The sequence below is a fragment of the Typha latifolia genome, chromosome 13, assembly GCF_019914945.1.
Source record: "Typha latifolia isolate L0001 chromosome 13, TyphaL0001v2, whole genome shotgun sequence".
Taxonomy (NCBI): domain Eukaryota; kingdom Viridiplantae; phylum Streptophyta; class Magnoliopsida; order Poales; family Typhaceae; genus Typha; species Typha latifolia.
The window spans coordinates 7,267,320-7,339,408 of NC_133098.1; the positions used below are offsets into that span (position 1 = coordinate 7,267,320).

The 72,089-nt window shown below is 42.9% G+C and overlaps 1 protein-coding gene across 1 annotated transcript; it reads right to left on the reverse strand.

Annotated features, from left to right (window-relative positions):
- Positions 1 to 24,165: 24,165 nt before the first annotated feature.
- Positions 24,166 to 53,769, reverse strand: LOC140800229 (uncharacterized). Its single transcript, XM_073154906.1, has 2 exons — positions 53,522 to 53,769; positions 24,166 to 24,821 (listed from the first exon to the last, which is right to left on the reverse strand). The coding sequence occupies exons 1-2, from the start codon at positions 53,729 to 53,731 to the stop codon at positions 24,456 to 24,458; spliced, it is 576 nt and encodes a 191-aa protein (XP_073011007.1). The 5' UTR covers positions 53,732 to 53,769; the 3' UTR covers positions 24,166 to 24,455.
- Between the last annotated feature and the right edge of the window lie 18,320 nt (positions 53,770 to 72,089).

Genomic DNA, 72,089 nt, shown 5'->3' on the forward strand with positions numbered 1-72,089 from the left:
GAGCCCGAGTAGCAGCCGAAACTGCTGTTGCAGCTAACATACCCGATCTAGCCACACATGACCAAGAGCCCATGCCACTTCGAGTTCTAGCCAAGAGAAGGATTCGAGTAGATGGAAGATTGATCACGCAAGTACAAGTGGAGTGGTCCAATAGACCAATGAGAGATCTGACTTGGGAGTTCGAGTTCGAGTTGATGCAGCGCTTCCTAGAGTTCTCACCTTGAGGACAAGGTGGTCGGAAGCATGGTTGAATAATGTGATTCGAGTCTGATCAGATCAATTCACGGGGACATTGGGCTCGATTGATTGTGTCTATTTATCTTTTAATTATTTCATGATGTAAACCTTTTAGGCAAAATCTAATTTAGTAATGTGAGCCATTAAGGCAAGTCAAAACAAGTCATGACAGCCTTTAAGGCAAGCCTAGTTAAGTCAAGTTAGCCTTTAGGGCAAGTGCAATTAAGTCATATATGCCTTTAAGGCAAATCCTAATTCGAGTCATGTCAGCCTTTAGAGCTAGTCCAAATGGGACTCTTGTAACCGAACTCTATATATAGAGGGGTTGGGCTCCTTGTTAAGCATCCAAGCATTGAGAAAGTATTCTAGCCTTGAGTTTATTTTAGGAGTATGAGTAAGATAACCTAAGAGTAGAAGTAAATTAATCTCCCTTCATCACTGCCCATCATCTTCCTCACTATCACCACCGCCATCATCCACCCTTCCACTCTCTCCATCTACCACCATTCACCCTAATCAAAGCCTACACTCTCTTGTTGTAGATCATCTCTAGTCGGTCCGTAACATGGTGCAATAGCATGGTGGATTGATGTGATCTGGGTCATACCGGACCACCTCGTGGACATTAGGCTAATGGCTTGAATCACTTATCTAGATAGATGGTTAATTCCACCAATTAGTTAAAGTTATTTCCAGCTTATGTTAGCCGAGCCGGTTTAGCATTAGATTAGGTAATCGATTAGCCTCCAATATATAATATGGAGTGTAAGCTAAATTAAGGATGTTTTGATGAATAAGGTTTTCTGACTGGGGTATTCAAACGCAAAGAAGGGGTGTTCAAACGCCTACATCACGTTCGTAAAGTCAGAGACCCTATTTTGGTCGTTTGAATGCCTCGCGAGGCTGTTCAAACACCCTACGACGAGAATGATCATATTAGGGTTAAGTTTTTAGTTGTTTGGCTGTTAGCTTAGCATCTATATATGTCGAAGACAGCCTCCTAAGACTATTATCAAATGAATTATTTAGTTAACATTTCTTGTTCCATCTAATGTAAAACTCCTCCCTCCTTGCTCAAACCCTAGCCGTGCACCTCCATGCCATTAGCTACCTCTTGCCTCTTCAATTATCAGACCTCCCTTCCTCCTTGGGCACCGACCACTTTCTCCCCACTCTTTTTTCACCCTATCGTACCACGTGCAAAAATTACCTTGAACCCACGTCCATTCCATTGCTCCCTTTATCACCACTGCCAATATCATCTCCTCCACCATAACTTTGCCAATTTTCGCCCAAGCTATAATCCTAATCTGCGAAGGGTGTAAATATTAAAACTACCTTCTAGAGCTGCTGGTATAAACTAGAAAGAAGGAGAGTGTTTCTACCAGAGGAAGAAGAAGTGGCCATACAAGTTGGAACCGTTCACCTCAACTTTTCGCAATTTAATGAAGGCAATCCACCCGATTGGGTCTATCGAGTGGAAATTTTTTTTTTATACCAGCAAACACCTATTGTGTTATTGGCATCATTCTACCTCGGAGAGCTCAGCCTTATCGGACATGGGAATAATTTGCCGACGCCATCTGCATTCAGTTTGGACCTTTCGGCTATGAAGATGTTACAGTTCTTGATTATGATACAAATTGGACATGACCAACCCATCTCGATCTAGATCATTTTTTTTTATCAAAAGAAAACTTCTGGCGAGTGCGTTTGAACGTTATCGAAGGGCACTTAAACGTGACGTTCAAATGCTGCATAAAGAACGCACATACAGAGCCTTGTTTTTTGCCATTAGAACACAATCGAGGGGAATACAAAAGCCCGTAGGATAAATTATTTCGTATTAAGGTTTGTTTAGAATATTTGGACAATTGGCTAGCCTCCAAATATGTAAAAATGTAGCCACATTAGGAATTACTGATTATTGGAGCTTTTGTTTTGCATCTAAGCTTGAGCCAACCTTCTCACTTGTCCTTCCTCCCCCTCGGCATCCACCCCGAGCTCCCTTCTATGGCTGAGCTTAACCCTCCATCGATTCACCCTCCTCACTCTAGCGACCAGCCATACTTAGAAGCTCCCTTCTCTCCCCTCATCGTATTCAAGATACTAATTCATCCACCACAACCATCATCATCTCCCATAACACTAACTACATCATCAACTTCCATCATCCATGTCCATCTCACTATCTCCTAACCTTTGGTCATTATTTCCACCATATATTTTGATCTACCTGCCCTATCGATGAGATTCTAGTTGCGTTGGATTCCAAACTTCTGAAGGAATAAATTGAGCTCTACTACTTTCAAAAGTTCTGTGTTAAGGTTCTTTCTAGTATTGCAATGTGGATTGAGATCTATTCCCTCATCAGCGATTGTAACAGAAGACTTCTAAGCTGCCCTCACCAAGCTAACCAAAAGACTACGGTAAGGGCATACCAAAGAGTTTGGACGTGTAAGCAATCGAGTAAGGGGCTAGACAAACTCCCAACTCAAAAGGACGTTCATGAGTGGCCTTTAGCGGCACATCCAAGCCTAGGTGAAACTGTTCCGACTAGCTGCCCTTCTCGAGGATTTCTCTACTGCTTAAGTGATGGAGGAGAAGCTAAAACATCTTTGGAACACATCAAGGATCAGTTGGACAGAACTAGAGGTGAAGGATGTGCACTAGCAGCCCATAGCCGCACCCGTCGCATCGATTGGCCTATCACACACAGCTAGTATTTTCCCCCTTCCATAGTCAATTCCAAAAGTGAGGGAACCCTATTCAGTGACTCACACAAGCCCAAGTGGAAGACAGAAGAGCGCAAGGGCTTTGTTTCTATTATGACAAAAGATACATGTCGGGATACAAAATGTGCTCAAATGACAGCAACGATGATGGTGCTAGATGACATGGATGAAGATGATGTTGTTGCTCGGGGTTTTAGATGAAGAGATTGTTGTTCAAAGACCTATGAAAAATAGTGAAGTCCAAGCGAAAATTTCATTCAATGCTTTTGTAGAATTCGCCACAAGAACTACTCTTCAAGTTGATGATACCATTAAAGGCCATCATGACATGTAGATACTCATCGACACCGATAGCAGCCACAACTTTGTGGATGAGTATCTGTTCCAAGAGAATGGGCTAGACACCGGATCCAATCTTAGGCTTCGACGCAATTACTAGAGACAGCACCTCCTTTCGAGCAAATAGTGTATGCCGACAAGTAAACTTGAAGCTCCAAGAACATCCTTGGAATTGGACCTTCACCTATTGGCTCTTCGAGGAGCGGATGTTGTGTTAGGCACTCAATGATTCTATGCTTGGGTTTCTTTACATTTGACTCCAAGGATATGTGGCTAGACTTCAAGTTTAAAGGTCAACATATGCGGTGGAATGGAATTTGGCGAAGTACTAGCGCCAATTTATAATTGATGTTTGGGCTGCCCCAAATTGGGTTGCATGAGGCTGCCTAAACCTTATTGGGCTAAGGGAGACACTCTGGATTTGTCTCGGCCACCGGCAACTCCACCTAAGACCATGGTGAGTGTGACATTACGATGGGTTGAGTCAAATTCATCTCAAATCAGTTTGGCCGATTTAGCCTTTCTTCTGAGTCCAAATCCTCCCAATAAATCAAAACTTAAGGGAGCTTGCTATGATGGATCAAGAGTGATTGAGCTCACCTTCAAAGGGACGCAAATGACGAGTTAAACAAGCGACGCTAGTTTGGACCAATCCAACCAAATCAAGTCGAGCAAGATTGAAAGTACAACTCATCCACTAATCATGCATGGTGGGTTGATGTGATCTGGGTCAGACCAAACCACCTCGTTGACATTAGGCTCATGGCTTGCGTCACTTATCTACATAGAGAGTTAATTCCAGCACATAGTTTAATTTATTTCCAGCTTAGTCGAGTCGGTTTAGCATTCGACTTAATGTGATTTGGGTAACCAGTTAGCCTCCAATATATAATATGGAGTGCAACCTAAATTAAGGATGTTTTGATGAATAAGGTTTTCTAATTGGGGCATTCAAACACAAAGAAGGGGTGTTCGATCACAAAAAAGCGGTGTTCAAATGCCTACGTCAGCAAAGTTAGAGACCCTATTTTAGTCGTTCGAATGCCTCGGAAGGCCGTTCAAAACCTCACGGCAAGTGATTATATTTAGGGTTAACTTTTTAGTTGTTTGGCTGTTAGCTTAGTGTCTATATATGTGGAAGGCAACCTCATTAGATAATTATCGAATTTATTATTGAGTTAACAATTCTTCTTCCATCTAATGTAAAACTCCTCCCTCCTTGCTCAAACCGTGCGCCTCCATGCCATTGGGAGGATGTAGCCATGGACTTAATCGACGATCTACCCAAAGTCAAAGGTCATTCAGTGATCTTGGAGGCATTGGACTGCCTCAACAATGTGACCAAAATGCATGATATGCTAAAATTGATTATTTTATGAGTCAAGTTTGGCAGGAATTCTTCGCTCTTCAAGACGCACATGTCCTTACAAGTTCAATATTTCATCCTCAAACAGACGACCAATCCAAAGTGCTGAACTGATGCTTAGGGCATTACTTGCGGTGTTTTGTGTTTTTTGTGAGCGACTACGGCAATGGCTATTCTATTTGCCACGGATTGAATGGGCATACAATACGGCCTACCACTTGGTCATTGGCATGTTCGAGACCGTCTATGGCTAATCACCCCCAACATTGTGTGTTTACTTGCCTGTTAGCCCTAGCTGCCCTAACTGAGGTCGATGCAGTCTTGCAAGACCTAGATGAAGTGCTAAGGAGGATCAAGTTGCACCTAGCCACTGCCCAAAATCAAATGAAGCAGGTCTATGATCAAAAGCACTAAGAGAGGACATATGTGGTTGGGCATTCGGGTTTATGTTAAGCTCCAACCACATCGGCATAGCTCAGTTAGACCCATCCTTAATAAAAAAAAATGGCTCCAAAATTCTTTGGACCATACCAGATGATCAAGCGGATTGGATCCGTGGTGTATTGACTAGACCTACCTAAGGAAGTGTGAATCCACCCGGTCTTCCATGTATTAAGCTTTAAAGCTTGAGTTCCTCTCGCCAAGCCGATTAGAGCCATTCCACCCGAGTCGATAGGGACTAATCCAGCAACTAAACCAGGTACTCTTATTCCAGCTATGATCTTAGCCATGCGACGCACTCGAGTCCAGGGTAGGTTGGTCACTAAGGTTTTGATAGAGTTGTGGAGGTGCACCATTAACGAGATAACTTGGATGGCTGATCCAACTTCATGGACTACTATTCAGATTTGGCATGTTGAGGTCAAGGTGAACGAAAGACGGCTCAATCAAATTGGATCCATTCGTGGCACATTGAGGTCATAGGGTTGAGCCTATATCTAGTTATTTATTTGCATTCTTTTTGGCAGATGCCTTGTTAGTTGAGCTATGAACTCAAGTTTCTATTTTATGTGGACTCAACTTGTTAATTAGATAATTGAGTCTAGTCAAGTCGATTAAATGTTTTAGTCGAGTCATGAGTTTTATTGGGAACCCGATTTCAGCTCGGGCAAGTCTAGTTGTATTGGTTGATCATGTCCTTATCTAGGTCGATCTAGTGTTAGCCTCTATAAATATATAGAAGAAACTTTAATTTGGAGATTATCTCATTGGATTGCTTTGCCGCCCCCTATCTCTCTCTATCTCTATTTCTTGGCTGTCAACCTTCTGTCGTCCACCTCCTCCAACCACGCCACTATTGTTGGTTCGGTCTCTTCTAGCCTCTAGCCACCATCTTCTCCTTCTCTTCTTCTCATTCAACCTATATTCACTAACCCTATTACAAAATCAAGGTAGATCTATCCATCAAGGGCAACAACGTGTAGATACGATCTCAATTCATCAGGTTGTATCACCATCCGACCTTCATCTACTCTTTCGTAAATATCATCCAATCTAGCTATCCAATTGGCATGAAATTAGTTGCTTGGAAAGCTCGCTCCTAAGACTATGATAAGAACCGACTTGGGGTCAATCCAAATCTAGGATAGTTCTGCACAATTAAGGGAGAATATTCGACGAATATTCTCTAGATGCCAGAAAATTACGAAACCAATCGAAATAGTTTCATAACTTCTAGATCTAGGTTTTCGATATTCAGATCCTTCTCAGATTTGGATGATATCAGAGTCTAATTTGGATGACAAACCAACATTGGCATAGGCAACGAGTGTGGTTTGGTTTAGATGATAAAGGAGATGAGGTTGATGGTGGGAGATAAGAAGGGGGAGAAATAGGCCTGCCCTACGGGACTAGGGGGATCAACGGATGAGGGAGATAAGAAGTTAGACGATACCGTTCCCCAACAGCAGAGGCGGTGTTGGGTGGTAAAGAGGGAGGAGGGAGATTGAGGCCGGCGGCCATGTTGAAAGGGGAGATATTAAGATGCAGGACAAAAGCCAATTAGCTTTTCATTCATGTATACCTATGATACAAGCCAACAGGCCTTATTTATAGAGATTAAATTTAAAACAGTCCTAAACAACTTAACCAAACCAGTCTTCCTTATCTTCTCGGATTAATTCTTTATTTCGCCATAGATAGATGCTGAATCTGAGAAAACCTTGAAGTTATAGATGAGGAAATTTCTGATCTTCTCCAATTGGTTTGATATTATTTAGACGTCTACGGAATATCTTGTGGATATTTTTCTAAATTTGCGTAGAACTAAATTTGGCTAATTAAATAAATTTCTAACCTACTATGACTCTAACTAAAACAAATAAGAAGATAAGATAATTAGACTCAATCCATTATGCCCAATGTCCCCTTAATGTGATCCGAGCTAACATGGTTCGCATCAGACTATAATTATCAATATAACGAAAATCTAATGACTAGATCAGTCGAAAAAGCTCTCTAAAATTTCCATGCAGATATCTGTCTAGAACCAGCTGCGAGACAAATCAAACCTTTTCAAAGGAAATTGTATCACATCGCTTCCACCATTTTTATGATTAGCACAAAGAGGACTTCTTACTTCTAATACGATCTCCCCTTAGGCTAAGGTTTGATCTATCCCGTTTTTTGTTTTGTTTTTTTTTTTTTGATCTGGGCAGGATCGAACACGGAAATTTGGAAAAATATTCCGGAAGTTGTAGCCATTGGATCAACATGAAAGTTTGATATGTTGTAGCCTTGGAAAAGAGGTTTCCAACTAATCTAATTTCAGAAAAATCTGATAGCGGGATCTCGAGATATCGTCAAATAAGCAGACGAACATCAGGGAGACCAACTATGGATCCGTGGATGGAGGCACGAGATCCTAGGTGATACTGGATGGTGGTAGGCCGGCGGTAATGGGGTGGCACTGGAGGGTAAGGTGGTGATGGAAGGAATGTGGATGATAAAAGGGTTAGGACAAGGGTAAATAGATTTGAAGAAGGGGGAGGAGTGGGCCGCCCCCAAACGGACTAGTGTGAGTGGCCGATCGAGGGTGGCTAGAAGCAGTGGAGCCGGGGAATGAGGGAATGAGAGAGAATAAGAAGAAGAAGAAGAAGAAGAAGAAGATTAGGGTAAAACTCAATTCATTCCAATAATTACTCCTTGGTTGCCATCCACACCTTTAGAGGCTAACCACACAATTCAAAAATGACAATTATTAGCCCTAGAAATAATGGATTTTCGTCGACTGTGTTCGAACGGGGTCGAATGCGTTCGAATGCACAAAAACGTTCTCTGTCGATGCAAATCTGATGCAAGCATTCGAACGCGGACGTTCGAACACACCCAATCACATTCGAACGCACATTTCATGTTCTCTATTTTTACGAACTTGATGTACGCGTTCGAAAGCGCGTTCGCACGAACCCACCCACGCTCGAATGCAACCTACAAAATACTTATTTGTCTTTGAAATAAAACAGTAAAACAATTAAGAAAAGACACTCATAAAATGTATCCACTCGAGGTGACATCGGTGGAGTCCGAATCGTATCAATCTACCACGCTTCCACAACCTTGTCCTCAAGGTGTGAAATTGGGGAAGCGATCATTGAACTCGAACTCAAGCTCCTCTATGACTCGATCCTCTGCACTGGCTCCCCACAGATATAAAAATAGAGGAATTGTTGGCGCTGAAAAGGAAGCGAGCTCACTTGCGTCCGGTTGGTGCGAAAGGGCATCGACAGCTCAGTTCTCGATCCTCTTTTTGTAGACTAGCTTGTAGTCATACCCAAAGAGTTGCGTGACCCACCGTTGTTGTGCCGGGGTGTGTACATGTTGCTTCATGAAGTAGGGTAAGCTACGCTGGTCTATGCGGATAGTAAACCCTCGGCCAATCAAGTAGGGTCGCCATTTGGTGACGGCATGCAAAATTGCTAGCATTTCGCGCTCGTAGGTGGATAACTATCACGACTGGTTCGATAATGCCTTGCTCATATATGCCATGGGTTTGCCCTCCTGCATCAAAACAACTCCAATGCTCTCACCCAAGATGTCGCATTCCACCACGAAGGGCTTGCTGAAATCCGGTAAAGCCAAAATTGGTGCGGTAGACATGGTTGTCTACCTTGAAAGCCTCCGTCGCCTTGCTCGCCCATTGAAACCCTCCTTTTTTGAGTAAGGAGGTCAGCGGGGCAGCGATCTTGCCATAGTTGGCAACGAATCGCCGATAGTATCCCGTCAACCCAAGGAATCCTCTCAATTACCGCTGATTAGTGGGAATCCACCAGTCCACCATGTTTTTGATCTTGCTTGGATCGGCTTCCACTCCTCTTGCTGAGATTATGTGACCCAAGTACTCCACTCATGGTTCACCCCAAAGGCACTTGCTCATCTTGACTTTCAACTAGTTTAGTCGCAAGATATTTAACACCTCGCACACATGCTGCAAGTGTTCGCTCCAATTTCTGCTATACACTAGAATATCGTCAAAGAAGACGAGCACATATCGACACAAGAGCGAGTGAAAAAGGTCATTCATCAGCCCTTGGAAGGTCACCGGTGCGTTGGTGAGCCCAAACAACATGACTCGGAACTCGTAGTGGCCATCGTGAGTCTGAAACGCCGTTTTGTGCACATCTTCTGGGTCAACGTGGATTTGATGGTACCCCAATCTTAAGTCAAGTTTGCTAAAGTAAGCCGACCCTGTAAGTTCATCCAGCAGCTCCTTGATCACCAGTATTGGGTACAGGTCCTTGATGGTGATCGCATTCAAGGCTCGATAGTCGATGCAAAACCGCCAACTCTCGTCTTTCTTGCAAACTAGCAGCTCCAGCGATGAGTAGGCACTCCTACTCGGCTGGATGATCCCTTGCTCTAGCATCTCAACCACCAATTTGCTGATCTCCTCCTTCTAGACATATGGGTATTGATATGGCTGAACATTTGCTGATCTCCTCCTTCTAGACAAATTCGGTGGTCATGCCGACAGGTCGATGGTAGTCCTCGGGGCTCCTCGAAGAGGTCGCTGAATTACTACAGCAGCTCCTTTATGTCAGTAGGTATTCCATTTGGTAGTGGATGTTTTGGTTCAGCAATAGCCATTTGCAAAAGTAGAGCTCGGTCCCCTGCACATGGAAGTCCTAACAGTGGTTGCAACGCTGGCCCTTGCCGCTGTTGATTTCCATGCAGCAGCACTCTCCGACCATTCCTCCGAAATATAAGCGTGAGGTTTATAAAATCAAATGTTATGGTCTCAAGCTTTGAAGCCATTGTGTCCCCAAGACGATGTCGGCACCCCGCAATGCTAACGGATAAAGATCTAATGTGAAAGTTTGGCCTTGCACCTATAACTCCAGACCTCCACAAATACAATATGCTCGCAATGTGGTGCCATCTCCGAACGTCACATTGAACCCGTCCATGGGTTCCGACTCAAGCCCAATCTTCCTACGAAGCCTCATGTCAATAAAGTTGTGGGTGGATCCGGCCTCAATCAAGATTCTTATTGTGGTTTTCTTGCTACACTGTTCACCCTCAAAGTCTTTGGTGCGACTGTCTCGAAATAGGCGTGAAGGGAGATTTCATCCATAATGTCTTCCACTAGCTACTACTTGTTTTTCAACCACCCCTTCATCATCAGCTGCAACCTCATCCTCCGCTTCCTCCAATCCATCTATTAGCATCATCGATCCCATCGATTTAGCGTAGCGATGTCTCGGCACGAACTTCTCATCACAATGAAAACATAAGCCTTTGGCTCTTCGCTCCTCCACTTGAGCTGGTGTGAGTGCTCATCCTAAACCTCTAGGTGCGTACTTCACATCTTGGGAGGGCCTCAGGGGTGCTCGAGGAGGCACCATTGCAGTAGCAGCTCTTGGTACGCCGGCCTCATTTCTTGTCGCTACGGTAGGCCGAATTAGATTGTGACTTTTTTGGCTTGTCCAGTTCTGTTTGAGCTGTATCTTCATGGCTCGATGTTTGTCTTCCATTTGTGATGCATCCTTGAAGGCTTCCTTTAAGGTTCTAGGCTTTAAAGCCCTCACATCAACTTGTATGTGTCATCGCAGCCCGGAGATGAAGGTGCTGCGAAGTTGTTGATCAGTCCATGGAGGTTGACAACAGCTACTTATCCTCTCAAATTCTTCTTGGTATGCTCCAACTGTGGTCCTTTGCACAGTCTTTGAGAGGAGAGCATCGAAGTCTTCATACCCCGACCCTCCAAATCACCGCATAATATCGGTGCAAAAATTGGCCCAACTTTCAATCGTTTCATGGGCATTGGTTACCCGAAACCAATGAAGTGTCACATCTTCAAGGTGGAAGCTCGCAAGCGTCACCTTCTATCTTCTACTGTACCTTGGTACGCGAAGAATTGTTCCGCCTTGTACAACCAATTGATTGGGTCACCACCTTTGAACTTGCGAAAATCGAGACGCACAGTTCACCCACAAATACCGTTGTCTCAGTCTGGATCATATCCATGTCCTTGTCTAACCTGAGGAGGATGCAACATGAAAGGTTGATGATCCCTCCTTCGGTTTTGGTTAACTCGACGCAGTTCTGGTTCGTATTGCCCCGCCCAATGATCTAGATCTCCAAGATGATCTCCATTTAGGTTTGCTCATCGGACGGGCTCACTCGCAACTTGGCATGGTGGAACCATCCTTGCTTGTCTCTGCCCCGGTACGATCTCCCCTTTTGGCTAAGGTTCGATCTCTTCCAATTCTTAGATCTAGACTAATTCTGGCACGGAACTTTGTAAATAGATCCCGAAAGATACCGCCATCGGATCGACGTGAAATTTGGATATGTTGTAGCTCCAAAACAGAGCTTTCCAACAAATCATGTTTCAGGTGGATCGCACATGGGGATCTCGAGATATCATCCGATTAGTAGACAAACGTTAGGGGGTTTGATCAGGATCCGTGGATAGAAGCATGAGATCCTAGGATGATGGTAGTTGGAGGTGGACCGGCGTTAATGGGGTGGCACCAGTGAAAAGTGGTGGTGGAAGGGTTATGGTTGATGGAAGGGTTAGGGCAAGTGTTAGGTAGATTGGAAGAAGAGGGAGGAGAGGGTCACCCCTAAGGGACTAGGGTGTTTGGCCGATCAAGGGAGGTTAGAAGCGACGTCGTCGGGGATTGAGGGAACGAGAGTGAAGAAGACGAAGGAGGCAAGGCAAAACTCAATTCTTCAATAATTACTCTATGGTTGCCATCCACATCCTTTAGAGGCTAACCAAACAATTCAAAATTAACCCTAAATAGTACATTGTCGCCAACCGCGTTCGAACGTGCCCGCTCGCGTTCGAACGCACCTAGTTCACTCTTCTCTAGATTTGCGAACACGATGCATGCATTCGAACGCGCGATCGAACGCACCTGTTTTCCACTTCTCTGGATTTGCGAACGCGATAGAGACGTTCATAGTGCATTCGAATGCGGCGTTCGAACGCACAATTCACACTCTTTGGACGTGATGCAAGCATTCACAACCGCGTTCAAACGCACTCCACCCGCGTTCGAACGCAACTTATAGAAAACTTCTTTTCTTAGGAATTAAACATTAAAACAAGAAACAAAGACACCCCTAAAGTGAATCCATGCTCCAGATGACATCGGTGAAGTCCAAATTGTATCAATCTACCACGCTTCCGCAACCTTGTGCTCAAGGTTTGAAATTAGGGAAGCGATCCATGATATCTAACTCTTGCTCCTCTATGATTTTTGATCTTCTGCATTGGTTCCCCACATATCTGAAATTAGAGGAAAGGTTGGTGCTGAAAAAGAGGCGAGCTCACTTGTGTCCGGTTGGCGCGAAAGGCCATCGGTCGCTCGATTCTCGATCCCCTTTTTGTAGACTAATTCGTAGTCATACCCAAGGAGTTTCGTGACCCACCGTTGCTGGGCTGGGGTGTGCACACGTTGCTCCATGAAGTAGGGTAAGCTACACTTGTCCGTGCGGATAGTAAACCGTTGGTCGATCAAGTAGGGTCGCCATTTGGTGACGGCGTGTAGAATCACTAGCATTTCGCGCTCGTAGGTGGATAGTTGTCGCAACTAGTTTGACAATGCCTTGCTCATATATGCCACGGGTTTGCCCTCTTGCATCAAAACTGCTCCAATGCCCTCCCCCGAAGCGTCGCATTCCACCACAAAGGGCTTGCTGAAATCCAGTAGTGCTAGAACCAGAGCAGTAGACATAGCTGTCTTCAAGGCTTCGAAGGCCTCCATTGCCTTGCCCGTCCATTGAAACCCACCTTTTCTGAGTAAGGAGGTCAGCGGGGCAGCAATTTTGCCATAGTTGGCAACGAATCACCGATAGTACTGCATCAACCCAAGAAATCCCCTCAATTCCTGCTGATTAGTAGGAATCGGCCAGTCCACTATATTCTTGATCTTGCTTGGGTCGGTTTCAACTCCTCTTGCTGACATTATATGTCCCAAGTACTCCACTCGTGGTGGCTCTCCCCAAAGACACTTGCTCATCTTAACGTTTAACTGGTTTTGTCGCAAGATATTCAACACCTCACGCACACCCGCAACTGCTCGCTCCAATTCCTGCTATACACTAGAATATCGTCAAAGAAAATGATACGATTCGGACTTCACCGACGTCGTCTCGAGCATGGGTTCACTTTAGGAGTGTTTTTATTTCATGTTTTAGTGTTTAATTTCCATTAAAATAAGTTTTCTGTAAGTCGCGTTCGAACGCGGGTGGAGTGAGTTCGAACGCGGTTTGTGAACGGGGTTGTGAATGTGGAGAAAAGAATGTACTGTGCGTTCGAACGCGGTGCGTTCGAACGCACTGTGAACGCCTGCATCGCGTTCGCAAATACCGACAGGCGCGTTCGATCACGCGTTCGAACGCCTGCATCGCATTCGCAAATCCAGAAGAGCTAATTCGGTGCATTCGAACGCGGTCGGGCGAGTTCGAACGCGGTCGGCGAAAATAGTGTTTTAGGGTTAATGTGAGTTGTTGGTTAGCCTATAAAAGGATGTGTAGGGCAACCAAAATTATTATTGATTATTGAGATTGAGTTTTGCCTTGCCTCCTTCGTCTTCTTCGCTCCCGTTCTCTCAATCCCCGGCGACGCCGCTTCTAACCTCCCTCGTCCGGCTAATCACCCTAGTCCCTTAGGAGTGGCCCTCTTCTCCCCCTTCGTCCAATCTATCCCACACTTGCCCTAATCCTTCCATCAACCACAACCCTTCCACCATCACTTTTCGCCGGTGCCACCACATTAACGCCGGTCCACCACCATCCACCACTACCTAGGATCTCGTGCCTCCATCCACGAATCCAAAACAGAGCATCCTGATGTTCGGCCACTAAACGAACGATATCTCGAGATCCCCAACTCCGATTCGCCTGTAACTAGATTTGTTGGAAAGCTCTTTTACGAGGCTACAACATATCAAAATCTCACGTCGATCCGACGACAGCATATTTTGGAATCTAATTTCAAAGTTCCGTGCCAGATCGTATCAAGCTGGTATCAGAGCCTTAGCCCCAAAGAGAAGATCGTATCAAGCTGGTATCAAAGCCTTAGCCCCAAAGAGAAGATCGTATCAAGCTGGTATCAGAGCCACCTTTCCTCGGACAAGCGCTTCCAATGACGACAACCAGATCCATGGCTGCACGGCGAGATGATGAAGAAGAGATTCTCCCAATAGAGGAGGGAGAAACGATTGCAAGGACTTCCACCCGTGGAACCGCCCGATCTAATCAGAATACGGAAGAACCTAGCGTTCAAGCCATGTTGGGGTCTATTTCAGAGCAATTGGCCATCAACAACCAGATGATGATGGAGATGATGCGGGAACTACGGGCGAACGGGAAAGCACCATCGACCCCACGACGCAAGTCCACCCCTTGAACCCACCGCCACCGGTTCAGCCTTTGCAACCACAAGAGCCGCTGCTACCACCACCCTATGGGCAGAGGCAAGCAAGGATGGTGTAGGTCCAGTTGCAGGTGAACCCATCCGACGGGTGAACCACTATGGAGACCGCCTTGGAGATCAAGATCCGTGGGCGGGTCAATACGATCCGGAACCACAACTAGTTAATCAAAACCGAAGGAGGGATCATCAACCCTTCATGGTGCATCCTCCCCCGGTTAGACAAGGACATGATCCGGAACGAGACAATGGCATCCGTGGACAAGTCGTGCGTCTCGAATTCCCCAAGTTCAAAGGTGGCGACCCGATCGATTGGTTGTATAGGGCGGAGCAATTCTTTGCATACCAAGGAACGGCGGAAGAGTACAAGGTGACGCTTGCGAGCTTCCACCTTGAGGATGCGGCGCTTCATTGGTTTCGAGCAGCCAATGCCACCGAGGCTATCGAAACTTGGGCTGAATTTTGCGCCGATATCACACGGCGATTTGGAGCATCGGGATATGAAGACTTTGATGCTCTCCTCTCAAAGACGGTGCAAAAGACCACGGTTGGGTCATACCAAGAAGAATTTGAGAAAATTAGTAGCCGATGTCATCCACCATGGACGGATCAGCAACTTCGCAGCACCTTCATCTCCGGGTTGCGAGGTGACATACAAGCCGATGTGAGGGCTTTAAGGTCTAGAACTTTAAAGGAGGCCTTCGAAGATGCGGTGCTGATGGAAGACAAACATAGGGCCATGAAGATACACTTGAAACAGAGTTGGATGAGCCAAGAAAGCCGCAATCAAGCTCAACCAAACATAGCGGCGGGAAATACTATCGGAGTACCAAGGGTTGCTGCTACAGTGGTACCTCCTCGAGCACCCTTGAAGCCATCCCAAGATGTTAAGTATGCACCTAGAGGTCCGGGACGAGCACTCACACCAGCCCAAGTAGAAGAAAGAAGAGCCAAGGGCCTATGCTTCCGTTGTGATGAAAAGTTTGTACCCGGGCATCGCTGCTCTAAACCGATGGGATCGGTGATGCTAATCGATGGATTGGAGGAAGCGGAGGACGAGTTTGCAGCTGAAGGTGCAGATGTGGCTGGACATCAAGGAGAAGAAACTGAGGAGCAACCCGTGGAGGACATGATAGCCGAAATCTCCCTCCACGCCTATTCGGAGACAGCTGCGCCAAAAACCTTGCGGGTAAACGGGGTAGTCAAGAAAACCACAGTGAGAATCTCGACCCACAACTTCATTGACAAGAGGCTCCATAGGAAGATTGGGCTCGAGTCGGAACCCATGGAAGGGTTCGATGTGACAATCGGAGATGGCACCACATTGCGAGCAGATTTTATTTGTGGAGGTGTGGAATTGAAGGTGCAAGGCCAAACTTTCACATTGGACCTTTATCCGTTGGCCTTGCAAGGTACCGATATTGTTTTGGGGACTCAATGGCTTCAAAGCTTGGGGCCCATAACATTTGATTTCTCAAACCTCACACTGACATTTCGGAGGAATGGAAGAAGGGTGCTGCTAGATGGAAATCAACCGCGGCAAGGGCCGACATTGCAACCACTTGTGGGTTTTCCTTGTGCAGGGGACCGAGCTCTACTATTGCAAATGGCTGTTGTTGAACCAGAACATCCACCACCAAAGGAAGTAGCCTTTGACATGAAAGAGCTGCTGCAGGAGTTTCAAGATCTCTTCAAGGAACCCCGAGGACTACCGCCGAATCGTCGTCATGACCATCGCATCCAAATCATTCCAGGGGCTGAACCTGCGAATGTCCGACCCTATCGGTACCCGCATGTCCAGAAGGAAGAGATCAGTAAATTGGTGGAGGAAATGCTCGAGCAAGGGATTATTCAACCGAGTAGAAGTGCCTACTCATCGCCGGTGCTGCTAGTTCGGAAGAAAGACTGGAGTTGGCGGTTTTGCGTCGACTACCGAGCCTTGAATGCAATTACTGTCAAGGACCGGTATCCAATACCGGTGATTGAGGAGTTGCTAGATGAGCTCACAGGGTCGGCCTACTTCAGCAAACTTGACTTAAGAGAGGGATACCATCAAATCCGAATCGACCTTGAAGATGTACACAAAACGGCGTTCCGAACTCACGATGGCTACTATGAGTTCCGAGTCATGCCGTTTGGGCTCACCAATGCACCGGCCACCTTCCAAGGGCTGATGAATGACCTCTTCCGCCCACTCTTGCGTCGGTACGTGCTCGTCTTCTTTGATGATATTCTAGTATACAGCAGGAATTGGAGTGAGCACTTGCGGCATGTGCAGGAGGTATTAAATATCTTGCGACAAAACCAGCTAAAAGTTAAGATGAGCAAGTGTCTTTGGGGAGAGTCAAGAGTGGAGTACTTGGGGTATATAATCTCTGTAAAAGGAGTGGAAGCCGACCCAAGCAAGATCAAGAATATGGTGGATTGGCCGATTCCTACTAATTAGAGGGAATTGATGGGATTCCTTGGATTGACAGGGTACTACCGGCGATTTGTTGGCAACTATGGCAAAATTGCTGCCCCGCTGACCTCCTTACTCAGAAAAGGTGGGTTTCAATGGACGGGCAAAGCGATGGAGGCCTTCGAAGCCTTGAAGACAGCTATGTCTACAGCTCTGGTTCTAGCACTACCAGATTTCGGCAAGCCCTTTGTGGTGGAGTGCGACACTTCGGGTGAGGGCATTGGAGCAGTTTTGATGCAAGAGGGCAAACCCGTGGCATATATGAGCAAAGCATTGTCAAGTCAGTCGCAACAGCTATCTACCTACGAGCGCGAAATGCTAGCGATTCTACACGCCGTCACCAAATGGCGACCCTATTTGATTGGCCAACGATTTACTATCCGCACGGACCAACGTAGCTTACCCTACTTCATGGAGCAACGTGTGCACACCCCAGCCCAACAACGGTGGGTCATGAAACTCCTTGGGTATGACTACAAATTAGTCTACAAAAAGGGGATTGAAAATCGAGCCGCCGATGCTCTTTCGCGCCAACCGGACACAAGTGAGCTTGCCACTCTTTCAGCACCAGCATTTCCTATATCTTCAGATATGTGGGGAACCAATGCAGAAGATCATACCATGGAGGAACTTAAGCCAGAGTTCAAAGATCGCTTCACAAACTTCAAACCTTGAGGACAAGGTTGCGGAAGCGTGGTGGATTGATACGATTCGGACTTCACCGACGTCGTCTCGAGCATGGGTTCACTTTAGGAGTGTTTTTATTTCATGTTTTAGTGTTTAATTTCCATTAAAATAAGTTTTCTGTAAGTCGCGTTCGAACGCGGGTGGAGTGAGTTCGAACGCGGTTTGTGAATGGGGTTGTGAACGTGGAGAAAAGAATGTACTGTGCGTTCGAACGCGGTGCGTTCGAACGCACTGTGAACGCCTGCATCGCGTTCGCAAATACCGACAGGCGCGTTCGATCACGCGTTCGAACGCCTGCATCGCGTTCGCAAATCCAGAAGAGCTAATTCGGTGCGTTCGAACGCGGTCGGGCGAGTTCGAACGCGGTCGGCGAAAATTGTGTTTTAGGGTTAATGTGAGTTGTTGGTTAGCTTATAAAAGGATGTGTAGGGCAACCAAAATTATTATTAATTATTGAGATTGAGTTTTGCCTTACCTCCTTCGTCTTCTTCGCTCCCGTTCTCTCAATCCCCGGCGATGCCGCTTCTAACCTCCCTCGTCCGGCTAATCACCCTAGTCCCTTAGGGGTGGCCCTCTTCTCCCCCTTCGTCCAATCTATCCCACACTTGCCCTAATCCTTCCATCAACCACAACCCTTCCACCATCACTTTTCGCCGGTGCCACCACATTAACGCCGGTCCACCACCATCCACCACTACCTAGGATCTCGTGCCTCCATCCACGAATCCAAAATAGAGCATCCTGATGTTCGGCCACTAAACAAACGATATCTCGAGATCCCCAACTCCGATTCGCCTGTAACTAGATTTGTTGGAAATCTCTTTTACGAGGCTACAACATATCAAAATCTCACGTCGATCCGATGACAGCATATTTTGGGATCTAATTTCAAAGTTCCGTGGCAGATCGTATCAAGCTGGTATCAGAGCCTTAGCCCCAAAGAGAAGATCGTATCAAGCTGGTATCAGAGCCTTAGCCCCAAAGAGAAGATCGTATCAAGCTGGTATCAGAGCCTTAGCCCCAAAGAGAAGATCGTATCAGAAAACGAGCACATACCAACGCAAGAGCGGGCGGAAAAGATCATTCATCAGCCCTTGGAAGGTGGCCGGTGCATTGGTGAGCCCAAACGACATGACTCGAAACTCATAGTGGCCATCATGAGTTCGGAACACCGTTTTGTGCACATCTTCTGGGTCGACGCGGATTTGATGGTACCCCGCTCTTAAGTCAAGTTTGTTGGAGTAAGCCGACCTTGTGAGTTCATCCAGCAGCAACTCAATCACCGGTATTGGATACTGGTCTTTGACTGTAATCGCATTCAAGGCTCGGTAGTCGACGAAAAATCGCCAACTCCCGTCTTTCTTCTGAACCAGCAGCACCGGCGATGAGTAGGCACTTCTACTCGGTTGAATAATCCCTTGCTTGAGCATTTCCACCACCAATTTGCTGATCTCTTCCTTCTGGACATGCGGGTACCGATAGGGCCGGGCATTTGCTGGTTCAGCCCATGGAATGATCGATGGCAGTCCTCGAGGTTCCTCGAAGAGATCCTTGAACTCCTACAGCAGCACTTGCAGGTCAATGGCTATTTCCCTTGGTGGTGGATGTTCTAGTTCAGCAACAGCCATTTGCAATAGTAGAGCCCGGTCCCCTGCACAAGGAAAGCTCACGAGTGGTTGCAATGTTGGCCCTTGCCGCGGTTGATTTTCATCCAGCAGCACCCTTCGACCATTCCTCCAAAATGTAAGTGTGAGGTTTGAGAAATCAAATGTTACGGGCCCCAAGCTTTGAAGCCATTGGGTCCCCAAAACAATGTCGGGCACCTCACAAGGCCAACGGATAAAGATCCAATGTGAAACATTGGCCTTGCACCTTCAATTCCACACCTCCACAAATAAAATCTACTCGCAATGTGGTGCCATCTCCAATTGCCACATCGAACCCTTCTGTGGGTTCCGACTCGAGCCCAATCTTCCCAAGGAGCCTCTTGTCAATGAAGTTGTGGGTGGACCCATTGTCGATCAAGATTCTAACTGTTGTTTTCTTGACTACACCATTCACCTGCAAAGTCTTTGGTGCAGTTGTCCCTGAATAGGCATGGGGGGAGATTTTGGCTATCATGTCCTCCACTAGTTGCTCCTCAGCTACTTCTCCTTGATGTCCAGCCACACCTTCATCTTCAACTACAAACTCATCGTCCACATCCTCCAATCCATCTATTAGCATCATCGATCCCATCGGTTTAGCGCAACGATGTTCGGGTACAAACTTCTCATCACAACGAAAACATAGGCCTTTGGCTCTTCGTTCCTCCACTTGAGCAAGTGTGAGTGTTCGTCCCGGACCTCTAAGTGCGTACTTCACACCTTGGGATAGCTTCAGGGGTGCTCGAGGAGGCACCATTGTAACAGCGGTCCTTGGTATCCCGGTAATATTTCCCGCCGCTATGGTTGGTTGAGCTTGATTGCGGCTTCCCTGGTTCGTCCAATTCTATTTTAGGTGTATCTTCATGGCCCTATGTTTGTCTTCCATGAGCACCGCATCTTCGAAAGCCTCCTTTAAGGTTCTAGGCCTTAAAGCTCTCACATCGGCTTATATGTCTCCTCGCAGCCTGGAGATGAAGGTGCTACGAAGTTGTTGATCCGTCCATGGGGGATGACATTTGCTACTTATCCTCTCAAATTCTTCTTGGTATGCTCCAACCGTGGTCTTTTGCACCGTCTTTGAGAGGAGAGCATCAAAGTCTTCATATCCCGACGCTCCAAATCGCCGCGTGATATCGGTACAAAATTCAGCCCAAGTTTTGATAGCCTCATTGGCATTGGCTGCTCGAAACCAATGAAACGCCGCATCTTCAAGGTGGAAGCTCGCAAGCATTACCTTATATTCTTCCGCCGTACCTTGGTATGCAAAGAATTGCTCCGCCCTATACAACCAATCGATAGATCGCCACCTTTGAACTTGGAGAATTCGAGATGCACGATTTGTCCACGGATGCTGTTGTTTCATTCCAGATCTTGTCCAAGTCTTTGTCTAACCAGAGGAGGATGCACCATGAAGGGTTGATGATCCCTCATTCGGTTTTGATTAACTCGCCGTGGTTTCAGATCGTATTGACCCGCCCACGGATTTTGATCTCCAAGGTGATCTCCATAGTGGTTCACGCGTCGAATGGGTTCACCTACAACTAGCCCTAGTGGAACCATCCTTGCTTGCCTCTTCCCATAGGGTGGTGGCAGCAGCAGCTCTTGTGGTTGCAAATTCTGAACCGGTGGCGGTGGGTTCATGGGAGTGGACTTGTGTTGTGGGGTCGATGGTGCATTCCCATTCGCCATGGCTTCCCTTGTCACCCGTAATTCCCGCATCATCTCCATCATCATCTGATTGTTGATTGTCATTTGTTCGGAAAGAGACCCCAACATAGCTTGAACACTAGGTTCTTCCGTATTCCGATTAGATCGGGCGGTTCCGTGGGTGAAAGTCCCCGCAACTGTTTCCTCCTCCTCTATTGGGAGAATCTTTTCTTCATCATTTCGCCGTGCAGCCATGGCTCTGGCTGTCGTCATAAGAAGCGCGTGTCCGAGGAACGGTGGCTCTGATACCAACTTGATACGATCTCCCCTTTTGGCTAAGGTTCGATCTCTTCCAATTCTCAGATCTGGACTAATTCTAGCACGAAACTTGGTAAATAGATCCTGAAAGATACCGCCATCGGATCGACGTGAAATTTGGATATGTTGTAGTCCTGGAAAAGAGCTTTCCAACAAATCAAGTTTCAAGCGGATCGGATGTGGGAATCTTGTGATATCGTCCAATTAGTGGACGAACGTCAAGGGGTTTGATCAGGATCCACGGATGGAGGCACGAGATCCTAGGATTATGGTGGTTGGAGGTGGACCGGCGTTAATGGGGTGGCACCGGTTAAAAGTGGTGGTGGAAGGGTTATGATTGATAGAAGGGTTAGGGCAAGTGTTGGGTAGATTGGAAGAAGAGGGAGGAGAGAGCCACCCCTAAGGGACTAAGGTGATTGGCCGATCGAGGGAGGTTAGAAGTGGCGTCGCCGGGGATTGAGAGAACGCGAGTGAAGAAGACGAAGGAGGCAAGGCAAAACTCAATTCTTCAATAATGACTCTACTGTTGCCATCCTTTAGAGGCTAACCAAACAATTCAAAATTAACCCTAAATAGTACATTATCGCCGATCGCGTTCGAACGCACCCACTCGCGTTCGAACGCGCCTATTTCGCTCTTCTTTGGATTTGCGAACGCGATGCAGGCGTTCGAACGCGCGACCAACGCACCGTATTTCCCACTTCTCTAGATTTGCGAACGCAATACAGGCATTCACGGCGCGTTTGAACGCGGCGTTCGAATACACAATTCACACTCTCTGGACGTGATGCAGGCATTCACAACCGCGTTTGAACGCACTCCACCCGCGTTCGAACGTGACTTACAGAAAACTTATTTTCTTAGGAATTAAACATTAAAACAAGAAACAAAGACACCCTAAAGTGAATCCATGCTCGAAATGACATCGGTGAAGTCCGAATCGTATCATGCCCATAGGGTTGTGGCAGCAAAGGTTCTTACTGGTGTAGATTCTAAACCGGTGGTGGCGGGTTCATGGTGGTAGACTCATGTCGGGGGGTCATTGGTGTGTTTTTTATCACCATAGCTTCTCTTGTCGCCCATATTTCCCACATCATCTCCACATCTTGGGGGAAGGTGACTATATTTTTTATTTTGCCCTAGCGGATCAAACTTTTGCGAGTTCGTTTTCGGAAAGCTATTCTCCGGGCCTTCCATGTTGCTTGAGGATACGACCAAAGAGAATGTGCTCCCTTTCGTTATTTATTCACCCCGTTTTGCTATTCCTCGAACTACCTTTCGTTATCTTCCACCCCGCGTCAAGAAAGAGCAGATCCCATCCAAACCTGCAGTTTTCCACCAAAAAAAGAGTAAGGCCTAGCAAAGCTGCTGACCAGGCCAAGAACTCATTAAGCTTCAGCTTACAATGATGCTTCCACTCCCATATAGGCAAGAAATCTTTTTGCCAAAGACTGGACTCGCCTGACCCGACCGTCTTGGACTATCTAAAGTCTGCGTGCTCGCAAACAAAAACAGAGCAGACCCTACTGAAGATGGAAATGGAGCTTTTAAATTTTCTTTTTTTTTTTTGGGTTTCTTAGTGATGTACTTAAATCTCGATTAATTTGATTATAATGCATAATGAGTGTTGGGGATTCTAATTACCGTCTATGTATTTTAATTGGAGTATTAGGAAAATAAATTGAAGAGTAGGAAAGTGGAAAGGTATATTCGTCCATTACTCTTGGACTAAAATGAAATTGAGTTCTCTTCCCTTTAACAAGGGCATCTAGATTATTTCATCATGCTGGCTCATCCAATTTATCTATAACCATAACAAAAAAGTTTTAGGATTTTTCCATAAAAATTGGGTATAGTTCAGAAAGTGTAGAGATAATCAACCCTAAATATTATTTATATATTACTACTACATCCATCTTAGAAAGGATATTTTATTCTATTAGTATAAAATCTTATCAATTCCGAATGCAATTTCACTACTCTCTTCTTTAATTTAAAATTTGTCACACTAAATATTAGTATTACACAGGATACTAGATTATAATCAAACATCATAATTATTAATACTATTAGTATTAGTATTACAAATGAAGCCCCCAATTGAACGAGACCGATATGCATAGATGCAGTTTTTCTAAATACATAAAAGCCAAATAGCCACAAGTGCATCGGTCCCTAGCCATATAGTCAATTCCTCATAATATTGTGCTTGAGAGTGTTATACTAGAATGGGCCATATAGGATTTTCTGACGTAGTAAATACGCAAGTTGCAGATAATATTTATGTATAGCAAATCTGAGTCTCATATATGAGAAAGGCTAGATTACAATGTCCAGCCACTGCACCTATATACTCTAATCAATAATAGTAATGGTACTCAGTTTATATATCTCAGTTTCACAAGGTTCATTCCAAGCACAGCTAGATTTCAATAGGTTCAGATGCCACTCCTAGCAGACAGCCTAAGCACTCCAAGTGGACCATAAGAGTGATGATATTAATTCTTTATAACATATAAGAAAGCAGATCAACTACAGCGGCAGTAAAACTTTTCGTTCAAAATTATACCCTAAATTCTATTATTTAAATAAAAAAGTGGACTCTTAGGATTAGATTTTAGCAGCTTCATTTCCTCTTGAATAAATTAATAGGGCATATGTATCTAAAAAGTTTTGCTGAATAGTAATTAGTAGATTTGATTATTTAAAGTAAAATGCATATCGGAACATATTTTAGCTAAAGCAAAGAACCAAAATAAGCAGAAAAACTAATGACGAACTTTTTAGGATAGGCATAAAGGCCTAAACTAAGGCACCCAGAATCAATGTAGAGAAACATTAAGTTGCATAGGAAAATAAACATCTACTACGTTGCATGAAAAGAGATACTACAGCTGCAAACTATGGTTCGACAATCACGAAGTGGTAGGACATTAGATGTCTTCCTTTTAACACCAAAAATAATCATGCCAGGTCCTAAATTTGCAGCTAACTGTTCCATTGGACTCACTCTCAAGTGTTCTAATAACTTAAGCATACATATAGTAAAAAGAAAACATGATCTGAATGAACTTGTATGATTATGATGAAAATGATGGGTAATGTACAAGAGCAACTGCAAATGCTATCAAGATCATGCATGACCACACCAATAGGCCAAATGCTCATCCCTACGTGAATTACTAACGAGACCACCACATTGCAAGCAGATGAAGCTGCTGCCATCTGCAAAAGCGTCTAATATGATCTGCTTCCTGCCCATCTCCGCAAGTATAGACATATTATTAGCATCCAGCAGCGCAGATGGTTCAACAACAGGAAACTGTGGCGTAGTAGATCTTATGGGGCAGGCTTCAGCTATCGCGCACTGAGCAAACAAAGATGCCAGTTGATCCATACCAGCATTGGCTTGCAATCTCTGCCTATAAAGCTCACGTGCACGATTCATTGTATCAAGAACAGCATGGTCTCCACCTTCAGATTTTGTGGCCATAACAACCTATTAACCCACATCAATTGGTTAGTATCTGAGCAGAAAAATCCATCCACTGTACTATGATATTCCAACTAATCCTGGAAACCAATATCCAGCTAAACAGATATAGAACCCCCCGTCCTAGAACTTATGATAATCTGCAATCTCATATCATCAAGAAAGGCAATTTCAATAATACCCTCAGTCCAACAAAACAAAGAAAAGATACATTGTATCAAATATTTGTTTCTGTAATTTGTTTGGCCCTTTAATTTTTATTAAATTGCAGTGCAAAATATAGTGCATATATGCCCTTTCAAATCTTAGTGACACTTCCTGCTCTGCTAACAAGAAAAAACAAGAAATATCTGAAGAAGAAACTTATCCCTAGCTTAAGAACTTTTTGCTCATGAAAATCAACTTGTCTTGTATCTTTCTTTGCAGTATGAAATGTGTATGCATCCTAGATAGTTGATACAAACAAGTTAGCTCAAATCATATTAAGAGGAGATTGGGCTCAATGGATTGAGTCTATTTAGCTTATCTACTTTTATAGTTTAGTTAGAATCTTAGTAGGTTAGAATTTTATTTAATTAGCTAAATCTAGCTCTCCGCAATTTTAGAAAAGTATTCAGAAGATATTCTTCAGGTATCCAAATATTATGAAACCATATGGATAAGATTGGCAACCTCAAGATCTACAACTTTCGTATTCAAAGTTCCTTTTTTGATTTAATCTCTATAAATATGGCCTCATGGCTTGTATCTTAGGTATGCATGAATGAAAGAATAATTGACTTTTGTCCTTGCATCCCTAGTATCTCCCCTTTCAACTTGGCCGCCGACCTCAATCTCCTTCCTCCCTCTTTACCAATAAACGCCGACTCTTCTATCGGAACGATATGGTTTAGCTTCTAATCTCTCTCGTCTATCGATCCCCCTAGTTCTATAGAGCAGGCCTACTTTTCCCCCTTCTTCTCCTCTAAACCATCAATCTACCTAACTACCACCGTCATCATAGCGGACTTGTACACCTTGCACTCAGTGGGGCAAACGTGGTCTTGGGCACCTAGTGGCTCCAGAGTCTTGACTTAGTTATATTTGGCTTCACACACATGCGGCTCACCTTTACAAGAGTCAAACAGGTGGTGAGATTTGGAGTTCGGACTCAACAACACTTCACGTTGCTGCCAGTGATTGGAGTGCTGGGCGTCGGAGAGCTTTCCTATTTTCTACAGCTGCCCCGATTGTACTTGAGCTGCTCCGAGCTCAAGTAAACCAGTTGATCTAGTCCAATTGCTAACTGACTATGCTGGATTGTTTGAGGCCCCAACATGGGTACCCCACTAGGCGTGTCGACCAAAGGATTGAGATTGTTGATATATTTAGTTAGGGTTTTTTCTTATTCCATTAGTTATTTACTTTTATTAAAATAAAATTTTTGTAGATCGCGTTCAAACGCGGAAGGGGTCGCATTCGAACACCCTTGCGAATGCCTGCATCAGATTCGCAAAAACAGAGAAAGCAAAATGTGCGTTCGAACGTGATCAGGCGCATTTGAATGCCTGCATCACATTTGCACATACAGAGAACGCCTTTTGTGCGTTTGAATGCAATCGGGCGCGTACAAACGCGATCGACAAGAATCTTCTAAAATTAGGGTTAATAATTATATTTTGGCTTGTTGGCTAGCCTCTATAAAAGTGTGGATGGCAGCCAAAATCATTATATTATTGGATTATTGTTTTCTTGTCTCCTATCTTCTCTCTATTCTCTTTACCCTAATCTCCCTCCTCCCTCTTCACCAACCTACCATCTCTACCGTTGGCAAGGTCTTTCCTAACATCTAATCTCCCTCGTCTGTCAAGTCCTCCCTCTTCTTTGGGATCTCGATCACTTCTTTCTCTTCGTCTTTATTACTTAAACAACATCAACCATCCAACTTCTTCATTACCATCCATAACCTTAACATCCACTCCACCCGTCACCACCACTATCATCCACATTAAATTGTAATTTTGCCCCTGTTGTAGTTCAAATCTGCGAAGGGCGTAAATACGAAAAACGTAGATTAGGGAGTTACGAATCGATTCCATTCATAATTTTTTGACTATGGGAGAATATTTGGTGAATATTTTCCCTTGGTTGCGCGGACTGCTTCTGCAATAAATCCAGATCTTGAAGGAATCATTCCGTAGCCCTATTATTTGATATCAGAGCCAAACGAACCTCAGACCTCCATTAATGGTTGAAACAAGGAAGATGACGTCGACAAGGAAACCAATAGAGAGCACACCGACAAAGAAAGACTCAATCCACGATAACCCTAACCGTGAGGCCGATTCTTTTGGAGCGACTACGGCAGGACCGAGTCAACCAACGTTTATGGGTGTGAATATAGGCTTTGCGGATAAGCTTAGGGGCATGTTCCAAACATTGCTGCATAGAGTTGATGCAATGCAGAATGATCATAATGCTTTGAAGGAATATGTCATGAACCGATCAGCTTCGTTATCTCCTCGACGAAGATCGGTGCCTTAAGAAGGACCAGCGATAGGACCACACCGAATCGATACCCCACAGGTCCAGGTGCGACATGTTAATGATCTTCTTTTACCTATACCTACACATCATCCCTCACCTCCGTTACAAAACCTAAGACCAACGGTGGTGGAAACCGAGAGGCGAGCGGCACCAGTGCGCTTCGTCGAAGAAGATTGAGTCGATTGACACTTTGAGGATGAGGTTGATCCCTTCGGAGATGGTGATAGACGTGCTCGAGGATTTAAAGGAGATCAACATGCACAAAGGTTCAGACTTAAACCAAGGATCTTTCGCGAACCCGACAATGCTATTCAGGAGAGAACCGCACGCTTGGACTTTTCCAAAATTCCAAGGCGGTGATCCAACGGATTAGGTGTTTCAAATTGAACAATACTTTGATTGTCAAGGGACAGCGGAGGACACAATGGTTAAGATGGCAAGCTTTCACCTCCAAGGAACGGCATTGTATTAGTATCGATCGATTATTTGTAGTGGAGGATTTACCGGTAAGGCTGACTTTTGTAAGAGAATCATACGTCGATTTGGGACAACGACATATCAAAATTTTGCTGCCACATTAAGCAAGATGATTTAGAGGACGACCGTATTGGAGTACCAAGCTGAATTTGAAAGAGTTAGTAGTCGTTGTGAGCCACCTTGGCCTGAACCGATATAGATGAGCACATTCATTTCAGGGCTACGGGATGAGATACAGGCGGATGTTTGTGCTCTTTGTCCTACCACTCTTGAAGAGGCCTTTAAGAAGGTCGTGAGGATGGAGCAAAAGCATAAGGCTCTCAAGATGACAGGGAAAACAAATTTGGGCAACCGTGATGGACGGTTTGCGCCTATAACGCCGACTGAAAATTCTACGGGTTCAAAGACAGTGGCTGCGAGTACTAGATCACAACCACCTTTGAGACCTTCCGATGTTAGAGGAGACACAAGACCCCCCGTTTGAACTCTCACACCTGCCTAGGTGGAGGAGCGAAGAGTGAAGGGCTTTGTTTTCGATGCGATAAACGTTTCAACCCCAGTCATCGGTGTTCCAAACCGATCGGGAGTGTGATGCTCATCGACGGTCTCAAGGAGGACGATGAGATTGCTGGAGGTGGAGAGTATTCAGAGGAGGTCCATGGGGAGGCCATTGAGGAGGGCGCGGAGGAAAATATCTAAACTGAAATATCGATGCATGCATATTCGAGTACTTCTACGCCGATAACATTACAGGTAGACGGACTAATTAGAAAGCATTGTGTGCACATCCTCATCGATTCCGGAAGTACACAACTTTGTAGATGAGAGGTTAGTGAGGAGATTAGGCTTGGATGCTGAACTGACCATGGGATTTGACGTTGCTATTGGGGACGGCACGAAGCTTAAGGCGGAGAACTTGTGTCGCCGGGTCAGTATAAGGGTGCAAGGACACGACATCATTGTGGACTTGTATCCATTGGTGTTGTGAGGAGCGGACATTGTCCTTAGCACTCAGTGGTAATAAAGCTTGGGACCCGTCACTTTTAATTTTCAGAAATAGGTGCGGCTTAATGGCGTTCGTACTTCGCCAATTCCAGTGATACAGCCGATGGTGGGGCTGCCATGTGCGAGTGATTTGGCCTATCTTCTTTAGTTAGGACCAGCAGGAGACGAGCCTCAAATGAATCCAAATACTACCATCGAGTTGTCTAATTTATTAGACAAATTTGCTAGACTGTTTGAGGAACCAAAGGAGTTGCCAATAAGAAGAACGGCGGGCCATCGCATAAAGATTGTGCTCGGGGCTGCACCGACAAATGTGAAGCTATATCACCACATGTGCAAAAGAAAGTTATCTCAAAGATGGTAGCCGAGATGTTGGAGCAAGGCCTCATTCAACCAAGTCATAGCTTATACTCATCGTCGATGCTATTGGTGAGAAAAAATGACGAGACATGGCATTTTTGTATTGACTATTGGGCACTAAACGCTATTACTGTTAATGACCAGTACCCCATTCCGATTATAGAGGAGCTGCTGGACGAGCTTGCAGGGGCGATTATATTCAGCAAGCTTGACTTGAGGGCCAAGTATCATCAAATTAGAGTTCACCCGGCAAATGTGCATAAGACTGCATTTCAGACTCCTGATGGGCATTACGAGTTCAGGGTGATGCATTTTGGTCTCACCAATGCTCCAGCTACGTTTTAAGGCCTCATGAATGATATATTTCGGCCTCTATTGCGAAGGTATGTTTAGTATTCTTTGACGATATTTTGGTATATAGCAGGGCTAAATTGGAGTATTGGCGGCATTTAGAGGATGTGCTGAATTTGTTGAAGCAAAACCAGCTGAAAATCAAGAAGTCCAAGTGCCTATGGAGAGTACAAGTGGAGTATTTAAGCCACATCGTCTCAGCGAAAGGTGTAGCGGCGGATCCTCAAAAGGTAGCATACATGACCGCTTGGCCTATTCCTACCACCACCTGGTGGGGACACCACTTTTTGCCACGTTTATTTTCGTAAACACAAAAGGGTTGCACCCGTGGCCCTTTGGCTTAACGAGGGTTGTGACTAGTCACCTTCTAGGGCTATTTTTTAATCTTGTCTTTTAGTCACCTTTTAGGGCTATTTTTTAATCTTGTCTTTTAGTCACCTTCTAGGGCTATTTTCGTCTTTTATCTTTTACTTTATTTGGCCTATATAAAGGCTTGTAATCATCTTTTATGGGTTAATGCATATTTTGAGAGATTTTGCCTATTGAGTGTTTGTTGGTGGATTCCAACGTCGGTGGATTCCGACACCCCGATTGGTGGATTCCTTGGGTTTTGATTATTTCTCCTTACTTTTTCTTCTCAACTCTACAATCAAGACGTTGTTCTACATCAGCTTTGGTATCAGAGCAGATCGTTTCCTAGTTTATAGACGCTCCACCGCTTGGATTCTACGCAGTGCCTCATCTTTTCTTCGTCAGATCAATCGCTCCACGAACACCAGATCGCTACGAGATCCGTCGCCCGATAACATTAGGATCCGGATCCGAGTTACGCGAGGAGATCACCCTCAATGAGGAAAACAATAAACCATTACCATCACAAGGAGATAATCACAAGTAAGCTTTATTCAATAGATTTTCTTTCCCCGTTTTAGATTAAAAAAAAAAAAGAAAGAGCTCTCTGAAAAAAAAAAAAGAGAAAAAAAGAAAGAAAGAAAGAGCTCTCTGAAAAAAAATCCGAAATTCAATTTGTTTATTTCATCTTTATCTTTAATTTTAGATTTCGAAATTAATTTTAGAAGATATTTTTTTCTTCTTTTCTTATTTACCTTTCCTTAATTTTAGGAAATTAGTTTCTATAATTTTGGGATTAATTTCCAAAATTTTAGGGATTAGTTTCTAAAATTTTAGGGATTAGTTTCCATAATTTTAGGAATTAGTTTCCATAATTTTAGGGATTAGTTTTCATAATTTTTGAAAATTAGTTCCCTAATATTAAGATAAATATCTATCTTATCTACTTCCCTAACTTAATCCCAACCAACCCAATTCAAACCCATCGTCATCTTCCTCCTCTTTAACCCCAGCTGTCACTCACATCCATCATCCCATCTTTCTCTGTTCGCCGACGCTGCCGCTGACCTCCACGGACGACGCCACCGCCGATTTCCACGGCCCTTGCTCTGCCGTGCCACTATCTTCACCACCATCTTCACCATCTACTACTGTTGTCACTGTAGCCCCTACGTGGACCTGCCACTACTTCATCGCAGTCGTCGCTGCCATTCTTGCAGCTCCCTGCCATCGCAGCCGCCGCCGCTGTCCCTACCACCGCAGCCGTCGCCACAGTCGCTGTTATTGGATTCCGACCACCGTTATCACGACCACCATCTACAGTGGACGTGCGACATTTAGTAACATCCATCATTTCTTTACTATTATTTGTTAGTCTTAAAATAGCAACTGTCTTTCTGTTAGTGTGGATCATAAACATATTAAGCCTGTTATTGCCTGCTATTGCCTACCTATTTACATTGCTTAATTCATTTGTTTTATTTCAACAAGCACTTGAGCCTGATATTGCCTACCTACTTCTTTTTGTTTGTTACAAAAAAAAAAAACAATTAATATTAACGGTAGAACTAGCTAGGTTAGAGGGAAAGTCTTGACATAGCTGTAGTCCTTGTCTTGATCTTGGGAGCTTGTACTATTGGTTTGCAATTTTTCTGCTGAGTCTGACTGGCTCTTACTGAAAACTTCATAAGTGGTTGTAGGTTATTCTGGTTATTACTCCTTTATTGTTCGCTGTGATCTCTTAGCTTGCATATCATCATTCATTTATTGCATTTATTTCTTTAGTGGTAGAGACACTTTATATGAACCTTCGTAATGGTAGGAGAGTATCTCACCCTTCATCCCAATCTGTTATGGAACCCAATACCATGGAAGATTTTTGTCGATTTTTACAAGAGTCCATTAAAACCATTACTACTAGATTAGACGACTTCAATGCTCGGCTTGAAGCTATTGAGATGGGTCGTGACCAACATGAGACTAGGAGTGACGTCGGTGCGTCCAACACGGGTGCCATGCGTGCCGCTCCTAATGTCGAGACCCATTGATAGACTCCATACTACCCTCACCATGAGAGAGGTCCTGAGAGAGAACCCCATAGGCAAAATTATCTTGAAGATACATTTGATTTTCAAAATAATAGGGGGTTTAGAGGCAATGTCGCCTTTAGAGAATCTCAAAACCATGACAATCAAATTATAAAAAATATTAAGGTGGATGCCCCAACTTTTGACGGTCACTTAGATCCTGCTATATTTACTGACTGGCTCTGTGAGATGGACCATTTCTTTAAGTGGTATGATCTACTAGAAAACTGACGCGTTAGATTTGCCCAAATGAAACTAGTTGGTCGGGCCAAACTGTTTTGGCAAAGTATAGAACAACTATTAGTGCGACGAAACCAACCTCCCATAATTCATTGGCCTGAAATGAAAGAAAAATTAAAAGAAAAATATTTGCCAAATTCTTATCTTGGTGACCTTTTGGATCAATGGAATAATTTTAAACAAGAAAATAGGCCTGTGAGCGATTAAGTCTCCCAATTTGAGGAATATATGATGAGGTGTAACGTTGTGGAGGATGAGAGGATGACACTGAGTTGTTTTAGGCATGGCCTTAACAACGACATTCGAAAAGAGTTAGTTTTCCGAGAGGTTACCTCCTTGGACCAAGCTTATACTCTTGCGTTGAACTACGAGATGGTTAATAGGCAACAATTGCCTAGGCGACCAATTGGGCGCACCCCTCCCTGCCACGCACTGCTAGCGTAAAAGCTCCACCACCATTGGTACCTACCGAACTACCCAAACCGCCGGACACGCCCAACCCGACAAAGGGAAGGGCCCCTCCATAAAACTGCACCTGTTAATGACCCCCGTCGATGTTACAAATGCCGACAAGTTGGTCATGCAGCCTTAAACTGTCCTCGAAAGACCATTTATCTTGGGGAACAGGATGACATTATCGGGAAAAATGAGCTCGATGAAAAAGTTTATGAACCTGACCCTGATGATGTCCAAGATAGTGATGAAGATCGTGATTATGGAGACCATACTATTGGTATTGTTCGTTGCGCTTTGACGCAACCTCGGGAGATCGATGATTGGCGAAGGAATGCAATATTCCACACTTACATTAAATGTGGGACTAAATATTGCAAAGTCATCATCGACAGTGGGAGTTATATTAACGCCGTCTCTTCTAACGTTATATCTCGCCTGGCGTTAAAGTCTACACCTCATCCGAATCTTTATAAGGTATCTTGGGTAAATGATTCTTCCATTGCTATAAATAAGAGATTCCTCATTCCTATCACTTTCCTTTCTTATAAGGAAGATGTGTGGTGCGACATTTTGCCGATGGATGTAGGGCATATTATTTTAGGCCACGTTAATTCTCGTAAGCACAAAAGGGTTGCACCCGTGGCCTTTTGGCTTAACGAGGGTTGTGACTAGTCACCTTCTAGGGCTATTTTTTAATCTTGTCTTTTAGTCACCTTCTATGGCTATTTTCGTCTTTTATCTTTTACTTTATTTGGCCTATATAAAGGCTTGTAATCATCTTTTATGGGTTAATGAATATTTTATTGAGTGTTTGTTGGTGGATTCCAACATCGGTGGATTCCGACACCCCGATTGGTGGATTCCTCGGGTTTGATTATTTCTCCCTACTTTTTCTTCTCAACTCTACAATCAAGACGTTGTTCTGCATCACCACCACAGGATTGAGAGGATTTCTGGAGCTGATCGAATATTATCGCCGCTTCATCGCTGGGTATGGCAAGATCGCTGCTTCTCTCACTTCTTTGTTGAAGGACTCTTTTAGATGGACGGATGGAGCCACTGCAGCCTTTGCAAAACTGAAAACAGCAATGACAACGGCTCCCGTTTTAACATAGAAGTTGTACTAATGCAATGAGGATGTCCCATAGCTTTTCTTAGTAATGCTTTATCACAAAAATCACAGCAATTATGAACTTACGAGAGAGAGATGTTGACAATTCTACATGCGGTGACAAGGTGAAGACCTTATTTGATCGGTAGGCGATTCATTATCCGAACTGATCAAAGGAGCCTTCCATACTTTATGGGATAGCGTATAAACACTCCGGCACAGCAAAGATGGGTCACAAAATTGCTGGGGTATGATTATAAAATTCAATACAAGAAATGAACGAAAAATAGAGCGGTGAATGCACTATCACACCAACCCAATACCGCCGAGCTTGTAGTCTATTCTTCTCCCGCTTTTCCTTTTCTTGATAAGCTGAGGTATGCATGTACATATGACCTTTTGAGATTGTTACAGAAGGTGATGGATGATCTGGAGCACCATATAGAGTTGGAGAATCGAGGCGGTTTTTTGTTGGACCGTAGATGCATTCGGGTGCCCGCAAATGATGATTGCGACAGAAATTGTTGGAGCACTTTCACCAAACTCCAGAGGCTGGTCATGAGAGTGTCTTGAAGACATATAGGAGGATATCATAGAGTTGCACGTGAACAGGATTGAGGCGAGATGTGAGGAGTTTTGTCTGTGTTTGTGAAGTCTGTTAAAAGGCTAAGGCACCACATTGAAACCGACCGGATTACTACAGCCTTTACCTATACCAGATCATGTTTGGAAATACATTTCTATAGATTTTATAGAGGGTCTTCCGTTGGTATGTGGCTATTCAGTTATTTTTGTGATCGTTGACAGATTGAGCAACTATGCGCACTTTTTGACATTGTCGCATCTATTTTCAGCTAAGTCAGTGGCTGAAATTTTTATGAGAGATGTTGCTTGGTTACATGGCATGCCACGCACGACTGTCTCGGATCGTGTATTTATGAGCGACTTTTGGATAGAGTTTTTCAGATTGCAAGGGACTCGATTAAACTTCAGTTCGGTCTACCATCCATAGAAGGACGACCAAACTAAGGTGGTCAATCGAGGCATTGAGCAATACTTGAGGTGCTTTGTTGGAGAGATGCCAAGACGATGGTTGACGTTCTTACCGTGAGCAGAGTGGTCTTACAACATCGCCTACCACAGTAGCATTGACATGACTCCATTTGAGGCGGTGTATGGGCACACGGCTCCGACATTATGCGCTAATGATCCAGTGGCATCTGCAGATCGGACAGAGGTGCACTTAGCTTTGATGGATAGAGACGTCACATTGAGGAGGTTTCGTGCCCATCTTAAATCGCTCAAAACCGCATGAAGCAAGTTTATAATCGCAGCCATAAGGAATAGGAGTTTGGTATCGACAGTTGGGTGTTTGTGAGGGTGCAACCATATCGACACGTGACCTTGCATCCGATTCAAAACCAGAAGTTAGCACATCGCTACTTCGGTCCGTTTCAGGTATTATAGCGTATTGGTCTGGTTGCATTTCATTTGGAGCTACCGGAGGGGTCGAGAGTGCATCATGTCTTCCATGTTTCATTGTTGAGGGAGCAGATTGGAGATCATGAGGTCGTTCGATCAGTTCTACCGGAGCCGTTAGAGGAGACAGAGATCGTAGAGCTATTTCGTGTACTTGCTAGGCGCCGACGACAACATGGTACCAGATTAGAGATGGAGATTCTAATTGAGTGGCTTGGCAAGCCATTCGATGAGGCCACGTGGGAGTTGGAGATTGATATTTTGGAGCGTTTCCCTGACTTTTTACCTTGAGGATAAGGTAGGGGAAGCGTGGTGAGCTGATACATTTAGTTAGGATCTTTTCTTATTCCATTAGTTCTTTATTTTTATTAAAATAAAATCCATATAGGTCGCGTTTGAACGCGGAAAGGGTCGCGTTCGAACGCCCTTGCAAACGCCTGCATCAGGTTTGCAAAACCAGAGAACGCAAAATGTGTGTTCGAACGTGATCGGGCACGTTCGAATGCCTACATCGCGTTCGCACATACAGAGGCCTTTTGTGCGTTCGAACACGATCGGGCGCAGTCGAACGTGATCGGCAGGAATTTTCTAGAATTAGAGTTAATAATTGTATTTTGGCTTGTTAGCTAGTCTCTATAAAGGTAGGGATGACAGCCAAAATCATTATGCTATTGGATTATTGATTTCTTGCCTCCTATCTTCTCTCTATTCTCTCTACCCAAATCTCCCTCCTCCCTCTTCACCAACCTATCACCTCTACCGTTGGCAAGGTCTCTCCTAACTTCTAATCTCCCTTTTTGCCGAGTGCTCCCTCTTCTGTGGGATCTCGACCACTTCTTCCCCTTCGTCTTTATCACTTAAACAACATCAACCATCCAACTTCATCTTCATTACCATCCATAACCCTAACATTCATTCCACCCGTCACCACCACCATCATCCACACTAAATCATAATTTCGTCCCTGTTGTATTTTGAATCTGCAAAGGGCATAAATACGAAAAATGTAGATTAGGGAGTTATGGATCGATTCCACTTGGTTTCATAATTTTCTGACTACGGGAGAATATTTGGTGAATATTTTTCCTCGGTTGCGTGGACTGCTTCTGCAATAAATCTAGATCTTGAAGGAATCGTTCCGCAGCCTTATCAATTGTGCTAGGGGCCGAGCCGGCGAACGTTCGACCTTACCGATACCCACATGTGCATAAGGAGATCTCGAGGCTAGTCACTAAGATGTTAGAGTAGGGCATCATCCAGTCGAGCCAGAGCGCGTATTCTTTACCTGTCCTACTAGTGAGGAAGAATAGGAGTTAAGCGATTTTCTATGGACTATCGCACCCTAAACGCCATCACTGTCAAGGACCATTACCCCATATCGGTTACACCCTCGATGGACTCTTTGCCTGCTTATTACCCAGAAGGAAAACTGGACAAAAGACTAAGAGTTAATGGTGGGGATGGCTTTAAAGAGGATATATTACTTTCCTTTTCTTCTAATGGAAATCTAGTATGAATGTAATGTTTTGGAGAACAATCGACCCAAACAAGTAACTAAAATAGAATATAATTAGCAATAACTGATAATAAGTTAATTGATTAAAAGGATCACTACTAGATGGAAGGAGAGAAAACCATCCAGATAAGGCAGTAGCTTCCTCAACTCTCAAATAGGTATGTCGATAGTAGAAAGGCCTAAAATATAGTAAAAGAAAAGACTTTAGAGTTTAGGTTTATCAATAAATGGAATAGTAGTGCTTTTACTTTGATACTAAGTTCTCTTCACGTCCGGGCACCTAAAGATTCTCTTTCACTACTGGAATCTTCTGGACAGCGCAATAACCAATAAAAAGTAGAGATTGAAGGAAAGAGGTTCAGAGAGGAAATAGAAGAAATTAAAGAATCTTAAGATGGAGTAGGAGAAAGGGACAGAAAATGAGAAAGAAAAAAAAAACCACAAGGGAGAAAATGAGAGATCTCAAATAAATCTTATTCCCCATCGTTCATTGTTTCTCATGCAATAACCAACCCTTAAATAGGTTAACAACTTGATTCTAGTTGATTCTAATAGGAACTTATTTCCTAATAGAACTCTAATTAATCATCTTACCTAAATTGACTAACTCAATTTAGATAATAAATCAATGTGGACATCCCCCACATATAAGCTTACCATAACTATCAATTGAGATTCTAATAGGAATTTATTTCCTAATAGGATACTAATTAATTAAGTCTTACCTAAATTGACTAACCCAATTTAGGTAATAACTCAATACAGACATCCCCCGCATATAGGCTTACCATACCTATCAATTGACTAATTCAATTGATTATTTGAATTAAAAATCAACTCAACAAATTAAATGTGAAAATAAGTTAAGCCTAATTAGATCAATTAGACCAAAATTGGACTCAAGCAACTTTATTTTGATCAAATTGAAGATGATGCTCAATGCTATAGTTGGATGTTTGTCAGAATGGACAAAACAAGACAGAAGACTAAGAGTTAATGGTTAGAATGACTTTGAAAAGGATTGATCACTTTCCTCTTCTTCCCTCTATATATAGCTAGATGTTTGTCAGAATGGACGAGACAAGGCTACCACAGCCACAGCCATAGTCTAGATATGCAGAGAGAACTTGTCCAACCAAGTCACTTCACACCCCGCCCATTTAAAATTGAAACAAGAGAGAGAGTATTAAATACACTTGATATTGATGTTACATTACATAGCTATGTAGGATAATATAATAATTTATTTAGGAATAGAAGTAGAGAACTAGTTTTATTGATTGAAGGGAAACATATTAATTTTATTATTATTGGTTGATCAATAGTCTTCAATAACTTATTTTCTATTTCATCTGAAATTTGATTTTCTTTTAGACAATAACATAGATGAGCAAAACATAAATCTCACATACATTTGCAATTTTTTATGCATAAGAAATTCTGCAAAGTAAATTTACCTCATGCCTCATATGTTTCAGAAAAGATTATCGAACAATGATTAAAAAATATCCCTCTTTGTGGTTTCTGTAGCATTTCTAGTTTTTCTAGTTTCTCAATTTTCACTGCATATAGAATTTGCTTATCTAAGGACATGGCATACTTTTCTATTAGATATAAATGGTGAAGATACTTCCTCAGTGCTAGCTTCTTTTTTACATGATTTGAGTTATTTATCTGATAATAGATTAGTGCCAACTTTTGTAATACCTTCGAAACCATTGGAACACATCACGTATGTTTTCATAGATTGGTGGATTTATTAGCTTTTATAGTAAACTTCATATCATGCATATTTTTATAGTCTCCAACATAACTCTTTGCACAAAATTAAAAAGAATTTCTTGGTGTAGATGGACATTGCAATTGAAGATGCAATTAAGCCGATGCAAGATATAGCATATATTGCTGATCAACCAAAATATGTCATTCTTTAAGGTATATCAAATATGTGAGTACAAATCTATATAGATATAAAATTATTAGACCATTTAATCATGATGTCATGTATGTACCAGTATTGCATAGGAGCAATAGATGGAACATGCATCTGTAGCTACAAGCATGGTTTCACAATTTCAAGAAAGAAGGGGTTTCCCAACACAAAATGTTCTTGCGGCAGTAGACTTCAGTTTAAAATTCACTTAAGTTCTTGCTGGGTGTGAACGGTCAGCTCATGATGCATTAAGTGTTACAAGATGCATTAGGTAGGCCAAATGGCTTGAAAGTACATTCAAGTACTTTTCGAACAAAGCAACTTACCATTTTATATTATATATTATGTATAATTAATTTATATTTTTATTCTAATATAGGAAAATATTACTTGTTTGATGCCTGCTATGCTACTAAATATGGATTCCTTGCTCCATATCATAGTGTACTATAATTAACTATTTACATTCATTTGCCCACACATCAATTGAGCGTGCATTTGGGTCTTTGAAGAATAGTTTCAAGATTTTGACATCTAGACCATTTTACCCATTTCAAGCACAAGTTGATATTGTATTAGTATGTTGTATTCTTCATAATTTCATAATGATGGATGGTTGTGACTATTTAACTTTTAGTAAAGAACAATGGATTCCTATATCAACCCTGTAGACTCAAACTCGAAGAGAGCTAACGGAGGAAATTCATGAGTGGATTGAATTGGGAGATAAGATAGCTTAGGAGATATAGATAAATAGAGAAAATAGAAGTGATGCAAATATGTAGATTGTATTTCTGAACATCTCTAACTTACTATGAACTAAATTGTTTGTACTTTTTTATTTCTTTCATGTGAATGTTTGTGTTTTTATGACTTTGAACAATTGTACTCTTTTATTTCTTTCATGTGAATCTTTAATTTACAATTCTCATGTTTATGTTGTTTATTAGTCTTTCTGATGCGGACATCACTGACATATTACACAGGCGCATGTATCAATGCAGTTCCTCTTTCAGGAAATTAGTCTTAAGTCAAGTATTTTTATTATATATTTGTTATTTATGGTGTTTAAGATTATATTTGCTTTCTCGCAATTGTTTAGGGTGTTATTTGCTTGTTGTTATTTGTTTAGGGTGTTATTCACCTAGCAACAACCCAAAATCGCATGGAGCAGACTCATGACAAAGGTCGACGTGAGCGAGAGTTTGAGGTGGATCAATTGGTGTTCGTTCGAGCTCAACTGTACCGGCAATCCACATTGAGGCCAATTTTGAACCAGAAATTGGGTCACAAGTACTATGGTCTGTACCGAGTGCTACAATGAATCGGTCCAGTAGCTTACCGGTTGGACCTACTTGAGGGGACCAGGATCCATCCGGTTTTTCACGTATCGACATGGAAGGCCCAGATCGGGCCTAACCATGTGGTGGGTTCGGCCTTGCCCGAACCAATGGAGGAAGATGGCCTAACTGAACCGGTCCAAGTCTTAGGCCGCAAGAGAAGACGCCATGGATCCAGATTGGAGACCGAAGTGCTGATAGAGTGGCTAGGCAAGCCCACTGACGAGTTTACCTGGGAGCTAAAGTCAGATATAATGGATCGCTTCCCAAATTTCAAACCTTGAGGACAAGGTTGCGGAAACGTGATGGATTGATATGATTCGGACTTCACCGATATCGTCTCGAGCATAGATACACTTTTCTATATATCGTGTTCGAGCGCGGGTGGAGTGCGTTCGAACGCTTGCATCAAGTTCGCACATTCAGAGAGTGTGCATTGTGCGTTCGAACGCGCCTGTGAACGCCTACATCACATTGGCAAATCCAGAGAAGTGAGAAATATGTGCGTTCGAACGCGATCGGGCGCGTTCAAACGCGGTCGGCGAAAATGTACTGTTTAGGGTTATTTTTGAATTGTTGGTTAGCCTCTAAAGGTGTGGATTGATGAATTGAGTTTTTGCCTTGTCTCCTTCGTCTTCTTTGTCTTCTTCGCTCTCGTTCTCTCGATCCCCGGCGACACCGCTTCTAACCTCCCTTGACCGGCCAATCACTCTAGTCCCTTAGAGGCGGCCCACTCCTCCCCCTTCTTCCAATCTATTCAACACTTGCCCTAACCCTTCCATCGCCCATAACCCTTCCACCACAACTTATTCACCGATGACACCCCATTAACGCCGGTCCACCACCATCCACTATCATCTAGGATCTCGTGCCTCCATCCACGGATCCTAAGACAGACCCCGTGACGTTCGTCCACTAATCGTACGATATCTCGAGATCCCTATATCTGATTCATCTAAAACTTGATTTGTTGGAAGGCTCTTTTCCGGGGCTACAACATATCAAAATTTCACGTCGATCCGACGGTGGCATCTTTCGGGATCTATTTCTAAAGTTCCGTGTCAGATCCAGTCCAGATCAGAAATTCGAAATAGATCGAACCTTAGCCTAAAGGGGAGATCGTATCAAAATAGGCCAACTATTTACTCAATCGGGGTTAATAAAGAAATGAAATTTTTTTTGAGATCTCCAATGTGAGTTTTAGATGTGAAACCCTAATTGAGAATGGAGGTGTGAAATCCCATTCGTTTTCTCTTTCTTTCACCATCATCGTTCCTAGAATCTTAACGATCCATTTGTTTCACATCATTTTGGTGTCAAAGCAATGGTTTTTTAGGATTCAAATTTTCTCCAAACCATATTTTCTGTCTCCATCGCCCATTAATTTTTCCGTGCTACTCATCATTCCCAACCTTTATCACCAATTCTACCATATATAGATGTCCCGCCTTCCAAGTTCTATGTCGCTCTATATTTGTCCTTCATTTGACACTTGCATCACGAATATCAAATCATTATCGCATGAGAAGATCGTCATTGTAGAGGAACGAGAAGAATCAGTCATCATTCTAGAATTGCGAAGCAAGATCCAACCAAACGTGGAGTCTTCGTGCATCATCCAATAGTCCATCATCACCTAATTCAAGTAATCAACCTTTTTCCTTGCCATAGGTGAGCAAAAAAAAAACATCAAATTTTCAATATTTCAAAATTTTCGAAATTCCCATTTTTGGCTCTTAATTTAGGTTAGAATCCCAACAAATTTCTTCTTTCCCTAAACTTCCTACCAAATTTCATTTTTCTTTTCAACTTCCCAACAAATCCCACCTTTCCTAAACCTCTACCAAACTACCTTTTTTTTTTCTTTTCTTCTCTCCAATATTCCTAATTTTCAAAATTTTCCCTTCCTAAATTGAAACCAACCCATTGAAATCAACTCCAAGCCCAAACCCATTAGCCACCCAACCCAAACTCACTCACACCTATTAACCCAAATACTTCCAACCCAACCTAACCCCATTAAACTCAAAACCCATTAATCCAAAAGCCAAAAACCTATTAATCTAACCCCTCAACCCGTTAGCCATCTTCATCCCCAACCTCCTCTCACCTTACACCGAGCCCTAGCCCAATTCCCCAATTCCTTCCCTCACTAGACTCCTCATAGCCAGCAACTTCTCCACCGATGTTGTCACCGCCAGTAGTGCTCTCCACCAACAATGGTTGTGCCACAGGCACAAACCGTGCCGGCCAGTCACGGCACGTGCCGCGGCACTTGCTGGCCGTGCCATAAGAGAATGAGAGAAAAAGGTAAGGGATACTCACCTTTGCTATTGTACTCACGAAGCGGGCGGCGATCGGCGAGCGACGGCGACGGTGATGAGGTCGATGGTGAGCGGCGATGCGTTAGGAGGGGTGTCGTGCGGCACCCTCGTGCCACGTGCCGATACGCCGCCGGCACAGCCATCCTTGCTCTCCACTGATGCCGTCATCACCAGTGTCGCTCTCTACCGACGCCAACATCGCCAACCCCGCTCTCCACCATCGCCAACGCCATCTTCTCTGAGCTCCGTCCCTATGATCGATGTCATTTCTGAAACTGAAGACAAGCCTTGACATCATGAAGATTTGGATGTGAAACCCTAGCTTGAGGGTGAAGGTGTGAAATCTATCCCTAAGCATGATGATGCTTGGTTTGACTGAGAACGGTAAGAGCCCGATCGACTAGAGAAGTATGAGAAAAGTCTCAGTCCACTGCTCAAAGTCACTAAGGATAAGTTTTATCGTTAGAAAAACTTGGGTGTGAAACCCTTGCTTGAGGGTGGAGGTGCAAAACTTATCCCTGAATCTGATGATATTTGGCTTAATCGAAGTGACTTGGGGTGCCAGGAAACTATAAGACTAGAGCAACCTGAAGGCTGCAGGGGATAATACTCGACAGAGTCGAGTTCTCTCCCACTTGGGGAGTATGATGCGGACATCACTGACATATTACACAGGCACATGTATCAATGCAGTTCCTCCTTCAGGAAATTAGTCTTAAGTCAAGTATTTTTATTATACATTTGCTATTTATGGTGTTTATAATTATATTTGCTTTTTCGCAATTGTTTAGGGTGTTATTTGCTTATTGTCATTTGTAAGGTCTATAAATAGGCCAACTGTTTACTCAATCAGGGTTAATGAAGAAATGAAATTTTTTTTAAGATCTCCGAGTTTTGGGTGTGAAACCCTAATTGAGAATAGAGATGTGAAACCCCATTCTTTTTCTCTTTCTTTCACTATCATTGTTTCTAGAATCATAACGATCCATTGTTTCACATCACTTTTTTTATCACATGTATCTATAAGAAAACTTTGTACTTATTAATCTCTTAATGGTTACCCTTCTAATTTTAGCTAGCCCAATTTCATATTGTCAAGGCAAGAGCCTTATATCTTTGTAAAGGCACATGAACCATTTGCTTTCTTTCTCAAAATATTTGTATTAGTTCTTATGTAAATTGGTAGTGCTTCTATTATACTATTTGATTCTAGTAATTCTTATCTTATTTCTCCACTAATATAAATTCAAATGTGATTATGTAAATGATTGGCATCTTGCGATCCCTTATTTCTTTCTTTGTATAGATCATGAATTTTGACATGCATTCAAGTAATGGTTCTAAAAAAGTCACACAATCTTTGTTGGACTTTTAGCATGAATCATTTCTTTCTTGACTTCATGGCCGGTCAAGCTAAAGATGACCTAAAATATGAGATGGGATTTAAAACCAAGGATGACCGTGCCGGTGGCGTACGGCACATGGGCACGAGGGGTGCCGCACGGCACCCCTTCTAATAGTTCCGCCGCTCGCCGTCAACCTTGTTGCCGATCGCCGTCACCGTCGCCGTCGCTGCCGCCGTCGTCGTCGGGTGCCCTAGCCCGAGGGAGAAGAGACCGAGAGAGAGTGAGAGAGAAACTAAGAGAGAGAGAGATCAAGAGAGAGAGAGATTAGTTAAAGCTTAAGTTGCGGATCCGGATATTCGATCGGTTAAAACTTAAGTTTCTCTCTCACTCTCTCCCGGTCTCTTCTCCCTCGGGCTAGGGCACCCGACGGTGATGGTGACGGCGGCGATCAGAGAGCGGCAAGCGGCAACGGCGAAGGTGAATGTGTTGAAATGTATCAAGAAACTTAAGAAGTTAAGTGGTGTACGATAGGATGAGAAGGAGAAAGAAATAGTTATGGAAAAAGAGGAGTATGAAACATATCTAAAGATATGTATATAAATTATCAGTTTTAAAATTACTTATTTCTTTGTGATAATTATGTTTATAATGTAATAACAGTAAAGATAGCCTTTTATCAACAAACGTATTGAAGATTATGATTTGTTAGCTATTGTTTGCGACAATAATTATGCCACCGGCTATTTTGCTAAGCAACTAACAGTGGGGAGCAATAGTATTTCAATTAATGATGAACCTACTGGATCATTCAAGGCCTAGTGAAGATTTTGATGAATAACCATCTAGCATGGGTAACGAACCAATACAATCCAACTCCAAAAAGGGCAAGAATTTGAAGAGATCTAGGGATGCTGAAATAAAGGTAATGGAAAACGTTGCAACTCAAATTGCAAAAGTTGCTATGGCTCTTGATAGCTCAAAATCAAGGCATTTTGCCGATGATCTCTACATTGAAGTAATAAAGCTAGAATAGGAAGGGTATAACTATGAAGATTTGGCATCTGCCTATAACTTTGCTTGAAAAGGATACACAAGCTAAAGGTCTTTTAGTCAAGTTAGTGGAACATAGGAAGTTATAGCTTGATAAGTATCTTTTTCATATTAAGGGCACTGAAGCTGATCGCTTCAAGTAAAATAGCAGTTTTAATTATTTTCAAGTGTTAGACTTTGTTCTTGAGACTATGCATCTTTATGTTAATACTTGTCATACTATATTATATAGTAACGTACTTCATTTAACAAAAGGCATGAGCTGTAAGAATCTGCTTTCTTCAACTATGTCGAGATTTTCTTCTTTCTTTATTAGGACATTGCTTATTTTAAGATAGTTTTATTTAAATTTAGTGTTTTCTATGTTTGTAATGACATAGTTTTATTTGAATTGCTATATTTGTAACGACTCATACTAGTGGAGTTTTAAATCTCCGAAAGAATTTATAGCTATTTTATTCACTCTTATTTATTTTCAGAGTATAATATTTCTACATTCTTAGACAATAGAAAATTTACAAAAAATTATATAAAATAGCATTATGAAATACAACCAACTAAACACTTGTTTACCAAATACATAATTATAAAATACAATAATCCAAACATGTGTTTAACAAATACAGTATTATAATATACAATCAACCAAACTATCCATTTGTTTCTCTAGATACAACATCTAGAGAAACATGTATTTCTAAATACAAGAAACCAAACAGCCCTTAAACTTAAGCAGTTATGAGACAATTAATCGAGTAACAAACCCAAAAAAAAATTAGAGGTCATTAGTAAAGCAATATATTTGAGCAGCTAATACCTATTCACTCTGGCTCACAAGATTCACATAGAGGGTTGACCTCAAGCCAATTGATTCATACCACAAAGGAGGAAAAGGGTTCTCCGTTTCTTTATTTCTTGAAAATAGGAAACCATTACCAAAAAAAGGAGACAACCATCATAAGACATGGGCGAGGATTTCTTAATATACACAACTACCAGTTTAGTTATATCAAAACTCAAAAGACTATCAATATTACGATATGAATATCGTGTCCGAATGCAGGGAAGTCCCCTATGATCTACCAAGAGGTGCAGAAGGGGCGCATCCAAATCTGAATCCCAACCGCACCGAGGTATAGTCGTGGGTTGGCCGAATCAGGTTGACCTCGGGTTGCGCCATAAGAGAGATAACCGGAGGCACCAAGAGCATGATGAACCGATCCTACATCTTCCTACCATTGGACCTGAACTCGCATATGATATGGGGCACGACAATCCTATGAGTGTAAGAATGGCAAGAGTCAAGTTTCCTAAGTTCTAAGGAGGTAATCCTTTGAATTAGATTTTTCGTGCTGAACATTATTTTATGTATTAAGAGACAACGAAAGACGCTAAAGTGTTCTTGGCGAGCTTCCATTTGGAGAGCGCGGCATTACATTGGTATCAATCCGTGAGCGCCCACCAAGTGTTCGATGGACGGTCAGCATTCGTAAACGCCCTATCTAGGCACTTTGGAACCGCAGTCTTTGAGGATTACAATGCCACCTTATCAAAGCTTGTCCAAAAGACGTTGGTTGCTGCCTACCAGGAGGAATTTGAGCGAATCAGTAGTCGGTGCAGACCATAATGGCCACAAGAAATTATGATTAGCACTTTTATTTCTGGGTTGCGCGAGGAGGTCCAGGCTAGTGTACTTTCTTTACGACCTAGGACCTTGAGCGAGGCTTTTGAAGATGCAACTAAGATGGACCAGAAGCATCAAGCTTCGAGCTAACAGCATATGCAGGAGTGTCTCCATCTGGGTGCAAGGTCACAACTTCATTGTGGATTTGTATCGATTGGCTCTTCAAGGAGCGGATGTGGTCTTGAGTATCCAATGGTTGCAAAGCCCAGTGACTTGACTTTTCACAAATGTGGCTCATTTTTCGGCGAGACAGACGGGTTGTACAGCTTAACGAGGTTCGGACGCAGCCAAGCCCCACTCTTCAGCCATTGATTGGAGCTCTCTGAGCTGGCAAGCCATTTTACTTCCTCCAGATTGCACCGATCGAATTTGAGGTCCTTACTAGCTCAGGTACACGTGATGATTTGGAGCTTGTGTTGACTGACTTTGCTGCCCTGTTTGAGGTTCCACGGGGACTACCACCCGTGAGATATCCCGACCACAGAATTGAGATTATTCTAGGGGCAGAACCGGCCAACGTTCAACCTTATCGTTATTCTCACATCCAAAAAGAGGAGATATCGAGATTGGTTGCTGAGATTCTGGAGCAGGGTATTATCTAGCCTAGTCGGAGTTCTTATTCATCGCCAATGCTACTGGTGTGGAAAGACGGGAGTTAGCGTTTTTGCGTGGACTTTCGCATGCTGAACGCTGTCACCGTCAAGGACCGGTACCCGATATCCGTCATAGAGGAGCTACTGGACGAGTTGACAAAAGCATCATATTTCAGCAAGCTTGACCTTGGCGCCGGCTATCATCAGATTTGTGTGCGAGCGGAGAACATTCACAAAACAGCATTCCGAACTCACGACGGACACTACGAGTTCCGGTAATTGCTGTTTGAGTTGACGAACGCACCGGCGACCTTCTAGGGCCTAATGAGTGACATTCTGTCCACTCCTTAGGTGGTATGTGTTAGTATTTTTTTATGACATCTTAGTGTATAGTAGGACCTAGGAGGACCACTTAGTTCACCTATGCTCAGTATTGGGGCTGTTGGCGGATCACTCCCTAAAGGTGAAGAAAAGCTAATGCCTTTGGGAACAACGCAGAGTAGAGTACTTTGGCCATATCATTTCAACGGAGGGTATGGCAACTGACCCAAGCAAGGTATCATGTATGCTTGGGTGGCTGCAACCAGCAACGGTTCGTGAGCTACGGGGTTTCCTTGGCCTAATAGGGTACTATCGCAGATTTGTGGCAGGCTATAGGAAAATTGCGGCACCCCTCACTTCATTGCTGAAGAAGGACGTCTTCCAATAGATCGAGGCAGCGACGAAAGCATTTGAGCTGAAGAATGCCATGGCGACCTACAAGTGTTGGCGCTACCCGATTTCACAAAGTCATTTGTGATCGAATGCGATGTATCTAGGTCGAGTATTGGGGCTGTTCTTATACAATTCGGGAGGCCTATTGCTTATCTGAGCAAGGCCTTATCAAAGAAATCGCAGTAGCTTTCTACTTACGAGCAAGAGATGCTCACTATCCTACACGCAGTGACCAAGTGGAGGCTATACTTGATCGGATGACAGCTTGTGATCCGAACGAACCAGCGGAGTTTGCAATTCTTCATGAGGCAGCGGGTTCACACTCCGGTGCAGTAGAGGTGGGTCACCAAGCTGCTAGGATACGACTACGAGTTGCAATACGAAAAGTGGATGGAAAACAAGGCGGCAAATGCGCTCTCACAGCAGCCCGTGCCTGCTGAGCTGGCGGCTCATTCAACACCCGTATTTCCTTTTCTTGCTAATTTGAGGACTATAGGCACCACGGATCCAAAGGTGTCTAGGTTGATACAAGAGCTGGAGAGCGACCCCATGAGTCACCCTGAGCTCAAAAGTAGAGGAGGATTGCTGCTGGATCGCGAGTGCATTCAAGTACCCGGGGATGATGCTTTGTGGAGGCAGGACACAAGGCCTCTTGAGGACCTACAAGAGGCTCTCCCAGAGTTGTACATGGACTAGAATAAAGAAGGAGCTAAAGAGATTCATACGGGATTGTGATATTTGTTAGCGAGCAAAGGTCGATTCCTTGAGGCCGGCTGCACTACTACAGCCCTTGCCCATTCCCGAGCACATTTGGAAGGATATCTCCATAGACTTCGTTGAGGGACTACCGCCAGTGAGAGGGGATTCTATCATCTTTGTCGTGGTAGACAGGCTAAGCAAGTATGCTCATTTCTCAGCTTTGGCGAACCCATATTCAACGAAGGCAATTGTAGAGGTGTTCGTGCGTGACATGGCCAAGTTTCATGGCATGCCGCGCTCGATCATTTCTGACCGTGATGGTCTTCAATAGCAACTTCTTGACAGAGTATTTCACATTTCAGGGGACCCAGTTAGACCTTAGTTCGGCCTACCACCCTTAGATGTCCGAGGAGATAACACTGTTTGAAGTAGTGTATGGCAGACCCCCACCTTCACTACAGACATATGACCCAGAGGCGACAGCGGTGCGGATGGAGGCAAATCTAGAGTTGGTTGATCGGGACACGACCTTACAGAGGCTTAGGACTCACATGGCATCGGCACAAAACTAAATGAAGCAAATCTACGACCGCCGACACCGCGAGTCGGAGTTCGCGATCGGAGATCTTGTGTTTGTGCACGTTCAGTCCTATCGACAAGCGACGCTGAGACCGGTGCGCAATCAAAAGTTGGCGCATTGCTACTTTAGGCCCTTTAATGTATTGGAGCGAGTTGGTTCTGTAGCATACAAATTGGAGCTTTTGGAGGGATCGCGGGTGCATCCCGTATTCCATGTGTCCTTGCTGCAGGCTCGAGTAGACATCAACTAGATGGTGGGATCGGATATACTTGAGCCGATTGAAGATATGAGAGTTCTGGAGCTAGTTCGTATGCTGGCTAGGCATAGGAGACGGCAAACAAGATGACTAGAGACAGAGATCCTGGTGGAGTGGCTTGGTAGGCCGTCCGACGAGTCTATATGAGAGCTTGAGTCGGACATCTTTGATCGTTTTCCTGATTTCACACCTTAAGGATTAGGTGGTGGAAGCATGGTGGATTGATATGACTGCGATTGGACCTAGTTATCTCGAGCTGAATTTCTTTTGTTTTCTTTTTGGAATAAAAGATTTCTGACTGTTGCATTCAAACACTGGGAAGTCACGTGTTCAATGTCGCGTTCGAACATCCTCATTTGAACACCTACATACGGTCGCAAATACAGAAAACGTATTTAACACGTTCGAACACGCTCAACCGCATTTGAACGCAATCGGCAAATTTACACTATTTCTAGGGCTATCTTTTAACGGTTTTGCTTGTTAAGTTAGCTTCTAAATATGTGGAAGGCAACATTATGATCATTATTGAATGAATTGAGTTTCTTCCCCAAATCTTCTTATCTCCTCTCTCGTTTTCTCCTACCACGGCTACACCACCTCTAACCTTCTCGACTGGCTTATCCTCCTAAACCCTTAGGGAAGGCCCTCTTATTCCTCTTCTTCTACTCTCCCTTACATCCAAATATTTCTCATTGAAACCAAGATCACATCACATTAGGTACCACAAAACCTACTTATTACCATCTTATTCACGCAAACACTTTAATTGAGTCTAAAAGAGGCCTAAGTAATAACATTATGAAAATACATAAATATTGGCCAAATAAATAACAAGAAATAGAAGAAAGACTCAAATAACTTAATTCTAACTACCTACCTCAATTATGACACTACAAAGTTGGCTTTACAATCATATTTCCAAGTTTTCGCCAGCTCCATTTAGGATTGCCAAAACGGATCAGGATCAACCATGGTCGTATTAGATCAGACGATTTCACCCTGATACGGATTCACCCTTTTGAAATGAGTTGGATGAGAGAAGGATTCAATCCAAATTTGACTCGGAGACATCAATTATTTGATGTCCCAGTTCTTTCTCTCTTTTCTATTTCTCTCGTTCTCACTTGGAGACATCCAACACAGATCCCGACAGCCTCGACGTTTTTCGATCAAGATCCGGCCAACTCGACCTTCGACAACCTTAGGTTAGTATTTTTCTTATATTTTTTCTTTCTTCTCTCTATCTCTCCGATGTTCCATCTCTCTCGTTTCTCTCTCTACTCTCTCAGACTCTGACAAGCCCTCTATCTATAGAGAAAAAAAATTGCCAAATAAATCAAAGAACAAAATTGCCATGCTAAGAGAGAGCGAGAAAGAGACAAAGAGAGAGAGCAAAAGAGAGAGAAGGGAGAGAGAAGATATAAAAAAATAAAATTTGCCTAACTTGCTAAGAGAGAGAGAGAGAGAAAGAGAGAGGGAAAAAGAAGAGAGAAGGGAAAATAATTTGCCTTGGTGAAAACAAGAAGAGAGGGAGGAAAAGAGAGGGGAAAGAAAAGGGAAAGCCAGCTCGATATTCATTAAAATTGAGTAAATTGATAAAAAAATTTAGTTATTAGGTCCATATGTTAGTAATTACTATTTTCTTCTTTCCTTGTCAATTTTCTAAATTTATAGATATTTTCCTGTATTTTCAAATATTATGTAAAATTTACATAATTAAAAAATAGGCTGATCCGATCCGGGCGGCCAATACGTATCATTTTACCAAGTTGTGTAACCTTGCTTACAATCCAAAATATGCATTGGCATTTATGTTTCTGCATCAATTTTCCTCACCATTTAAGGCTTGTGTAGAAGGTAGACATCCTCTAAATTCCAACAATTTAAGCAAGAACACATAAAGCATAATCAAATTTGGAAACCACTCAAAGAAACTAGAAGCACTACAAGGTCACAGCAATATTAAATCTGAATAACATATGAGAGATAAGATCAGAATACCACTTATGAGAATTAAAGTAACAAATATACAGTATAAATCTGACTGCTCCTCTATGTCCTACTCCCTTTACAATGTCTTCCACCTCTGAACTTCATATATTAAAGTAAGCTACAACTAGAAATGTAAATAGTAATGTACAACAATGGTGCAAGGGTAAGGTCAGTATTGGTTTGTGTTATGCCAATTTTGGGAGATCTAAAAGAACTCATGAATCTATATCTGATGGTTTTAAAATTATAATGACTATAAACATAAAATTAACAACAAAAAAAAATCCTAAAGTCATTCCGAAATGATTGATCAATCAAAATAAATGCAATTTTAAATTTCGCAGTGGGTTTTATAAATTTCACAATGGGTTCTATAGAAGAGTAACAAAAGACAGACAAACAATATGCAAGTGGGCTATCAAAAATGATCTAGTAAAGCAGCAGATTTTCTCCTTTTTCCTGGACTAGTGTCACTACACTTAAGTGGCAAACTCATGGCCAACCTAACTGTAATCAAGTAGGAAATCAGCTCAGTCACAACCCATTTTGAGACACTGTCTTTTAACTCCCTACATTTCTTACAAGTTAAGTAGTGATTTGGAGGGCTAGGATTTTGGTGCTAAGCTGCTAAACATCAAGTTCTTTCTCTACCATCCGATGTCAACTATATAAATTATTATCTGATAAATGGGCACATGATATTTATTCACCACTACCATGAATCTCGTCACTGTACCTGAAAGTTATTGAATCTAATCTAAACCTTATGTTTAAATAGGATTTATCATCGAGAAGTTGCAGCTTCTATTCTATGATATTACCATTTTGGTATAGGTACTAGATCATCAGCACCCAATGTCAACAAAATAATGACATTTCTGGGAGAAATAGTTACCATGCATTTTTGTTCATGAGAACCACAACAGCAATCTAACATCAATTTTTGTAAACTTCCTTAGCTTATCATAATCAGCTCAATCTATAGTGAAAGACCATCTAAATATCATCTATAAGCACTGAAGTATGACTAATCTATTGACTGATCCTAGCGATTCGTAGAGGCACTATCATTACTTTTCATTAAGGAACACATCACGTTAAAGAAAAGTTCTAGGTAAGAAATGCATATGCCATTCTGAAATACAAAACAGAGAAATCTTAAGGAACCAATCTGATATGAGCAACTTGCCACATGCTTTTTGAAACATTTGCTACTCCTGAAACAGAACACACAAGCAACATGCAGAGAAAGGTTTAAGAAAAGCAGTCCCCAAATACATTTTGAAATTTTAAGAAAGTAAACCTATGAAATTGTACAGACTACTTATTAGAGATATGAATGCAATAAACTAAGCGCAACAGGTTGAAAGTCATGATATTTAGATAAACCCCATGAAGAACAAATAAGTCAATAATATATCATGATGCCTAAGAAATATGTTTCCTGAAAAAGAGGAAAAAGAAACTGCTGAACAAATGGGACAGGCCAGAAAAAGATATTCCAATACAACACCGGCACCAAGCTATCATTAGAATCTTCAGTCAAGTACATGCAAGCTAGAAGGCCTCCAATATATAGACACTAAAGGATGAAATCTTTAATCTACAATAGATCATAGAATGACATCTATCTTGAACTTAAACCTGACTAAATCTAAATCACCAATTGTTGCTAGAACATAAAATCAAAGATGCCTTTCTCCTATTTCAAAAATTCAGCAATCTTTAAAATCTAATGTTATCCTTCGATTATAGTTGTTGTAGTAGATGTTATTACGCATGTAGATACCATATAGAAAAGCAATTGCGTCAGAAAGTCATTGGAGGATCCCTTTGAACTGATCATATGTCTCTTCTGTTTACATTTTTTTTATTTTCTGATTTCAGCAGATGGCATCAAAATCCAATCACTTCAACATTCTGTACAAAAGCTAGGTGGGTTTTTGTTTCGTTCCCAGTAAGAAGCAAACTACAGCTTTAAAGGTTGCCATCAAGATTAGTAACAGCCATCAATTTATACCTTCTTCCATTCCTCAAATCACCAATCTTTACAACCAGCTTGTCTTACCTTCACATCCAAGGAATCTATAGTCACAATCTCCACCAAAACTGAAAGCAAAATCAAGGTTACGAGCAGCTATGTTTTCTCATCATTTGGCTTCGTCGTTACAGTGGCTATAACCAAGAAAAATCTTTTATAGATTCAACAGGGTTAAGTGTAGTAAGAGCTCACCGCTTGGAGTGCAACAGAGGGTTTGCCCTCATCGACGAGCTGCCGAGCCAAAGCGAGCAAGCTCCACGCGTCGCCCTGTGATTGAAGGCCCACCGGTGCGGCGCCGACCGCTGGCAACAGCGGCCCAGTCTCCGCCGTCTCCGCATCCATCTCCACGTCCGTCGCCTCCATCGCGTCGGTGTCGGAACCGGGTCCGCTATGGTTCGCCATTGGGAATTTGTGCTTCAAAGGCTACACTACTAAAACAGACCAGATGGTTCCAGGAGTTACCTATGAGGTCCCAGCCCAGGATGTTCATGGGCCGGGCCGGGCCGGGCGGGCGGGCTTATGTCATAGGCCTGGTCCGCACCGAACGCGGCCTTGGGCATCTACTACAGAGATTTACCATACGAGGAAGATCGTAAGCTTACAACTCAAGTATGAAGAAAAAGAAGATAATTTTAGTAGAAAACTCTTGTATCACAGGGACCGAGTTTTGTTTTACAAACTGGCTTGATCTGATTCGTAGCGGTTGAGATTCAGATCTACACGGGATTTGAGATCCATGGGTGGAGGCACGGATTCCTAGGTATAAGATGGAGGTGATGATAGAGTGGAGGCTGAGTAGTTGATGGAGGTGGCTTAACAATCGATGGTGGTAGTGGTTTGCGAACGTGGATGCGATAAATGGTTAAATGCTATAATTGGCCTATAACTGTGGTAAAAATCATATGGAAAATAAAGACTGTTAAGACAGGGAGACGAAGGGGGAGAAGTAGGCGTACCCTATGGAACTAAGGGGATCTACAGAAGAGAGAGATTAGAAGCTAGACGAGACTATGCCAACGGAAGAGGTGGCGCTGGTTGGTAAAGGAGGAGGAGGGAGATGTAGAGGCCGACGACCTAATTAAGAGAGATGCCAGGGCAAAAGTTAAATAATCTTTCATTCCAAGCATGCATAAGATATAAGCCATAAGGCCTTATTTATAGAAATTAAATTAAAAAGTCCTAAACAAATTTAACTAAATTAGTCTTCCTTATCTTTTCTGATTAACCCTTCGTTTCTCTGCAGACAAATTCCAAATCTAGTACCAAAGTTATAGATCTGGAGGTTGGCAATCTTATCTAACTAGTTTGATATTATTCAGACGGAATATTCTGCGAACATTTTTCTAAAACTGCGCAGAGCTGGTTTTAGTTAATTAAATAAAATCCTAACCTACTAAGGCTCTAACTAAACTAAATAACTAAATAAGATAATTAGACTCAATACATTGAGTCCAATCTCCCTTTAAAGAATCCACTGCACTTTTGACCACCTTGTCCTCAAGGTGTCCATGGTGGTTTTTAAACCTTTATTATTTGCCGAATCGTTTCCACCAACATTCGAGCCAAGTCTAAGAGCATAAGACTTGTGGAGGAGGCCATGGCTCAGCCAAGTGTAACACAATGTAGCCCACCAATTGGTGCTCGACCAATTAGTCCAAGGCTAATATTTAACTCACCTACAATCCAATATAGGCTCGAGTCTAGTCTAGGTGATGCGAATCGGGTCAGATCAGATCGCATTAAAAGGAGATTAGGCTCAATGGATTGAGTCTAATTATCTTATTTGATTATTTGGTTTAGTTAGAATCTTATCAAGTTAGGAATTTATTTAATTAGCTAAATCCAACTCTGCGCAGTTTTAGGAAAATATTCGTAGAATATTCTATACATATCCAAATAATATTAAACTAGTTGAATAAGGTCGCCAACCTCTAGATCTACAACTTTGACATTCATGACTTCTCCATATTCAGAATCTATCTATGATGAAATGAAAGCTTAATCTGAGAAAATAAGCAACAAAACGAATGGTTAATCCGAGAAGATAAGGAAGACTAGTTTAATTGGTTTATTCGGGTTTTAACTTAGTTGTTGGTTTGTTAGGATTTGTTACAGTTGTTTAACTTAGTTGAGGAGTTATTAGGGTGACCATCTATATATACGTGAAGGAAACCTTAATTGGAGTCTTATGATGATGATGATGATATTGGAATTGGCTTTGGCCTTTATCTCATCCTCTACTTGTCTCTAGCCATTGGCGCCCTCTCCCACCTCCCTTCTTCCACCGCCCAAGTCTTTGGTCGGCCTTTTCCAGCTTCTAATCTCCCTCTTCTACAACAACTTCTCCCTCTTCATACCAAGAACTAAACCTAGCATCCATCTAGCCATTGGTGGGCTATCAAGCTAGGATTCAATTGACCTTTGGCCACTATTTAGTCGATATCTTAAAATCTAACCGTCTGAATTTTGTGATATTAAATTCATAGGAAATTTCTCTCCAAGAACAACAACATATCCAAAATTTAGGAGGATTCGTTGGTTAGATTGTTCGCAAATCCCCTTGGAATTTACGTGCTTCATTGAGTCCAAAATAATTGCGGATCGGATTAGGTTGGTTTGTAACACTAGGCCTCACGCAAGGGCTGATCGGTTTAGGTTTTGGCACATCGCTTATGGGTTGAGGAGGTTGTCCTTTAGATCGGTAAGGAACTTGATAAGCAGCCACGACCATAGGATCAGGCCATCGAGGTATCGAATCCTTGATATCTTTCAAAGCTTCAATGCCCTCAATCAACAGCTCGGGTGGCAATTGGTAATTGTTGATGACCCCTTTGGGATTCCTAGCTATCAGTGTGTGCAACAAGGTCTCCTTTGATGGTGATGTATACCTTGGTGGTCCTTCGTCATGTTGTGGAGGTGCCCTCAGTGCAAGTTTAGCCCCCGTTGCCATGGCTTGATCTAGTTCAATGGCTGCGCTTGCTCTCATCAGTGTGCTGCCTTGATTACCTTCCCCACGGTTGGTATGATCAGGTACGCCCTGGACGACTTTGGTTCACGTCCACAAGGATCGCCTTGATCTCCAACAACGTTTGTGCCATTAGCGCTAGGGTTTGTGAGAGATCGGGTGGGCCTTTCGTCCGACCTCGTGAGCTCGATGGAGATGGCGATCTTGACAAAGCCGTGTGTGGTCCATCTGCATACCTTACTCGCTCGTTTGCTTTGTTGCCTTTGATCTTATTGTAGTCATGACAGTCTGAGGAACGTTGGCTCTAATACCAATTGTTACGAACCTGTAACAACCCAATCCAAAAAAAAAAAATCTAGTTACATGGCACGAAGTGGCCGGCCACAGTGTAGCCGGCCTCATGCCATGTAGTGGTAGGGGAGCGTGCCACGCCCCCTCGCGTCGCCGCCTAACCAACCGGCTGCGGCAGCCGGCCGCGGCGGGCCCAGCCAACCCTGGGCGGCCCAGTGGCCGCGGCGGGGCCCCAGCGCCGCCGCAGCCACCGCCAAGACCCCCCCACCGCCTCTCTTTCTCCCTCTACATCTCTCTTTCTCTTGCTCTCTCTCGGTCTCTCTCTCTCTCACTCTCTCTCTCTCATCGAGGCCAGCCTATCGCTGCTGCCGCTGCCGCCACCTCCGCAAGCTTCGGTGAGCTCCTATATCTCTTTCTCTCTCTCTCTCTCTCTCTCTTCCTCTCTCTCTCTCTTTCTCTCTCGCTCACACCTGAGCTTGGGCCCGTCGGAATCGAGCCGCGAGCGAGAGGCCGCCCACTGGGCGCGCAGCGGCCGGTGCCCTCCCCGCTGGCCCGGTTCTGCAGTTCCCTCCCCTCCTCTCTTTCTTTTCTTCTTCTCTTCTCTTCTCTTCTTCTTCTTCCTTCTTTCTTCTTCCTTTCTTCTTCTTCTTCCTCAGCTGCTTCTTCTTCCTCAACTGCTTCTTCTCTTCTTGTCTTTCTACAACAAAGCTTTGGGCTCGGCCCAAAGATCAGAGCTGCTAGTCTTTGGACCAAGCCCAAAGACTAGTAATAGTAATCCTTATTTTGGTATTTTTTTTATTATTTGTTTAAGTATTTCTATTTTAATTAATACAAAGAAATTTAGACATTATTTATTTTAATAATATATATATATTCATCAATATGATTATTGTTAATTATAATTAATTAATGATTAATTAGGTTATAAACTATTACACATAAATATAGGTAATACTTTTATTTATTTATTTATTTACTTATATGTATATTAGATTAATAGATAGATTTGTAAATTATAATTATTAGATTTATATTCTAATATTCTTATGATATACATTTTAAGTAATTCTATTAATGTCTTATACATTATTATTTTTGTAACAAATAAAATACATAGGCTTATGTATTTATTTATTATTTTATAAAGTAATCTCTAATTAATCAAGATATAATTATAGTTAGGTTTTCATCTATATTTATATTTTTATTTTTATCAGTAATTAAAAATCTAACTAGTTATAAAGATAAGTAGAAATTTTAAAACCTTCTAAATCATCATATATTATATGAGCAAATTTTAATCAGATAAATGACTAACATTATAGTACTTAAATAATTTCAGATTCTGACCCCCCCTCCCCCCATTCAGAATCCCGTGGACTTAGCTATCGAGGCTTGATCATTGTCGTAGCAACGTGAACGAGTGGTTGTTTTGTATTTGTAGTGGTGGTGAGTAGTCTTATCCCCTAGACGCTTTTATCAAATTAGGATATATTATATCTTATGTACACACATGTTTTGGCCTCCAGCATGATTATATAATTTTATTTAGAGATTATTACAGTCGAGCATATTTTATCATGGATTCGATTACGCTGATTTGGGATATGAGTACATTGGTGACATATATAGAGATAATTAGAGATGATTCTACTGTTATGATTGTTTACCGAGTTGATCTGTAGCATTAGTATGCATGTAATAGATTAGCATAAGTATGCATGTCTTGACGATATAGTTGGAGACTACATTGCATCATTTTCTCTTGATTCCTATTCCACCTAAATTCCTGTTATGCATTGACTTGTTATCGTACTGGATATATGCATTTAATCTATCATTTATAAGGAAAGCATGAAATGTGATTGATAGGATAGTTGATAGAAAGCGTGAGGATACCCGAGTGGGCGCAAGGGTTAGGACGTGCTTGGTGGATAATTGATCGCTCGACATAGTCGCGATCCTTTTGGCCTTACGTCCGATGTCGTTAGTCTGTGTTCGTAGCAGACATTCAGACACATGCCGTTCGCCAGGGCATATGTGGCGAGTTATTCTCACGAGGTTTCTATCAACTATGAGGGTGCCTAGTCTGGATGGATGTTGATACCCTTAGCGGATGGCAAGGTATGATTATATTTGAGATACTCCTTGCGGATGGCAGAGTATGCTTTGAGCCTTCGGGCATGATGTTGAAACCGGGTACCGGGTGTTGACTGTGCACAGTGGTCTAGTATGTTGATATTATACAGAGATATCGGTGATGATTGATGATTGTGATGTTGAGAAATGCATATGATTTCATTATCATTTGGTTACCTGATTATCGAGTGATCAATATGCATTATATATTGTTGTATTTGATATCATAGCATGGTCATGGTCGGCATGCATCATGTGTCATATTTGAGAGAGAGTTATGATAATGGTATGACATGGAGATTTATTTATACATTGTCGAGGATTATATATTCTATCAGTTATGATATGACATGTTATCTATTTTTTATTTATGTATTATTGAGTAACATTCATATACTTATTCATGACATGATGCTATTTTTGATTCATATTATCCAGTACATGATTTACTATAATGCCCCCGCTCGGCACGGCACGTGCACGCCCACGCGCCCACACGGCACGCGCGACGCACGCGACAGGTCGGGCGGGGCCCGTCACGCATAGATACTTTCCTATGCACATATAATTATGACATCATCAAATAAAACCTGTTAACCTATCCATGATCACATAATCCATCGCCAAATATATCATACTAAACTATCATCTATACCATCTCGCATTTATAGCTCACCTCATCATCGCTCTAAAATATCTTCTCAAGTCGCTATCACGTACCACATATCTGAGGGGGTTAGAAAAGAAATAAAGAGAGTCATGAGCAAAAAACTTAGTGAATAGACCTTACCCCGAACTAGTGATGCCAAACAGAGAGTAAATCATGTACTGGATAATATGAATCAGAAAGCATCATCATGTCATGAATGAGTATATGAATGTATCCTTAATAATACATAAATGAAAAGTAGATAATATGTCATACTGATAAAAGTATACAATCCTCGACAATAAATAAACAAATCTCCATATCATACTATCATCATAACTCTCTCTCAAATATGACACATGATGTATGCTGACCATGACCATGTTATGATATCAAATGCAATCATATATGATGAATATTAACCACTCGATAATCAGGTAATCAAATGATAATGAAATCATATGAATTTCTCAACATCATAATCATCACCGACATCACAGTATAATAACGACATACTAGATCACTGTGCATAGTCAACACCCGGTACTCGGTCTCAACATCATGCCCGAAGGCTCCGAGCATACTCTGCCATTGGCAAGGAGTATCTCAAATATAACCATACCCTGCCATCCGCTAAGGGTATCAACCTCCATCCAGACCGGGCACCCCACATAGTTAATAGAAACCTCGTGAGGATAACTCGCCACATATGCCCTGGCGAACGGCATGTGTCCGATTGTCTGTGTGCACAGACTCAACTGACCTTGGACATGGGCCACGAGATATCGCATATCAACGACCATAATCATCACTCCAGGCATCCGTAACCCTGGCGCCTACTCGGGTATCCTCATGCTTTCTATCAACTATCCTATCAATCACATTTTATGCTTTCCTGCTAAATGTCATATCAAATGCATATATCCAGTACGATAACAAGTCAATGCATAACAGGAATTTAGGTGAAATAGGAATCAAGAGAAAATGATGCAATGTAATCTCTAACTGTATCGTCAACACATGCATACTCATGCTAATCTATTACATGCATACTCATGCTACATATCAACTCAGTAAATAATCATAACAGTAAAATCATCTCTAATCATCTCTATATATATCACTAATGTACTCATATCCCAAATCAGCATAATCGAATGCATGATAAAATATGCTCGATTGCACTCATCTCTAAATAAAATCATATAATCATGCTGGAGGTCAAAACATGCGTGTACATAAGATATAATATATCCTAATTTGAGAAAGGCGTCTAGGGGATAAGACTACTCACACTGATCAGAAGATACAAACCACGTATCCCTTACATCCGCCCATCAACCGTGTGACACTTCTCGCTAGCAAGGTCCACGGGGTCTCAAATAAGGGGTTCGGGATCTAAAAATGTTTAAGTAACATAAAGTTAGTTGTTTATCCCATTATAATCCGTTCGAGTAAAATATGATGATTTATTAGATTTTAGAATTTCTACTTAATTTTATAATTTGCTAGATTTTTATTATAAATAAAATATAAATATAGATAAAAACCTAATTATAATTAAATTATATCTTGATTAATTAGGGACTATGTAGTCATTATCTTATTGTTACAAAATAATAATGTATAATAAATTATTAGAATGATTTAAAATGTATCTCATAAAAATATTGGTATATAAATTTGATAATTATAATTTACAAATCTATATATTAATCTAATAGAGATATAAATAAATAAATATGAGTATTACTTATATTTATACCTAATTAATTATTGATTATACAAATTACAATTAATACTAATCATATTGAAGAATATATTATTATTAAAATAAGTAATGTCTAAATAATCTATTTGCATTAATTAAGAAGGAAAAACCTAAATAAATAACATCAAATAAATAAATAATTAAATAATTAACTAAAACACTGCTACAGTGCTGGGCTCGGCCCAGCACCGAGCCTAGCACTGTGCAGAAAAGAAGAAGTGGAAGGTCAAGAGGAAAGAGAAAAAGAGAGGAAGAAAGAAAGAAGAAGAAGAAGAAGAAGAAGAAGAAGAAGAAGAAGAAGAAGAAGGGAGAAGGGGAGGGAGGTGCGGACCCGGCCTGCGGGGAGGGCACCGGCAGCTGGTGGCCAACCAGCTGCCGGCCTCTCACCGGCGGCTCGGCTCCGACGGGCCCGAGCCCAAGGTAAGAAAAAGAGAGAGAGAGATAGAGAGAGAGAGAGAGAAGAGAGAAGAAGAGAGAGAAGGAGAAAGAGCTCACCGGCGCTCGTGGAGGTGGCGGCGGCGGCGATAGTCCGACCTCGGCGAGAGAGAGAGAGAGAGAGAGAGAGAGAGAGAGAGAAGAGAGAGAGAGAGAGAGAAGAGATATTTAGAGAAGGGAGAGAGAGAGGCGGTTGGGGGGTTTTTGGTGGCGGCGCTAGGGCCCGCCGCGGCCACGCTAGGGGGTGCGTGGCACCCCCACACCATGCCCAGCTGCATGTGCACGAGGCCGGCCACAGTCGTGCCCATGTAGAACAATTATTTTATTTTTATTTTTATTTTTAGGTTGGGTTATTACATTTTCCTTCCCCCCTTACAAAAATTTCGACCCCAAAATTTAAATCACACATGTATTGTAACAAAAACCACATATCTAGTTCCACTGCCTTTTAATCAAATCGACAACCATCTAATCTCACTTTTCAAATCAATAACTCGTACTTCGTTTACTAACTTACTCACTAACTCTTAACATTACACAACCCCAAGTAACTCCCATACAAAATTTAAATTTTTGGATCTAGGTGAGTCAGGTAATTATACCATGTCTATAAACATCAATAATACCACTGGTCTACAAAGAAGCGTACATTCATTCTACAATATAAAAAGGTGTTGTCATCTATTAAGTAAATCATATTCTACTCCAAAATACCTCAAGCTATCCCAATTTTATCACTTTTCCTGCTAACTACCACAATATACATCGTAATGCCATAATCACTTATGATAATACTATACAATCTATTTAAGTAAATTATCTCCAATCTGCTGAATATATACTTCGATCCCAAACATACTCAACGGATTATTCCTCAATACTATCACTAATACTAAGTGGAACGATAAATATAAGTTATTTCAAAAACATCTGAAATACTTTAACTCATACTCCTCTTCCTAAACAAATAATCTCACTAATCTAAACATACTCAGCATCATCCGATATCCTCATAAAATTTAGGCGATAGCATAAACTCTCTTATTTAAAGTACACTGCTCATATACTTAAACTATTATACAAATTATCAGATAAATCAATATAAGAGATCATACATATCCATATAAGACTACAATATCAACGTGTATTCATAATACATTCTTCAGAATAACATACAGTGCATCAAATCCAGCCTATCAATGCAAATTCTAATGCAACCTCCACTGAAATTTATATCCTCTTCTAATTCTCCACATTATCTTCCTTCTTATTCTGCAATATCTTAAACAAATACTAATATAATCATTTTCCTATACATCATTATCCGTTTATCATCTAGCAGTATAATAAGCATCCATCGATGCACTAAATATGAAAGATCATAGTCCTCTATATTCCTTTCATTGCTATCTTATGAAGCAATTAGTTCAACTTTCAAACCATCTCTCAGTCATAACAAATAATCAAGTCTATAGGCTCTATGAATAACTCAATCAAATTATCTCTCCAATTAGTATCATCAAAACAACTAGCATGTCAAAACACAAAATATCTCAATTTAACATCAATACCAACATATCTCATTCCTAATTAAATCAATTAATTAGCATCGTCCTCCGCTTCCTCCAATCCATCGATTAGCATCACCGATCCCATCGGTTTAGCGCAGCGATGCCCGGGTACAAACTTCTCATCACAACGGAAGCATAGGCCCATGGCTCTTCTTTCTTCTACTTGGGCTGGTGTGAGTGCTCGTCCCGGACCTCTAGGTGCATACTTCACATCTTGGGATGGCTTCAAGGGTGCTCGAGGAGGTACCACTGTAGCAGCAACCCTTGGTACTCCGATAGTATTTCCCGCCGCTATGTTTGGTTGAGCTTGATTGCGGCTTCCTTGGCTTATCCAACTCGCTTGTGTGTATCTTCATGGCCCTATGTTTGTCTTCCATAAGCACCGCATCTTCGAAGGCCTCTTTTAAGGTTCTAGGCCTTAAAGCCCTCACATCGGCTTGTATGTCACCCCGCAGCCCGGAGATGAAGGTGCTGCGAAGTTGCTGATCCATCCATGGTGGATGACATCGGCTACTAATCCTCTCAAATTCTTCTTGGTATGACCCAACCGTGGTCTTTTGCACCGTCTTTGAGAGGAGAGCATCAAAGTCTTCATATCCCGATGCTCCAAATCGCCGTGTGATATCGGCGCAAAATTCAGCCCAAGTTTCGATAGCCTCAGTGGCATTGGCTGATACGATCACACCTCTGGGGCTAAGGCTCTGATACCAGCTTGTTACGATCAGGCACGGAACTTTGAAATTAGATCCTGAAATATGCTGTCGTCGGATCGACGTGAGATTTCGATATGTCGTAGCCTCGTAAAAGAGCTTTCCAACAAATCTAGTTACAGGCGAATCAGAGTTGGGGATCTCGAGATATCGTTCGTTTAGTGGACGAACGTCAGGATGCTCTATTTTGGATTCATGGATGGAGGCACGAGATCCTAGGTAATGGTGGATGGTGGTGGACCGACGTTAATGTGGTGGCACGGGTGAAAAGTGATGGTGGAACGGTTGTGGTTGATGGAAGGATTAGGGCAAGTGTTGGATAGATTGGACGAAGGGGGAGAAGAGGGCCACCCCTAAGGGACTAGGGTGATTAGCCGGACGAGGGAGGTTAGAAGCGGCGTCGCCGGGGATTGAGAGAACGGGAGCGAAGAAGACGAAGGAGGCAAGACAAAACTCAATCTCAATAATCAATAAATGATTTTGGTTGCCCTACACATTCTTTTATAGGCTAACCAACAACTCACATTAACCCTAAAACACAATTTTCGCCGACCGCGTTCGAACTCGCCCGACCGCGTTCGAACGCACCGAATTAGCTCTTCTGGATTTGCGAACGCGATGCAGGCATTCGAACGCGTGATCAAACACGCCTGTTGGTATTTGCGAACGCGATGCAGGCGTTCACAGTGCGTTCGAACGCACAGTACATTCTCTTCTCCACGTTCACAACCCCGTTCACAAACCGCGTTCGAACTCACTCCACCCGCGTTCGAACGCGACTTACAGAAAACTTATTTTAATTGAAATTAAACACTAAAACATGAAATAAAAACACTCCTAAAGTGAATCCATGCTCGAGACGACGTCGGTGAAGTCTGAATCGTATCAATCCACCACGCTTTCGCAACCTTGTCCTCAAGGTTTGAAGTTTGGAAAGCGATCCATAATATCTGACTCTAGCTCCCAGGTAGACTCGTCAGTAGATTTGCCCAGCCACTCAATTAGCACTTCCGTCTCTAATCTGGTCTCATGGCGTCTTCTCCTACGGTCTAATACTCGGACCGGTTCAGTGGGGCCATCCTCCTTCATTAGTTCGGGTAAGGCCGAACCCACCACCTGGTTAGGCCCGATCTGGGCCTTCAATGCTGATACATAGAAGACCGGATGTATCCTGGTTCCTTCAGGTAGGTCCAACCGATAAGCTACTGGACCGATTCGTTGTAGCACTCGGTACGGACCGTAGTACTTGTAATCCAACTTTTGGTTCAAAATTGGTCTCAATGTGGATTGCCGATACGGTTGAGCTCGAACGAACACCAATTGATCCACCTCAAATTCTCGCTCACGTCGGCCTTTGTCATGAGTTTGCTTCATGCGGTTTTGGGCTGTGGCTAGGTGAGTCTTGAGCAGTCTCAATGTTTCATCTCGATCAGCAAGCTCCAAGTCAAGCTCGGTCCTATCCGCCGCCGCGAGTCTATCATAGGCACGCAAGACAGGGGGAGTGCGCCCATAAACCGCCTCAAAGGGGGTCATGCCGATGCTAGAGTGATGAGCCGTATTGTATGACCACTCAGCCCATGGAAGGAATTTGACCCAATCCCTTGGTCGTTCCGCCACAAAGCATCGCAAGTATTGCTCTAGTCTGCGATTCACCACCTCGGTTTGGCCATCTGTCTCGGGGTGATAAGCTGAACTCATGTTGATTTGAGTCCCTTGTAATCTGAAGAACTCGGACCAAAACTCACTGATGAAGATGTGATCCCGGTCTGACACGATCGTCCTAGGCATCCCATGCAAGCGTGCCACTTCTCGAACAAAAATTTCAGCAACCCTTTTCGCTGAAAATGGGTGAGACAATGTTATGAAATGAGCATATTTGCTCAGTCTATCCACCACAACCAACACCACCGATTGTCCCCAAACCTCCAGCAGCCCCTCGATGAAGTCCATGGAGATATCCTCCCAAATACGCTCTGGTATAGGTAGTGGTTGTAGCAGCCCGCTAGGCTTGAGTGCCTCCGATTTGACTCGTTGGCAGATTTGACATTCACGCACATATTTCTTCACGTCCGTCTTCATCGCTGTCCATGTACAGTTTTGGGCCAGCCGCTTGTAGGTACGTAATACCCCTTCATGCCTTGCTATAGGAGTATCATGGAAGTGTGCCATCAATAGTCTCCGTAGCTCTTCGTTCCGGGGTACCTTGATTCGCCCGCACTCTAGTACTAACCCATCGCGCTCCTCATGCTCGGGGTGGCTTGAGGGGTTCTCTCTCAACTCCTCCATGAGTTGGACCAGCTCACTATCCTCTGCACTAGCTCTCCGCAGATCTGAGAAGAAAGGAAATGTGGGCGCCGAGAAAGAAGCGAGCTCCCTTGCGACCCCTTCATTTGGAAGTTCAAGTAGCGGTTGGCTTCCAAGCTTCGAAGCCATTGGGTCCCCAAAACAATATCGGCACCTTACAAGGCCAACGGATAAAGATCCAATGTGAAAGTTTGGCCTTGCACCTTCAATTCCGCACCTCCACAAATAGAATCCGCTCGCAATGTGGTGCCATCTCCGATCGTCACATCGAACCCTTCCGTGGGTTCCCGACTCGAGCCCAATCTTCCTAAGGAGCCTCTTGTCAATGAAGTTGTGGGTGGATCCGGTGTCAATCAAGATTCTCACCGTGGTTTTCTTGACTACCCCGTTTACCCGCAAGGTTTTTGACGCAACCGTCCCCCGAATAGGCGTGGAGGGAGATTTCGGCTATCATGTCCTCCACGGGTTGCTCCTCGCCTCTTCTCCTTGATGTCCAGCCACATCTGCACCTTCAGCTGCAAACTCATCCTCCGCTTCCTCCAATCCATCGATTAGCATCACCGATCCCATCGGTTTAGCGCAGCGATGCCCGGGTACAAACTTCTCATCACAACGGAAGCATAGGCCCTTGGCTCTTCTTTCTTCTACTTGGGCTGGGGTGAGTGCTCGTCCCCGACCTCTAGGTGCATACTTCACATCTTGGGATGGCTTCAAGGGTGCTCGAGGAGGTACCACCGTAGCAAAGAACCCTTGGTACTCCGATAGTATTTCCCGCCGCTATGTTTGGTTGAGCTTGATTGCGGCTTCCTTGGCTCATCCAACTCTGTTTCAAGTGTATCTTCATGGCCCTACGTTTGTCTTCCATAAGCACCGCATCTTCGAAGGCTTCCTTTAAGGTTCTAGGCCTTAAAGCCCTCACATCGGCTTGTATGTCACCCCGCAGCCCGGAGATGAAGGTGCTGCGAAGTTGCTGATCCGTCCATGGTGGATGACATTGGCTACTAATCCTCTCAAATTCTTCTTGGTATGACCCAACCGTGGTCTTTTGCACCGTCTTTGAGAGGAGAGCATCAAAGTCTTCATATCCCGATGCTCCAAATCGCCATGTGATATCGGCGCAAAATTCAGCCCAAGTTTCGATAGCCTCAGTGGCATTGGCTGCTCGAAACCAATGAAGCGCCGCATCCTCAAGGTGGAAGCTCGCAAGCATCACCTTGTACTCTTCCGCCGTTCCTTGGTATGCAAAGAATTGCTCCGCCTTATACAACCAATCGATCGGGTCGCCACCTTTGAACTTGGGGAATTCGAGACGCACGACTTGTCCACGGATGCCATTGTCTCGTTCCGGATCATGTCCTTGTCTAACCGGGGAGGATGCACCATGAAGGGTTGATGATCCCTCCTTCGGTTTTGATTAACTTGTTGTGGTTCCGAATCGTATTGACCCGCCCACGGATCTTGATCTCCAAGGCGGTCTCCATAGTGGTTCACCCGTCGATGGGTTCACCTCGCAACTGGACCTGGTGTAACCATCCTTGCTTGCCTCTCGCCCATAGGGTGGTGGTAGCGGCGCTCTTGTGGTTGCAAAGGCTGAACCGGTGGCGGTGGGTTCAAGGGGATGAACTCGCGTCGTGGGGTCGATGGTGCTTTCCCGTTCGCCCGTAGTTCCCGCATCATCTCCATCATCATCTGGTTGTTGATGGCCAATTGCTCAAAATAGACCCCAACATGGCTTGAACGCTAGGTTCTTCCGTATTCTCGATTAGATCGGGCGGTTCCACGGGTGGAAGTCCTTGCAATCATTTCTCCCTTCTCTATTGGGAGAATCTCTTCTTCATCATCTCGCCGTGCAGCCATGGATCTGGTTGTCGTCATTGGAAGCGCTTGTCCGAGGAAAGGTGGATCTGATACCAGATTGATACGATCACACCTCTGGGGCTAAGGCTCTGATACCAGCTTGTTACAATGAGGCACGAAACTTTGAAATTAGATCCTGAAATATGTTGTCGTCGGATCGACATGAGATTTCGATATGTTGTATCCTCGTAAAAGAGCTTTCCAACAAATCTAGTTACAAGCAAATCGGTGTTGGGGATCTCGAGATATCGATCGTTTAGTGGACGAACGTCAGGATGCTCTGTTTTGGATTCGTGGATGGAGGCACGAGATCCTAGGTAATGGTGGATGGTGGTGGACCGGCGTTAATGTGGTGGCACCGGTGAAAAGTGATGGTGGAACGGTTGTGGTTGATGGAAGGATTAGGGCAAGTGTTGGATAGATTGGACGAAGGGGGAGAAGAGGGCCACCCCTAAGGGACTAGGGTGATTAGCCGGACGAGGGAGGTTAGAAGCGGCGTCGCCGGGGATTAAGAGAACGGGAGCGAAGAAGACGAAGGAGGCAAGGCAAAACTCAATCTCAATAATCAATAAATGATTTTGGTTGCCCTACACATCCTTTTATAGGCTAACCAACAACTCACATTAACCCTAAAACACAATTTTCGCCGACCGCGTTCGAACTCGCCCGACCGCGTTCGAACGCACCGAATTAGCTCTTCTGGATTTGCGAATGCGATGCAGGCGTTCGAACGCGTGATCGAAAGCGCCTGTTGGTATTTGCGAACGAGATGCAGGCGTTCACAGTGCGTTCGAACGCACCGCCGTCGGATCGACGTAAAACTTTGATATGCTGTAGCCCCAGAAACGAGCTTTCCAACAAATCTAGTTGCAGGCGAATCGGATGTGGGGATCTCGAGATATCGTCCGATTTGTGAACAAAGGTCAGATGGTCTGTTTTGGATCCGTGGGTGGAGGCACGTGATCCTAGGTAATGGTGGTTGAAGGTGTACCGGCGTTAATGTGGTGGCACCGGTGAAAAGTGATGGTGGAAGGGTTGTGGTTGATGGAGAGGTTAGGGCAAGTGTTGGATAGATTGGACGAAGGAGGAGGAGAGGGCCACTCCTAAGGGACTAGGGTGATTAGCCGGACGATGGAGGTTAGAAGCGACGTCGCCGGGGATTGAGAGAACGGGAGCGAAGAAGACGAAGGAGGCAAGGCAAAACTCAATCTTAATAATCAATAATCAATTTGGTTGCCTACCACATCCTTTTATAGGCTAACCAACAACTCAAATTAACCCTAAAAACACAATTTTCGTCGACCGCGTTCGAACTCACTCCACCTGCGTTCGAACGCAACATACAAAAAACTTATTTTAATAGAAATTAAACACTAAAACATGAAATAAAAACACTCCTAAAGTGAATCCATGCTCGAGACGACGTCGGTGAAGTCCGAATCATATCAATATGAATATCCAAGTCCACAATAATATACACTAGGCCGCTACATAATCTGGTAGGACCCCCACAGGCCACAACAAACCATCAAGATACAACTAAAATAACTAATACAATACTACACTATGATTCGACTTGTATTATACAAATCATCGTTTAATACAAAAGAGTAGAAATATCAAATACTAGTACAACTCAATTTCTATATAAACTATCATCTATACCATCTCGCATCTATAGCTCACCTCATCATCGCTCTAAAATATCTTCTCAAGTCGCTATCACGTACTACATATCTGAGGGGGTTAGAAAAGAAATAAAGAGAGTCATGAGCAAAAGGCTTAGTGAATAGACCTTACCCCCCGAATCAGTGATGCCAAACAGAGAGTAAATCATGTACTGGATAATATGAATCAGAAAGCATCATCATGTCATGAATGAGCATATGAATGTATCCTCAATAATACATAAATAAAAAGTAGATAATATGTCATACTGATAAAAGTATACAATCATCGACAATAAATAAACAAATCTCCGTATCATACTATCATCATAACTCTCTCTCAAATATGACACATGATGCATGCCGACCATGACCATGTTATGATATCAAATGCAATCATATATGATGAATATTGACCACTCGATAATCAGGTAATCAAATGATAATGAAATCATATGAATTTCTCAACATCATAATCATCACCGACATCACAGTATAATAACGACATACTAGATCACTGTGCACAGTCAACACCCGGTACTCGGTCTCAACATCATGCCCGAAAGCTCCGAGCATACTCTGCCATTGGCAAGGAGTATCTCAAATATAACCATACCCTGCCATCCGCTAAGGGTATCAACCTCCATCCACACCGGGCACCCCACATAGTTAATAGAAACCTCGTGAGGATAACTCGCCACATATGCCCTGGCGAACGGCATGTGTCCGATTGTCTGTGCGCACAGACTCAACTGACCTTGGACATGGGCCACGAGATATCGCATATCAACGACCATAATCATCACCTCCGGGCATCCGTAACCCCGCGCCTACTCGGGTATCCTCATGCTTTCTATCAACTATCCTATCAATCACATTTTATGCTTTCCTCGCTAAATGTCATATCAAATGCATATATCCAAAGACGATAACAAGTCAATGCATAACAGAATTTAGGTGAAATAGGAATCAAGAGAAAATGATGCAATGTAATCTCTAACCGTATCGTCAACACATGCATACTCATGCTAATCTATTACATGCATACTCATGCTACATATCAACTCAAGAAATAATCATAACAAGAAAATCATCTCTAATCATCTCTATATATATCACCAATGTACTCATATCCCAAATCAGCATAATCGAATGCATGATAAAATATGCTCGATTGCACTCATCTCTAAATAAAATCATATAATCATGCTGGAGGTCAAAACATGCGTGTACATAAGATATAATATATCCTAATTTGAGAAAGGCGTCTAGGGGATAAGACTACTCACACTGATCAGAAGATACAAACCACGTATCCCTTACATCCGCCCATCAACCGTGTGACACTTCTCGCTAGCAAGGTCCACGGGGTCTCAAATAAGGGGTTCGGGATCTAAAAATGTTTAAGTAACATAAAGTTAGTTGTTTATCCCATTATAATCCGTTCGAGTAAAATATGATGATTTATTAGATTTTAGAATTTCTACTTAATTTTATAATTTGCTAGATTTTTATTATAAATAAAATATAAATATAGATAAAAACCTAATTATAATTAAATTATATCTTGATTAATTAGGGACTATGTAGTCATTATCTTATTGTTACAAAATAATAATGTATAATAAATTATTAGAATGATTTAAAATGTATCTCATAAAAATATTGGTATATAAATTTGATAATTATAATTTACAAATCTATATATTAATCTAATAGAGATATAAATAAATAAATATGAGTATTACTTATATTTATACATAATTAATCATTGATTATACAAATTACAATTAATACTAATCATATTGAAGAATATATTATTATTAAAATAATTAATGTCTAAATAATCTATTTGCATTAATTAAGAAGGAAAAACCTAAATAAATAACATCAAATAAATAAATAAATAACTAAAACACTGCTACAGTGCTGGGCTCGGCCGAGCACCGAGCCCAGCACTGTGCAGAAAAGAAGAAGTGGAAGCTGAGGAGGGAAGAGAAAAAGAGAGGAAGAAGAAGAAGAAGAAGAAGAAGAAGAAGGGAGGAGGGGAGGTGCGGACCCGACCTGCGGGGAGGGCACCGGCAGCTGGTGGCCAGCTAGCTACTGGCCTCTCGCCGGCGGCTCGGCTTCGACGGGCCCGAGCCCAAGGTAAGAAAAAGAGAAAGAAAGGGAGAGAGAGAGAGATAGTGAGAGAGAGAGAAGAAGAGAGAGGAGGAGAAAGAGCTCACCGGTGCTCGTGGAGGTGGCGGCGGCGGCAATAGTCCGGCCTCGACGAGAGAGAGAGAGAGAGAGAGAAAGAGAGAGAGAGAGAAAGAGAGAGCGAGAGAGAGAGAGAAGAAGAGAGAAGAAGAGAGAGGAGGAGAAAGAGCTCACCGGTGCTCGTGGAGGTGGCGGCGGCGGC

What these genes read in the sequence shown, in the direction of transcription:
- LOC140800229 (XM_073154906.1), bottom strand. Translation starts at nt 53,731, where the DNA reads ATGGCGAACCATAGCGGACCCGGTTCCGACACCGACGCGATGGAGGCG. An exon ending in CCTCTGTTGCACTCCAAGCG is followed by an intron (nt 24,822 to 53,521) that starts GTGAGCTCTTAC and finishes GTGGGTTAATAG; the next exon opens with GTTGTTATGGCCACAAAATC.